A 71,486-nucleotide genomic window follows, 5' to 3' on the forward strand; every position below is an offset into this window, starting at 1 on the left:
ATGAGGTTCTCGGTGGTTTGTCAGAGCAACTGAGCACTTACATGAAAGGTCCTCTGGAGAATGGATTGTACAAGCGTAGGGAGATCTTGTCGTCCTAGAATTTGGAAATGTAGGTCGGCCAAAATTGACAGACTTCTACATGTTTTGAGAATCAGGCACGGGTGTTTCGCACGCAGATCACACTCTGCCTATTTGGCTAGAGTAATTTTCAAGGTCGTTTGAGATTCTGGCCAAAATGTGGCTAGTTGTGAGGAGTTTTTGAAATTTGAATTTAGCTGCAAGCTTCTAAGCGTGTCATATAGCAAGTTCTAATCAGTAATTTACAGGCTTCGTGGTGAGCTTTGGTTGATCAGCTCTTCGTATCAGTTATGATCAGTTCCGAGGTATATCACTGTTATTGGTTTTTTGACATAAAAAAAAAACTATAGTTAGGTTTCCTTAATATGATGAATATGGCTAAATTCTTCATAGTTTTATTTGCTTAAAAAGATTAGATCTATCATTGACTATTTTGGCCTTCCCTCTTAGAGTCCTTTATATTATTTTTCCTTTCCTAAATATTTTTTTTGAGGTGATCCTTTTTGAAATAGTTGAACTCACAAGTTGGAAGGAGGAACAATCTAATATCATTGCTTTATATATGGATGTAGAGTAGATTTTAACATGCGAGTGCACACAATATTTGATGACAAATACTATGTGATGGATGGTTATAGTACCATCTTGTTAATAAGGATAGGATAAGACTCTTCATTCTAAATATTTCTTAATGATCATTGGGTTCATTTTGCTTGCAGTGTACATGCATGCTATATTCCTCTTTAGATTTCATCTGTCATCCTTTTAGATAAAAATATTCTTAAAAATATTTTTTAACATTATCAATCTCTCCTCCATCAAAATTCAGTTAAAATAAAAATTCAGCTAACCAAGTTAACAAAGCATTTTAAATTTTTAATCATTACAATTATTCAATTTAAAACCTTCTTTCCCAGAATGATATTATTTTCATTTAAATCTTTCTTTCATAGCCAATCAGTTTATACAATATTATTTTTATTCAAAATAGTATCAAATTTCATAATTTATATGTAATATAATTAAAAATTTGTATTTATATTTGTTAAGCTCAATGTATCCAACCGATAGTTTATTAAAAAATTATTGATAGACTTGTAAATCAGTGGGACTTTTTTTAAAAGTCGACATACTTTTTCTTTCAAGTTTCCTTTTCCCTTTACTCTTTTGAAAGACCCACTGTTTCTTTGTTTGCAGGTTTTCTGTCCTGTGAGCGCATGCAAGACGTGTTTAGGCGTTCATAGTTTTCTTTCATTTCCTCTTTTAGTTGTGCAATCATAGGAGACCTGATCAAATGTTGCACTAAAACGTACCGATCTGGAATTTCATCTTTTCTTTTGAAAAATGGAATAAATTACGTCATACAAGAATACAAACATCCATTAGCATCAGAATATAAAAGATGAGCAAGTGGCAAGATGGTGTCTCTATCTAAATTATTCTAAAATTATGATCAACACCGCAATTACTTCTTATAACAATCCAAAACACATATAACAACAGCGATATCTGCAAAAGTTATATACATGTAAATGAGAAAAAAGAAAAAACTTTGTACACATCTAATCTAAGAGACAGATACTACTCTACCTAATTACGCCATAAAAAATTCCTACTGGATAGTTATTTAACAAGTTTTTTTCTTGAATATCCTTCTAAAAATTTAATTTTGCGTGAATACTGTTTTAAAACTTATATTTATTTCTATACCTCATAAAACACTATTTTTATACAAATACTCCTAATATAACAATTCTTCTAACACCGTGAATAAAAACTATATTTACTTTAATTAAAAAAATAAAATTTTGAAATTATTTTTTATCTTTCATCTTGATCGTTTTATAAATATTGTTTTTTGCACATCCATTCATTAAGAGTATTTTAGTTATTTTAATTTGAAACCGCTAATTTTTTAACGGCATTAGATGACGTAGGTATATATATGCAAAAACAAAAATAAAAAAAGTAAAATAATAAAATAAGTATTTTATGAGGATATATATATATATATTAATTTTGGAAGTGTATTTCTATAAAATTTAATATTGAGGAGCGTATTTGTGAAAAAAAACTCTTATTTAACTGGTCCTCCACATCAATGACCGGCCAAGGATCGCACCAGCCCCGTGAACTGGACCCACAGTCTCATCTCACATGGCATGATACGTGGCAGTTTTGGGCCCCGGAGAAGAATACAAGCCCAGCAGAAACCGGGAACGGAAACAAAAAAAACGGTCCCTCCAGCGAAGTAGTTTAAGCGCCCCCTGAATTTTTAGATGCCACGCAGCACACAATCCAAACGGGAGAAACCTAGCGAATAAATTTAGTAACGTACGGTGACCAGGATCCTCTATCAAGCTCAAAACACAAATCCAACCATCAGAACCCATTCAGGGCCTGAAATTTCTTTGTTGCACACGTTTCATGGAATGAGTGGGTCTGTCACAAATGGATTCCACGAGGCTTAAGATCTTCAGCAGGAAGGGATAAACTCTCACAGTGGTTTTTACTCCGCCGTCCCCTTTCTGAAAACCAGCAGAGGTGAATCACCCCTTGTCTTTTTCTTTCTTTTGGCTTATAAAGCTCGCCTCACACCCCCAGGAGAGGCTCACAGGGCAGAAAAACTCAAGAAGAGTGTGTTAGGGGGGAGAGAAAGAAGGAGAGGGAGATGGGGAAGGGTGGTGAAGGAGGTGGAGATGGGAATGGGGAGAACATGGCAGCCTGGCTGGTGGCTGTTAACTCCCTCAAGATCCAGCCTTACCAGCTCCCACCTCTTGGTATCTATCCCCTCTTTCTTTTATTCTTCCACTTTACTTCTTTTCCCATTTCATTCAGTATAAGTTGATAATAGTTATATGTTTCTTTGATGTGATATAGGGCATGTTATGCTTATGTGTAGTTTTTCTGTGGTGGGTTTGATTGATCTGTGTTCTTTTTCTGGTTTTCCTATGTTATGTATATGTTTCCAATCAATTGATCTAGAATTATTTTTTCCCTGTATTTACCCTTTTTTAAGATTTTGTGGATAAACTGGTGGAGTTTAAACATGATGATGATAGTGATGATCATGGCTTATTGTGCTTTCTAAATCCTCTGTGAAAAGTTGACAAAGCATGTCAACTTTTAATTGATCATGTTTTAATGGATCATTCCAGTGATCACTCTTTCTTTTCTTTCCTATGCTTTGATCTTGATCTTTTGTGCAGACAAAATTGGTTATGATTGTTTTCCTTTTAAATTTTGTGGATGAACTGGTGGAGTTTAAATATGATGATGGTGGGGATCATGGATTATTGTGTTTTATAGATCAAAACATGTGAAGTTTTAATTGATCATCTTATAGTGGGTCATTCTAGAGATTCCTGTCTTTCCTTTCTTATGTTTTGATTTTCTTTGCCAACAAAATCGACTATTTTCAGGCCCTCGCGATGTTCGGGTGCGCATGAAAGCCGTGGGTATCTGCGGAAGTGATGTTCATTACCTCAAGGTTCATCTTTTCATATCCTGAATTTACTTATGCTACTATGACTATCCCTCTTTAAATTTTGCTGAGGAAAAAGCATCTTACCAATGTTTTCTTCTGGAAAAGAAGTCTAATTAGAAGCTTAAATTCTTCGATTGTTAGTCGTTTTTACCCATTAATCTATTGATTGCTTGAATTTTACATATGGACCCAGTTGTGAACACATATTGCTATTTTAGGAAAGAAAAGTTAACACATTGTTGATGTTACTTGATACTGCAGACCATGAGCTGTGCCCAATATGTTGTCAAAGAGCCTATGGTAATTGGGCATGAATGTGCTGGGGTTATTGAAGAGGTGGGCAGCGAAGTGACTTCCCTCGCTGTGGGTGACCGCGTGGCCATAGAACCGGGGATCAGCTGTGGACACTGTAAGCACTGCAAAGGTGGCCGGTACAACCTGTGCCCGGATATGAAGTTCTTTGCCACACCTCCTGTTCATGGTTCCTTGGCTAATCAGGTATCAAATTTTTTAGAATTTTACAATTCTTTACCCTATTGTTGGCTGCTATAATAATATAATCGGTGCTTTAATTACTGCATACAATTAGCTCCAATTAACCTTAAGATCCATCTTGAAGTTTTACTCGATCCATTTAATCAGATTTTTGATTTTATGCTACACATCTAAAAGGAAGCAATGTAAAAAAAAGAGCATTTTCAGTGGAACCATATTTTGATACTTACTACCTTTCATCTATAGGTAGAATAATGCACAGTTGTAGTGCGGAGTGGCAGTCTCAACTCTAATCTCCCAATTTCAGAGCCTCTTAGTTATTTATATTCTATGAATTTGAAGCTCTAATGTTCTCCTCTAAGAGTCTCAAAGTCTAGCTGTTCCTTCATGTGAGAATCATGCATTTCATTAATATTTGTTCCATCAGAGTTGCTGGAAAACTTATTGAGATTCAGGCCAAAAGAACTTCTTGCTTGTTGCTAATGATCTATCTCTTTTCTTGGCAGATTGTGCATCCTGCTGATCTCTGTTTTAAGCTTCCAGACAATGTAAGCTTGGAGGAAGGGGCAATGTGCGAGCCCCTCAGTGTTGGAGTCTATGCGTGTCGCCGTGCTTTTGTTGGTCCGGAGACAAATGTGCTAATTGTGGGAGCTGGACCAATAGGCCTAGTCACAATGCTTGCAGCTCGTGCTTTTGGTGCTTCAAAAATAGTTATAACCGATGCTGATGATAGTCGTCTATCAGTTGCAAAGACTCTTGGAGCAGATGATACTGTTAAAGTTTCTAAAAACATGGAGGTTTTACCACCTATTTTCTCTTCCTTTTACATTTCCTTGTTAAGTGTGGTATATCTTGCCATAAAACTCACCTCTAAATAAGGATGTTTTTCTTCTGTTACCCACTTTGAAATGATTTTAGCATATAATATGTTCTTTTAATTATAAATTTTACACGAACTTATTTGATATTTTCTTTCACTTCAATTATCTCTTAACACTTTTTTTAATTCCTAGTCCTCTTTATCTTTTTTTTTTTTTTTAAATTTCTCAATAGCATCTGTATTCTATTGTACAGTAAAGGCTCTTAGGTATAAGTTAATTTTATAAAGATCCAATGGAAGATTGCTTTGACTTTAGACGACAAATACACTGTAGATGAAACAGAATTTAGATTGTTTCTCATCCTAGGAAGCCAAAAGTGAGAAGTTGTAATAAGCACAGGTTTAATTTTTCAGGTTAAAAGATCGCATGGTACTTGGGCCTTCCGCTCATGAAACTAAGGGCCTATGCGGCACTCCCTTGTTCTCTTGTTTCTCATAATTTCTGAAAAAAGTGAAAGAAAGAAAATATTGCTTTCCACTTTTTATAAAAATAGAGAACTAAAGTTTAGCAAGTGGTGACCCCTCTCCTTGATATCCTTTCGACCAGCTGCCATAGCCACCACCACACAGCTACCATGGTCACCTCCACCAGTAAGTGTCACCATCTCCTCTGCCATTGTCGCCCCCTCCATGATCGCATACCGCCTGCATGTCTACCACTGCTGCTGCTGCTACTCCTTTCACCACCATCACCATCTCCACCGTCACGCTACTACTACCACCTCTGCCGCTGCCGATGCTGCTGCTGCTACTTTCTCCATTATTGCTAGATTGCCACCACCTCTATTGACATTGCCATTGCCGCGTCCACCATTGTTGCTGCTGTCTCCACCATCACTACTGTGATCACCTCCACCAATGATACAGCTGCCTCCGTCATTGTTGCTGCCACAATCACTGCTATCCATCCCATTGCCATTGCCATTGCCAAAGGATGGAAGAGGGGTTAGTTTTTGATTTTTTGTATGCTTACAAAAGTAAAAAAAGTTGATTAAACCAGAATGTTTATGCTTTTTTAAGAATTTTAAACTGAAGTAGAAAAATCGATTGTTACTTTTAGAAATAGGAGAAGTGAAAGTGACACCAAATGCAACCTAAATTATTAAGTTACTAATTATTTGAGCTCTTGGACAAAGGAAGGAAATGTTTTTCAATAACTCTAGGCTTTTTCACAAGCATGGCTTTTTAAATTTTTGGCCCTTGATAATGAATTATAACCTGGGCTTATCAATTAATTAGTTTCAAAGATTATATATCTCTCTCTCATTTTAAGTTTGGCTGCCATAGTGAGGATATGCAAAGATTTACATAACTGGTGCCAAATGTACAGTTCTTAGGAATTAGAAAGCAATATTTATGAACAAAAATTTCACCAGTGATATATTGATATTAGGGATTTGTAAGGTTTGCCGCATCGGTACCATGACTCATACTGGCCAGCTGCCAATACGGTACAACATGGATATGTCCTGTACCTTGCTGGAGCATACCAAAATGGAGAGAGGAAGGGGGAAAGGGAGAGGGAGGAATAGGTAGAGAGAGAGGTAGAGGAAGAGGTAGGGAGAGGAAGAAGGAGAAGAGGGACAGAGAGGGGGGAGAGAATGAGATGGAGTTACCTTTGAGGCCTCTTGTCTCCTCGCAGATCTCCCGGGATGTCCTTTCTTGCTCTAGGAGTAGAGAGAGAACCCTTGGTGGAGAGCAAAGGGAAGAGGGATGGGAAAGTCATCGGTGAACCGGTCAAGTCGAGCCTAGGTTTGAATAGTTTGCCCTAGCAACGCGGATCTAGAGGCAGAGAGTGCGGAGAGAGCGAAGAGAGTGGGAAAGAGAGTGGAGAGAGCAAGCGAGAGAGTTGAGAGAGCAGGCGAAGCTTTGAGAGGGCTTCGTTCGAACTGAGGAGGCAGTGGATTGATTTTATAGCTCGAATCGACCCACATGGCCCAGCAGTCCAGGCATCGGTTTGGTTCGGTGTTAGGGATTAGATACTAAGGTTTAAGAACAAAAATTTCTGAGTTCCTACTGATGAATGAACTTGTCCTTGGTGGAAGTATTGCCATTATTATTTTACATTTCAAGACCTATGAACTCTACTATAGTTACATATGCTAGCATACTTCATGCTTTGATATACCTAATTTCTGACGTGCAATTGGTTTCTTCGGCCAATATATGGGTTTTGTGGTTAGTGGGGATGCTAGGAAGTAGGGACATAGGTCCTCTGATACATAGAGGTGCAGTTCAATTTACAAGCAGCACATCAGCATGAAGGTTTACGTAGGTGAAAGGACACGGTGATACCTGAAAATTCAAAGCCTTGGTGCAAGTTTATGCATTTTTTTCAATGGACATAACATTTGAAGAAAGAACATTGATATAATATGTTTAGAATCTTTAGATATTGCCATCTTTATAGGAGTATGTGGAAGTGTAGTCAAGAAAGGGTTTATGCAAGAGTTTCCACATTATACAGAAAAGGGGAGACAATTATATTGAATCGTGATACATCCTACAGAGGATTCAGTGTTTCATTCAAAGGAAAAGCGCACAGACAATCAAACAGCAGGATACTCAGGCCAGTTGATAAATATGTTATCAGTAGAAGACGTTCCCTAATGGAAGGATGGAACTTGAAGTTGTCTCATAATAAGAGTGTCCATCTATTCTCTTCAATACTGGATGGAAAGGACTGCTGATAACGCATGCATTGGATGGGTTCACCTGAATAAAATTCTTCACAGAAATTATCTCACAATGTTGCTCAAAAACATGAAAAGTTTGTACCCTGAAAAATAAAGCTAACAGTCCACAAATCAGTCAACAGTTGACAACAATTATTTATTACTAAATTATGAAAATCACAAAGTCTTAATTCAATAGTTGTTTCATTTGGACCAGTTATTTTTCATAACTCCTTGTTAAAATTTGTTTTCATTTCAGGGATATCTAATGTAATATTCTTTTATAGGATCTTGATGAGGAGGTTATTCAAATACAGAAGGCTATGGGTGCTGACATTCATGCGACGTTTGATTGTGCTGGTTTTAGCAAAACAATGTCAACTGCTCTTAATGCTACTTGTGCTGGTGGGAAAGTTTGCCTCGTTGGAATGGGCGAAAATGAGCTGACTGTCCCCCTTACTCCTGCTGCAGCAAGGTATTATCATCTCCACCAATATTCAATTGCTTCTCGTCTGGAGAAATCGGATTCCATCTCTCATTGACTTGATGTGGTGATTGCTTATATTTCTTCCATTCTCTTTCGTTCCAGAGAGGTTGATGTCATTGGTGTCTTCCGCTACAAGGACACTTGGCCATTATGTATTGAGTTCCTGAGGAGTGGAAAGGTCGATGTGAGACCTTTGATAACTCACAGGTTTGGATTCTCTCAGGAGGAGGTGGAGAAAGCTTTTGAGGTCAGTGCTCGTGGTCATGATGCAATCAAGGTGATGTTTAATCTGTAGCTGTCAAGACATCAGCAATGAGTGTGGCGTCCGGGTCTATCACTTAAGTAGTAATATGAGAGCATGGTTTGATGTCATAAGATGAGTAATATGGGGGGTTAGTCTGCATCATTTGGGTCTGTGTCTTAGGTACTTGTATGGAATACTAGCTTCCATGCCATCATATGGTAAATAAAAGTGAGCCTTGTCTGTATGTTTAACTAAGAGTTTCTTTATGGTGTTCTAATGAAATTTTCTTGTATTTAATATTCTGTCTCTTTACTGCTTTACTTAACAATCCATTTTGTTTGCCTCTGCTTTGTTATAGTAGCATGTGCATTTTTTTCGAAACTCTCCTATTTGGAAATTCATCTTATGCTATCAGCCATTTCCAGACTTAGCCATCAGTTCTTTTAGTTGTCAGGTGGAAGTTATCCTTCTCTTCTCCCTCTTGAGAATTATTAAATTCTTTGTGATCAGATTATAGTTGTCGACATTTTACACATATCTTCATTTTTCTTTTCTTGTTGTAGAGCACAATCCGTCTCGTAAAATTAATGGCCAAAACTATGTCTCAACTGCTTATAATGTTAAAAGATATGAGATCTGATACTTATTTCATAAATTGATTTGCACTCTATGACCTCTCTCAAAAGGAAAATGCACTCTATGATGAGATTTATAAGAGACCAAGCACTTTTATGTGGTCATTAAATACTTCCATCATATTTATCCCTCTTTGAAGCTTTCAACTCGCTCTGAGAGTAGCTTGGGAAAGTCGATTGACACTCAGCTTCTCTGTAATCTTGTTCCTAACATGCTTTCATGAGCCTAGTTCCTGGGCATGTTCTCTGTGTGCTTCTTTGACGTGATCAGGATGGGAAAATTGGTATACTTTGTGAGCTGGTGAAGCCGTGATCTTAAAATCTTAAAGCTTGAATAACATTAGTGGTGGCTCTAAACAGGAAGAATGAAGATCTTACACCAAATAGTTGGGACAAGTTTGGATGGTTATACTTTTTGGTCTTGATAGCCTAAAATTTTAAAGCCGGATGGTTGTCCCTATTGTTGTAAGAGCTGAAAAAATCGAGCTACCTGCAGTGAATGTCAAAACTATCTCCTTGTTTCACTTGAAAGAAACAGTTTTTCTCGGAAAGATCTGAATTGAAGAAGTTGAGAGAAGTGGGGCTACAACTTATTATTGAAAATGCTAAACTCAAATAAGTCATTGTGTAGGGTATTGTCTTTGCCTCCTTTGAATGGCATTGTGAAATATGCCATTAAATAGAGCAACATGATTGGTGCAAGGCACCTGAGTGACGTTTCTGAGTTACCATTGAATTGCTTAAAAATTATATTTTGAATGGCCAATTTGTGACTATAGATGAGGGTTTGACTACTAGTTAAAAATAAATTGGTGGACTGCTGCAATGAAGGAGTTGAGTGATCTGATCGGATAAAGATGCTACCTTAGAGTCGGTTAAAAATAAATTAGATACGGATCAGATATTGATATATTTATATTTACATTAATATTTTTCAATGAATATGAATATAAATATATATATATATATTAAATAGAAATCAAAATTAATATCCATATTTTTTCTAAATAAATATGGATACGAATCGGATATTAAGCATATTTAGATTTATTACAAATGGATATGGATAAAAATTCGATGTCAAGCACATCTATTTTTTATCTGGGTGTGGATATAAATTAAATATTAATTTGGATATTAATCTGATTTTGGTTAACATTCAATGATGAAAACTAATAATAATGATATGATCATAAAGGATAGATTCAATTAAAATATTACAATTTTAACAAGCATTAATTGGAGCAAGAAGCCATAATCAAAATCGATAAATTTCATTAAAATGAAGAATTCAATAATAAAAGCTACCAGTAATGACTTAATCATAATGAATATATTAAATAAAAAATTATAATTTCAACAAGCATTCATTGAAAACAAGAAGCTAAACTTCATTTAAAGCAAAAATTCAAAAACAAAAACTATAATGATATATTCATAAAGGGTAAATTAATAAAAAAATTACAATTTCAAAAAAAATATTATATGTGAGAGACGATAATTATAATCTAAAACTAAATTGAATGCAAAAAGTATATCATAAAACTCGAAAATATTCAGAGAAAAGATAATATGTGCCTTATATTGAGAATCCAAATAATAAACCAATACTCTCCCTAATTGACATGAATACACACTCATCCATATTAGTAATAAAAGTACTTAAATACAAATATAATAAAATAAGAAAGTCAATTAAGATAGCATGAATATTTCTAAACAATAATCATTCAAAAAAATAATAAGTATATACTTACTTCCTCACTAGAGATTCCATATTATGAATCCATCATAACCACACAATTATTGCAAGGAGAACCATAATATTATTTTAGATCCATAAAATCCAATAAAATCCACAATAATAAATGATCCAAATAAGTAGTATAATTCTAATAAGATAAATGATAAAAGAACAAAAGTTTAAATGTATAAATAGTATCAAAACACAATCATCATCAACCATAGTTAATCTCATCCAAAGATAAACTTTACATCCCCATAAACATAAATGTCTTTAAAAAGTTTCATAAATTATTAAGTAGAATATTTCAATTTAATAGGACAAAATCATACAACAATCTCCAATGCTCCAATTACCCTGCAATACAAATGATGATATGAGTATAAAAGTTTGCACATATATAAACAAAAACAACAAAGTAATTTTTTGAAATTCCATGTTATATTCATGGTAATATGTGAATTGATGTTGATTTATTTGAGTTTTCAAAATAAATAGAATAGCTATTCAATACTAGAGGAGAATTAAGATTGTGAACAACTGATGCAATAGGGCCTAAAATAAAATAAAAGAATAACTAATAAAGTACTTTAAATAAGATAAATTTAATAAAAATACAATAACATTATCTTTTTTCTCTAATCTTAGCCGATGTTGAAGACAAATCACAGCTTTAACAATATCAAGATCTAATGAACTTCGAATGCATCAACCACTTATACATGGTGCTAAATGTTGACTCTGATACTACTGTAAATATTGGAATTGTCAAAATATCTCTTACAACCTGAGCTACGATAGGATACTTTAGACCGATTATGGGATTGGTCCCCAATATGCCAGCAAGCTTTTGAGGACTTGAAAGCAGCAATGATGGAGGATCCTGTCTTGTGGCTACCAAATCATAATTTGTCATTTGAAGTCCACACCAATGCATCAGACTTTGCTATTGGAGAGGTCCTAGTTCAAGAGGGCTATCTAGTGGCTTTTGAGAGCTGAAAGCTGAATGATACGGAGAGGCGATACACTATCCATGAAAAGGAGATAACGATGGTGGTTCATTGCTTAAAGATTATGGAGGCACTATCTCTTTGGGTCACAATTTTTTGTCCAAACAAACAATGTGGCCCTCAGCTACTTCCAAACACAGAAGAAGCTTTCTCCAAAGCAACTCGCTAATAGGACTTCCTTGTGGAGTTTGACATGACCCTGAAGTACAAGCCAGGGTATATGAATTAGGTGGCCGATGCCTTGAGTCGCAAGGATGAGCTCATGGCTCTAAAGATGGAAGAGCAAAGTCGAGTCAGCCAGGTGCAAGCGACCCTTCTATTAAAGATCTAAGAAGGGATGTTGAAAGATCCTATAACCATTATCTTGAAACAACTCATTGAAGAAGGAAAGGCACGATGGTTTTGGTCTGGGGATAGACTCATTTTCATAAAAGGGCATTGAGTGTATGTTCTGCGGATGGATAATTTTAGAAGAGAACTCTTGAGATAATGTCATGACACCCTTTGGGTTGTCTACCCAAGAATGCACCGAACCCTTGCCCCCTTGGAGAGGCCATACTATTGGCCTAAAATGGGGAAGGATGTGGAAGATTATGTCCATATGTGTCTCATATGCCAATAGGACAAGGTGGAGTAGAATAAGCCTGATGACCTCCTTGAACCCTTGTGGCCATGGGAGAGCGTCTCTATGGAATTCATCTTGAGTCTGCCAAAAGTGGGAGAGTATGGGTCGATCCTAGTGGTGGTGGATCAATTCTCCAAATATGGCACCTTTATCCCAGCACCCTTGTATTGTTTTGCAAAGGAGGAAGCTCGATTATTCTTGAAGCATGTGGTAAAGTATTGGGGCATCCCTCAGAACATTGTGAGTGACAAGGATTCCAGGTTCTTGGGCCAATTTTGGATTGGGTTCTTTAAGCTTCTAGGTTTCAAGCTATACTTCTCTACTAGTCTCCACCCCCAAACTGATGGCCAAACTGAAAGAATAAATGCTCTCCTTGAGCAATATTTGCGGCGCTTTGTTAGTGCCAACTAAAGGGATTGGGTGAAGCTACTCGACATAGCCCAATTCTTCTATAACCTGCAGTGAATCTTTGCATGGGGCTAGAGCCCCTTCGAGATCATCACTAGGCAGCAACCCTCCACTTCACATCCAGTGGTTGTGGGGTATATGGGGAATAGCCCATCTACATACCATCTTGCCTAGGAATGGCACCGCAATGCTAAGATAGCAAGGGTGTAACTAGAGAAGAGTCAGAAGACTGCCAAGAAGATGAAGAAGTGGGCTAACAAGGGGAAGGACCTTTGGACTTCAAGAAGGGCGACATGGTGCTGGTCAAGCTCCAACCGGCCTTGCCCCAGTTCTTTTGCAAAGTGCATAAAGGACTGGTTCACAAGTATGAGGGTCCATTCCCCATTCTTGAAAGGGTAGGAAATGTATCCTACTATGTGCAACTTCCAGCATGGCTCAAGGTACATCCAGTATTTCACAAAAGCTGCATCAAGCCATACCGTGTCGACCCAGTAGATCCCACAAGGAACACACCAAGCTAGGAACAACATCTTGGTGGATAGAGTCTGAGTTCTACCCAATGGTGCACAGGAGATCGAGTATTTGGTGCAGTGGAAGGGACTTCCTGAGTCAAAAGCAAGCTAGGAACCATAGGACTCATTGTGATATGAGGAAGATCGGGTCGAAGCATACAAGCAAAGCACATCGACGAGGATGTCGACCTAATCAAGTGGGGAGTCTATCAAGGCCATTTTATCCAGCAATTCTGCATGTCCATGGATCCTGACACAATCTTGTACATATATTGTAACAAGATATCATGAGCGACCGCTGCTAGTGAAGAGCCAAAAAAATGCAATGCTCCTCAATACTTTGGAACCCTCTAGTTGGGATTTAGGTGGATGCCCCGCTCGGGTAGTATTGGGAGGGTGGGCAAGAACAATCCAGTGGGCCAATTCCCTTGCAGATTCCTGTGGTGTCCATTGTTGCCTCTCTTGCCTCCTTAGTGATTGTAGTCTGTGCGGCAGTTGCCTAGGCTTGTAATCCTTCCATTTTATTAATGAAAGCTTTATTTCCATGGTCCCATATCTGAGTGTGTTGCCTTGCCTTTCTTTATGCATTTTGTTTATTTTGCCTTGCTTGCAGTTTTGGTTTTCCACCGTTGGCACATGTTGGCTGGCTTCTTTGTGCAGGTGACATTGGGGTGCCGCACAGGTTTGATCTAGCGAAGAGTTAAGCCCATGACAATGTGGACCAATTTGGATAAAGTCAAAACAAACAGAAGTCATATGATTCTTGCCAGGCTTGATAGGATATGGTTATGGTAAGTTCCACCATGTATGGAGGCATAGACTGGGGGAAGAGAATTCAGCAGTGATATAGATAAGTAGGCCAAAGAATTGAGCCTTAGCCATGTTTTACTGCAAAACATATGAAGATGGCCAGTAGAAGACCGAGGTAACTGAACCAATCTTAGAGAAGTGCAAGAGACTGTAGCATAGGCCAAAGTAAAAGAAGCGGCCAATATGATCCATAATAAATTAAGATCAATAAGGTAGGATTATCAGTCTGACAGTTGATACAGGACAACCATGCTTTCAACGTGCGTAATGGAGGATAATTGGCAAAGGTTACTGAAACCATCAGGAGTGAGGCTAGATGTCGATGGCACTTATCAGAGTAGGCAGTTATTTTTTTTAGTATAAATAATAAAATTGCACTATCTATAAGTGATCTTTTAACAATCAATTCAATGCATATTTTTATCTTATTTTAGTTTTACTCTACCTTTTATTCTAGAAGTAGGCATATCTTATGTTGGGATTAATGGGCACAAAACTCACTGTATCCGGCTTACTAATTAACAATTGGTCTCATTCAGGCATTCCATCAAACACATCACAGGCATGAACAGATAAGCACAAAGACACCAAATTTACGTGGTTCGGCAGCAAGTGCCTACATCCACGGGGAGGAGGAACAATCCACTATATCAATCTTCCCAATAGGGTACAAGCATAGATACATAAGAGCCCAAAATATGGACTGCCAAATGATCACAATAGGAGGCAATATAAAACCAAATATAAAGCAAGAAACAACCTGATCGGATCACCCTTCTGCAGCCACAATGATAGATCAAAAGTGTAGTATGCAAATCAACCTTTCTACGGCTCCAATGGTAGATCAAATGAGTATCAAAACCATACCTTCCCTTGTTGCATTTACTGTGAACAGCAAAGAAGAAAGAGGCTTACAGAAACAGGGAAGTCAAAGGAAGAAGCCACGGTTGAAGAAGGAAGAAGGAAGAAAGCCTCCAGCGAGTGAAGACAGAAGGGAAACCAAGTCAGATGTTGCCAGGAGACCGAGAGCGCACGGGAGGAAGAAGATGGGAGCGGCGGCGGCTGAAAAAACCCTTTCAACCTAAAACCAAAACAAAACCCTTCATCCCACGGGAAACAGGTAACATGTACCTTTTATATAATGAAATGTCATTTTGCAAATAGGTCCCTCTCAAAGCCAATATTTGGAGCAAAGTCCAAAATAGTCAACAATCCTCCTCCTTGCGACAAATTATGTACCTATCATCAAATATGGATTGATAAAATAACCTCCTCCTCACCACAAGCCCGGAAGGGCATTAACAAGTGCTCACACCAATCAAGTTCGGAAAAGTCCTGAACTTAACTGCTGTGATTGGTTTAGTGAACATATCAGCCGGATTATGAGCAGTGTAGATTTTCTGAATCCGGACATCACCATTCTCCACCAAATCTCTGATGAAGTGATACCTGACATCTATATGCTTAGTGCGTTCGTGATACATCTGATCTCTGGCAAGATGCAAAGCACTTTGACTGTCACAATTAATATCCAAACGGTCCTGCTCGAGACCCAAATCCTGTACTAGTCCTCTTAACCAAATAGCTTCCTTTGCTGCCTCTGTCAACGCCATATACTCTGCTTCTGTAGTAGACAAAGCAACTGTAGGCTGCAAAGTAGCCTTCCAACTGACTGCACAACCAGAGAGAGTAAATACATATCCGGTTAATGACCTCCTCCTGTCCAAGTCACTAGCATAATCTGAATCAGAAAATCCTGTAACAGTGCAATTACTCTGTGCGGAGAATACCAATCCCAAATGGAAGTGTCTTTTAGATATCTAAGTATCCATTTCACAGCTGACCAGTGAGCCTTTCCAGGCTTATCCATGTATCTGCTTACTACGCTTACTGCCTGTGAAATATCAGGTCGAGTGCAGACCATTGCATACATGATGCTACCTACTGCACTTGCATATGGCACTCTGGACATATATCTCTCCTCATCCTCAGTCTGGGGACAGAGTGTGGCAGATAATTTGAAATGACTGGCAAAAGGAGTAGTGACTGGCTTGACTGTGGACATACCAAATCTATCCAAGACTTTCTTAATATATCCATGCTGAGTAAGAAAAAGTCTACCCAACTGCCTGTCACGACTGATCTCCATCCCAAGTATTTTCTTTGCCGGTCCAAGATCCTTCATCTCAAATGCAGTACTGAGCTCAGCTTTCAGATTTCGGATGATTGATATATCCTTGGCTGCTATCATCATATCATCCACATACAGTAATAAGTAACAAAAGGATCCATCTGAAAACTGCTGGTGATATACGCAACTGTCATATGGAGATCTGTTGTATCCATGGTCGACCATAAACTTATCAAATTTGCGATACCACTGTCTTGGAGACTGCTTGAGACCATATAATGATCTCTTGAGCAAACATACATGATCTTCCTTGTCTGGAACCTCAAAACCAGGTGGTTGTTGCATATAAATCTGTTCCTCTAAGTCACCGTGAAGAAAAGCTGTTTTAACATCTAGCTGTTCCAGCTCTAAATTCTGAGAAACAACTAAGGCAAGCAACACACGAATAGAAGAGTGTTTAACTACAGGAGAAAATATTTCCTTATAGTCAATTCCCTCTCGTTGACAATAGCCCTTCGCTACTAACCTGGCCTTACATCTAAAATCCTGATGACTGGCTCCCTCTTTATTCTTGAAGATCCATTTGCAGCCTATTGCCTTCTTGCCCTCTGGTAATCTGACTAATTTCCAAGTCTGATTCTTCTCTAATGATTGTAATTCTTCAACCATAGCCATGGTCCATTGTTCAGCCTGCGGACAACTAATAGCCTCCTGATATGTGGTCGGCTCATCACCAATAGTGTCTGCAATGCTCAGAGCATAATAAACTAACCCAGCACAAGCTGAATCCTCAAAACCATACCTTTGTGGTGTTCTGATCTGACGCTTGGGTCTACGAGTGGCAATGCTATCAATCTGATCCTGACCTTCCATGGTAACCTCCTCCTGAGTCTGTATCTCTGCATCTGTCAGCTGTTGCTGCTCATTTGGAATAAAAGTATCTTCATTTGCCTGCTGCTTCTGAGATCTGATAGTCTGATCAATATTCATAACAGTCCTATCTATCTGATCCTGACCCTGATCTCTCTCAGAAGAACTTGGCTGTAGCTGCCTTAAAGGAGTAGCTATCTCATGAAATGTCACATCCCTACTGACTAAAAAACCTTGGGATCCAGGCTCTGTGCACCATAATCTGTAGCCTTTTACCCCAGATGCGTATCCAAGAAATACGCACTTCTTAGCCCTAGGGTCCAACTTTCCATCTCTTACATGTGCATAAGCTGGACACCCAAAGACTCTGAGTACTGAATAGTCTGCAGGTCTTCCTGTCCACATTTCTTCCGGAGTTTTCATGCCCAATGCTGATGCTGGAGATCGGTTTATAATGTAGCAGGCTGTGTGAGCGGCCTCTGCCCAAAAATCTCTAGTTAATCCAGAACTAGATAGCATAGATCTGACTCTCTCAATTAGTGTGCGATTCATGCGTTCTGCCACACCATTCTGTTGAGGTGTACCCACTGTGGTTCTATGTCTGACAATGCCCTCTAATTTGCAAAAGTCATTAAACTCAATAGAACAAAATTCTAATCTATTGTCAGTTCGGAAGGTTTTCAACTTCCTATCAGTATGCCTCTCGACCATAGCCTTCCACTTCTTAAATGTGTCAAACACATCACTCTTATTTCTGATAGTGTATATCCAAACTTTGCGGGAGTAGTCATCAATAAAAGTGAGTAAATACCTAGATCCACCCTTAGATGTAATTGGGGCTGGTCCCCATAGGTCAGAATGAATATAATCTAATATACCAGCTGTCCTGTGCACGCCTGTAGAAAAGCTGACCCTGTGTTGTTTTCCGAACACACAATGCTCACAGAATCCAAGTGCACCAACCTTCTGACCACTTAGCAAACCACGTCTGCTCAGCTCCTGTAAACCCTTGTCTGAGATGTGGCCCAATCTCTGATGCCACAGGTGTGTCAACTGCTCAGTAGAAGACTGTACTGCTGAAGCCTGTCCAACTATTGTACTACCATCCAAATAGTAAAGGGTCCCACACAATTTTCCTTTCAATAAAGTCAATACTCCTTTATTGATAGTTATTGATCCTCTACCCCATCTGCCCTCGAAACCTGCACTATCGAAAGCATGTACTGAGAGAAGGTTTCTCTTTAGTTGAGGAACATATCTGACATCATCCAAAGTCACTACAGTGTTTGCATTAGATTTAATTTGAACTATACCAACACCTTCCACTTTGCAAATACCATCATCTCCAAGAAGAACGGTGCCCCCCTCACATGATCTAAAAGAAGAGAACCATTCCTTATGGGGTGTCATGTGGAAAGATGCTCCAGAGTCCACAATCCAAGTATCAGGATGACTGACACTGCAAGCAGCTGTAAATACTGCATCATTATCATTACTGTTGTGACCTGCTGATGAAACTGCAACCGTTGCCGAGTCTGAGACGGTTCCTTTATCCTTTTGTTCCCTCTCTTTCTTAGACTGTAGTAGTCTACATTCTGATTTCCAGTGGCCTGGTTTCTTACAATAGTGACAAACACCTGGTCTTCTAAACCTAGACTTTGATCTGATTTTGGATTTGCTTCTACCTTGTCCACCTTTCTTCTGCTCATCTCTACCTCTAACTATAAGTCCTTGAGCTGGAGTCTGAACTTGATGTTGTAGCTGTACTTTCAATCTAAGCTCATTGGATAACAAAGTAGCTTCTACCTCTTCAAGACTTATTGTCTCTTTTCCATAGAGCATAGTAGTAGTAATATGCTCAAAGGACTTAGGCAATGAGTAGATAAGGATCAAAGCCTTGTCTTCTTCATCTACTTCAACACCAATATTTGATAAATCAAGTAGGAGCTTATTATACTCATCCAAGTGATCTTTGAGTGAAGTCCCTTCTGCCATACGAAATGTGTGCAATTTTCCCCTCAAGTACAATCTATTAGTAAGGGATTTTGCCATATATAGACTCTCCAATTTTTCCCATACTCCCTTAGCTGTATCAAGATCCACAACATTTCGCAGGACTTTATCACTCAAACCCGAAAACAAAGTTCCTAGTGCTCTCTCATTAATCTCTTCTTTGACAGCCTCATTATCTCCTGGGATTGCATCCATACCCTTGAGAGCTTTTGCTACACCCTCCTTAACCAACAGGTATTTCATTCTTACCTTCCATAGTGAGAAGTCCCCTGTGCCATCAAATACAGCCACTTCATGCCTTATGGTAGTGGAATGTGAAACAGAAGCCGAATCGTTAGCCCTAGATGAATTTTGTTGCCCAATAGTAGCCATAGCTCTGATACCAATTGTTGGGATTAATGGGCACAAAACTCACTGTATCCGGCTTACCAATTAACAATTGGTCTCATTCAGGCATTCCATCAAACACATCACAGGCATGAACAGATAAGCACAAAGACACCAAATTTACGTGGTTCGGCAGCAAGTGCCTACATCCACGGGGAGGAGGAACAATCCACTATATCAATCTTCCCAATAGGGTACAAGCATAGATACATAAGAGCCCAAAATATGGACTGCCAAATGATCACAATAGGAGGCAATATAAAACCAAATATAAAGCAAGAAACAACCTGATCGGATCACCCTTCTGCAGCCACAATGATAGATCAAAAGTGTAGTATGCAAATCAACCTTTCTACGGCTCCAATGGTAGATCAAATGAGTATCAAAACCATACCTTCCCTTGTTGCATTTACTGTGAACAGCAAAGAAGAAAGAGGCTCACAGAAACAGGGAAGTCAAAGGAAGAAGCCACGGTTGAAGAAGGAAGAAGGAAGAAAGCCTCCAGCGAGTGAAGACAGAAGGGAAACCAAGTCAGATGTTGCCAGGAGACCGAGAGCGCACGGGAGGAAGAAGATGGGAGCGGCGGCGGCTGAAAAAACCCTTTCAACCTAAAACCAAAACAAAACCCTTCATCCCACGGGAAACAGGTAACATGTACCTTTTATATAATGAAATGTCATTTTGCAAATAGGTCCCTCTCAAAGCCAATATTTGGAGCAAAGTCCAAAATAGTCAACATCTTAGTTATCTATCATAACCTAGCGCTATACCCTTACCATAGCCCTTTCGGCTTAGCACTGCACCCTTATCATAGCATAACGCTACATCCCTTATCCACCTTCCAACGACAATATAACGGTGGTGAAAATAATTGAAGGTCAATTCACTTGAACCATGCCACATTCTATCCTCCCTTTGATCCCTATCATCATCTTTCTGACTGATCAAACGTCAGTGGCATGCTTGTGCCAACCAATCTTGTTGTCGTTGAAGATCTGACATTTTTCTCGACCAACCAAACAAGTTCTCTAGGACCTGAGTTCCTTGGTGCTCATCCAAATAGGACAAAAAGATGCCAACATGTGGTAAAAGTTTTTGAATATCAAGGTACCAGAATTCATGCTACTATTATGAGCCAGGCCTTGTGCCTAAATTATATTCATTTTTAGTTAGTCTTCGGATTGGGCCTATTTAAAATTTGATATTTTTATACCGAAATTCGTCATGTGATCAGCTCTAGCAGAAACTTGCTAGAGGAAGCCCATACCATTCGTGTCTCCCCAGAAACTTTTCCAGATAATAATTAAAAAAACTATGCTCACTTTTTAGTTTTGTTATTATTTTATTCTCATTTTTCACTTATTTCTAGTTTTTGAGATTTTGATGAATTTATTCAATTTTTTTTCTGATTTCTATTGTTTATGGAGCTATGCCATCATGTTTTATACTTTTGGCTGCACATTTGTGGGCATCTTATCCATTCTTAATTCCTTTGAAGTAGCTGAAACTCAAAAATAAATCATGGTTTACAATATTTATTATTTTTTTCTGTAAAAAAAAATTGAACTACTTGCAAGCATGTCCTAACCTTTTCCTTCTTAATCCCCGCACGTCACGCATCTCTTGACCGAAAAACTAGAAATTTCAACAGTTATAGAATTGCTTCAAATTACGGACCCCAAAGTATAATTGGAATCAGTCCATTGGTGGCGTTTAAAATTTAGTGCAAGAATTCTGGTGGCCAGAAGAAAAACCTAACGCATGTTGGGGCGGGGAATCATCTACAGTCAACCCTTAACGTAAAAGTCAACCCACATGACCTCTGGACACGTTCCCTCCGCTCCTAGAACCCACCGGCGTTGACCTCCGCGTCGTTTCGATAACAAGAAGCACGCCGCCAATCCATCCTAATGAACGGCGGTTCCTTTTCGCGCGCAAACACCAACGCCATCAAAATCCATCCATTCGTCGACACGTGTATTTCTCATGTCAAAGCGATACGTTTCTGTCAGTGGAGACCATGACGCAAATTCCTGGTATGAATGACGGAACACCGGATCCGGGTGGAGATTTTTTTTTTTTTTTTTTTTTTTTGCGGGTAACGGAAGAGGGAACAAAGGTTCCTCGACACGTGGCAGATGGCTTGCTGGACAGCAAATAGCCGGAACTTCTCCCCGGACTTCTGAAAGCAAGCTTCCGTATTTATTTATTCCAGTTAATCCGGTGCTTCACGTCCGCCCCCCATTTCAAATACACCAGACCTCCATGCTAACGGCACCTAGAACGTACCCGATCAACCGTACCCAAGTCCACTTTTTTTAAAAAAATATTTTAATAGTTTAAGTCGTTGCATAAGGATGCAGCTATAATACAATGCACCAGGATCGATCTCGATGTGTCGGTAGAGTTGGGCAACGGGCCGTGCCGGGCCGGCCCGGCCCAGGCCCCCCGGGCCCAAAGACTAAACAGGCCGTGCCTGGCACGGCCCGCTTACGAAGCGGGCCGTGCCTAGCACGGCCCGTCCAGCACGGAACTGCAGCCCGGCCCGGCCCCAGGCCCCTCTATTGGTGGGCCGGGCCGGGCACGGCACGACACGGGCGCAAACGGGCGGCCCGCAACGGCTCCGAACGGGCCGTGCCGGCACGGCCCGTAACGGCTCCAGACGGGCCGTGCCTGGCACGGCCCGTCTGGAGAGGGAGAGGAAAATAGCCGTTTCCAACGGCTATTTTCGGAAAAAAGACGCTTTTACCCCTCCCAACAGTCCAATAACGGCTGAATTGAGGGGTATTTTGGGAAAAAAAATTTTTGGGCTTCTATAAATAGCCCATTCCTCCCTCATTCTCACCACACCAAACCTCTCATTCTCTCCTTCTCTACTGCTATTATTTCTCTCTTCTAAAGTGCTCTTCTAGCAATTTAATTTTTAGTTTGTTCAAGTGCTACACAAGAGGAGGTTCCTGTTGAGAAGAGAAGGTCGCTTCTGTTGAGAGCACAAGAGGAAGCTCGGAATCTCGGCTCTGCCTCTGCCCTCCGACCCTCTACTCAATTCCTCCTTGCGGTTAGTTTTTATTTTTTGAATTAATCATAGATATGTCATCTTTTGAGGAAAGTCAGTTTGGCATTCCTGTTTCTGAGGGAGAAGAAACTAATCCCCAACCCCCTGTTCCTAGTTCCTCTAGAACTGGTGAACCGAGTGAAGGTCAAACCTCTTCTCGTAAGAGGACTAGTACTGTATGGAATGAATTTGATAGAGTTATGGTTGAGGGAGTCTGGAAAGCTAGATGTAAAAAATGTGCCAAACTTTATAGTTGTAGTAGTAGTGGGGGAACAGGGCATTTAAAAAGACATCAAGAGAGTCATAGGATGCATGATTCTCATGCTCAAACTCAAAGTAGCCTTAATATATAAGGGGGATTACTTGTAGGTAATTTTGCATATAATCATGAAAATCAAAGAAAAGCACTTGTAAAATGGATAGTTAAGGATGAATTACCTTTTAGTTTATGTGAATCTTTTAATTTTGAAAAATATGTTCAATTAAACCTACAACCTGCTTACAAAAGAACTAGTAGGCGTACATTTAGAAGAGTAGCTATGACCAATTTTTTAGCAATGAAACAAAATTTAATTGAAACACTTTCTACTTTAAATGTAAAAATTTCATTAACTTCTGATATTTGGTCAGCATCTGTAGGTAGTAATTGTTTTATTGCCATTACTGCTCATTATATTGATAATGATTGGCAATTAAATAAACGTATTCTTGCTTTTCGTGCTTTTGATTTTCCACATTCTGGGCAACAAATTTCAAATATAATTTATCAAACTGCATGTTCATATAATATTAATGAAAAAATTATGTCTATTACTTTTGATAATGCATCTAATAATAAATCTGCTGTTGTATTATTAAAAGACTCATTGCATCCCATATTAGATGGAAATTTACTGCATATTAGATGTGCATGTCATATCTTAAATCTTTCTGTTCAAGCTGGCATGGGCATGATTCAAGATGTGATTTCAAAAATTAGAAATGCAGTTTCTTTTGTTCATGCTTCTAGATCAAGACTAGAATTTTATTTACGAAATGATCTTCATTCTGCATATGATGAAAATCAAATAGAGAATCTAGATGTATTATCTTGGTGGAAGAGTGTTAGAAATCAATATCCTGTTATGTCTGCAATTGCACGCGATATTTTAGCTGTGCCGATGTCCACGGTAGCATCGGAATCCGCTTTTAGTGCAGGTCGGCGTGTTCTTGACGAAAAGAGAAGTAGGATGACGGGCGAAACGGTGGAGATGCTTCTCTGCTTCAAGGATTGGCTGGATGCTGAGGCAAGACTTCAAGATAAAGGTGGACATAATACAACATCCTCTGATGATGATGATACAAACACTACTGAAGACTGAAGACTGAAGACTGAAGACTGAAGAGTGAATACTGATTCACTGAATCACTGATGATTAGTAAGATTTCTTAATTTTTTATAATTGTACATTTTTATTGTATTCTGGAGGTCAGACCAAGGTCCAAACCTCGGCCCTTTCTTAGTTTCTTATTGTATTCTAGAGGTCAGACCAAGGTCCAAACCTCCCTTCATGTACCATTTTGATTTAAATTAATAAACTGGTAGGGGTCTATGCCAAACCCCCCACCATTAAGGTGGCTTTATATTCATAAATCAAGATTTCTTAGTGTTCAATATTTATTAATTTATTAAAAAAATTTATGAAGCATTAATTTTTATCGGGCCGAGCCGGGCCCAGGCCCGGACCGTGCCAGGCTCGCGTGCCAGCCCGGCCCAGGCCCTTATGGGCCGTGCCGTGCTGGCCCGCGGGCCGTGCCGTGCTTGGCCCGCGGGCCTAGACCGGGCCGTGCCGGCCCAGGCCCGAAGCGGGCCGTGCCTGGCACGGCCCGCTGGCCAGGACCCTCTAGCCCAGCACGGCCCTATCAAAGGGGCCGTGCCAGGCACGGCCCGGCACTGTAGCTTGCGGGCCGTGCCAGGCACGGCCCGCTTCGTGCCGTGCCGTGCCGGGCCGTGGGCGGCCCGGCCCAGTGCCCATCTCTATGTGTCGGCTAGGAAGTTGATGAACTAGATTTTTTTTTTAATAGGCTAGGTGGCTAATGGCACGGCCCGGCACTGTAGCTTGCGGGCCGTGCCAGGCACGGCCCGCTTCGTGCCGTGCCGTGCCGGGCCGTGGGCGGCCCGGCCCAGTGCCCATCTCTATGTGTCGGCTAGGAAGTTGATGAACTAGATTTTTTTTTTAATAGGCTAGGTGGCTAGTTTTAGAAGGTGGTCGGCAAATTTGGAGATCATTTATAAATTTATGCATGCGACTTAACTAGGGTCTCATAATTTTTCATACTATAATCATTAAGATGTAGCATAATTAGCAATTTGGGAGCATGATCTTCGATAGCTTTAGATTTGTGTTATTTTGCATTATGAAAAGAATAAAAAAGTTCTTGGTGTACTCTTTTTGACTTCAACTTTAGTAGGATCAGGGCCAATTCAATCTTTAGGCGACTGAGATGGTCATCTAAGGCTCCAGCCTAAAGACTCTTGGCTATAAATGCATCAAGGCTCTCAAAAGATTCTTAGCTATAAATGCATTGAGGTCAGACTCTTAACTATAAATACAGCATTGAGGCCCCCAAGCCTAAAGACTTTTAGCTATAAATACATTGAGGCCTCCAAAAGACTTTCTGCTATAAGTGTATTGAGACTTCCAAATAATTTCCAAATGCATTTATTATTATGATTATTATTTTGTGCTAGGGCGGGTGGATCATACCTGACGTATATGGATACACCCAATAAAATCGAAAAATAAAATACCTCGGAGTGTCAGGGGCAACTCTCCATCTCCAGCCCACAGGGTACTACTGGAGTGACTGGCTACATAAGCAGCCACCCAGTCTGCAGCCCCATTAGCTTCATGGAATACGTACTTGACCTGCAAGACCCCTTATTAGTAAGGTCACCTTAGGCCCTCAAATTCATTGAGCTGCTTCTGAGTAGGATAATTTAAGATTTATCAGTGCCATGATCTAGGTTATGCAGTGTTAACTTGTTTTCAATGGTTGCTCCATTAAAAATAAAAATTTGGTGCTAAATCGGAAAAAAAAAGCTAGTGAATTAATATAAATCATTGTGTCCAGCAACACAACATTGTACTATCCAAAAACTCACTTCTTGTCCCTCTCACCTAAAAATTATCATTTTGCAGAAACATGCAATACTAACAAAATCAGTGGCAAATGGCAAACCAACAAACAATCACAATCATCCATATAATCCCAAGGTTCTATTAGTATGAAGTAATTATTATATTTTTATAGATTATAACAAATTGACTTAAAGCAGGCAATTCAAGGTACCATAGAGATCATAGGAGCACAGCTTTGCTTGGTGTGGTGGCACTTCACGTTGGGCCCACGGTCCTAATGGCTGGCTCATACGGTGGTTTCTTGCGTTGAGGGCATAGAGACTTTGCCCTTTCCAATTAGAAAACAAACATAGCACAGTTCGAGGAACAAAAGGGTAATAGATACAGCGGATCTCCACAATTCTTTTATTATTATTATTATTATTATGCTAAAAAGCGGGCTTCCAGCCTTCCACCACCGGAAAACCGGGGCGACGCCAACGCATCCATTCGGCTCTTGCTGGAGCCAGCGGCGAAGCGGCGGTGCCGAGCGCTCCTCTCCGATCGTCTCAGCTTCTACTCCTTTTTCTCCACCCCAGGTGAGCTCCCTCTTTCCTCTTATGCCTTTTTGTCCCCTCTTTTTTTCCTTTTTTTTTCAAATTTTTGATTTTTTGTCGCATTTCCCTGAGATGATTTGTCGGATCTGACGCGGTCACCATGCTTCCGCTTTTTTCTTAGTTTTATCTTGATTCGATCGGTGGGAATTTTGTTTGGTGCATTTTACTGGGGGTGATTAGGGTTTTCTTTGGCTTTTTTATGTGGTAATCTGGAGTTGTTCGATGATTTTGAGCAGTTAGGGTTTTGAAATTGATGTGATCTCTTGTTGGGTGTTTGGTGGAGCTCTTCGATTTGAATCATTATGTTAAACTTTGTGATAAAGTTTGATTTTTTTTTTCCTTTTTACTTTACTAAAGTTTGTATTTTTCTTGCTTTCCCGCTCGGATCTTCAGCTTCTGGGCGATGGGCGCATTAGGGTTTTGATCCCGGATCGAGGGTTTCCATTAAAGATGCAACCTTTATATCCTTTTTGACGAGAAGAAGTCAATTGGATTTGGTGAGAAGAGGATATCTGATTGCAGAGAGCTCTGAGCTCTTTGTCATGGCTGTTGCCCAAGGCAACAGCATTGGCCCACTCTACAACTCTTACAAGGTCCCTGGCCTCGTCGATCCAATCCTTGAAACCCCGCATATTTCCAACCTCGGAGATAGATACGTTTTAGGGGAACAATTGGGCTGGGGCCAGTTTGGGGTAATCCGGGCATGCTCTGACATGCTCACGGGGCAGACCCTTGCCTGCAAGTCCATAGCCAAAGACCGACTTGTCTCCTCAGATGACCTCCGCAGCGTCAAGCTCGAGATCGAGGTCATGGCCCGGCTCTCTGGCCACCCTAATGTCGTCGCCCTCAAGGCTGTCTATGAGGAGGAAGACTACGTTCACCTTGTCATGGAGCTGTGTGCTGGTGGGGAGCTCTTCCACCGCCTCGAGAAACACGGCCGCTTCTCGGAGCATGAGGCAGCCATCCTGTTCCGGCATCTCATGGAGGTGGTGATGTATTGCCATGACAAAGGCATTGTCCACAGGGACCTCAAGCCAGAGAACATTCTGCTGGCCACGAAGTCATCGTCTTCACCCATCAAGCTGGCAGATTTTGGGCTTGCCACCTATATCAAACCTGGTATTCTTTGAATTGTCAGAGTTACTTCTAATTCAATTCACTATATTCTCTTGTTGTTTGTTTTGAATTTGTGTTAATAAACTGAACAGGGCAGAGCTTATATGGGACTGTTGGAAGTCCCTTTTACATAGCTCCGGAAGTACTTGCAGGGGGATACAATGAAGCCGCTGATGTATGGAGTGCAGGGGTTATTCTTTACATTCTTCTCAGTGGAATGCCACCCTTTGGGGGAAAGACCAAGTCGAGAATTTTTGAGTTGGTTAGATCTGCTGAGCTACAGTTCCCATCTGAGCCATGGGGTGGTGTATCCCAATCTGCGAAGGATTTGATAGCTGGAATGCTATGTAGGGATCCTGCTCAAAGGCTTACAGCCAAAGAGGTTCTAGGTAAGCTGTGGCTGTTTATTTCAGTGTTTTAACTGAAACTAAGTGTGCGCTTAGAGGTGTAAATGAACCGAGCTTGGGCAAGCCAGGCTTATCTCTCTCTCAGCTGAACACAAGCTGCTAATTAACAGTTCATTTAAGAACACTAGTGAGAGCCTGAGGAGCCTAAGACTTTCATATATGTACTTTGAGTTAATTTCTATCTTTATATTTCAATATTATAGTTGAGTTATATTCGTTTGCATGTAAATTATAAATATTTTAACAATTCTAATGTAAAAAATGCTTTCTTTATTATTGTATGACAGCAGGATACTATATGTGTGTTCCGAGCTTATTTGAGCTGAGTTCAAGGAAACCAACCATAGCTCTGGCTTGTTTGGTAAACAAGCAAGCTGAATTTGATCCAAATTCCTAATGTAACACAAGGTTCTCATTGCACCATAAAAAAAACACACAAGGTTATCATGAAGGGCTGATAGTTCTTTGTGATCTAAAAATTTCAAATGCACTAACTATAAGTTCTCATATGATCAAAATAGTCTGTCTATTTAATTTCTGCATAATGTGTCTGTCTATGCATAGATGTATTTATTTATTTATTTACATATGCTGCTTAATTAGTATTAAGCTTTAGATGTCTACTATTTTAATATATGGAAAGTTAAAAACTGCCCATCTTTACATGATAACGTTTCTCTTATTTCCATGCCGACAACAGTATCCAAAGAAGGGAGTTATAGTGTCAACCATATGCAAGTCATTTTCTGTTTTTCACTTTTTCTCTGATTCGTGGTGGCTTTTTCCAATTTTGGAGCTTCCCGGGCCATATTGCATGGCCATCTCAGACCTGAGGTTTGGGATTGCTTGTACCATCATACAGATCATTCCTTTGTATTGTAATCATTTGGTTCAGCTGATGGCATGTCCTAGCCTTTGAGCTGTTTTCTTCCCTTCTGCAGATCATTCCTGGATTAAAGAACATGTAGAGCAACCAAATGTTCCTTGTGGTCACTGCAATGATATAAATTTGGGACGTGGAGACTTGGGAAGTTGTTCTTTCTCTACCCCACTTGTCAATGCAAGTCGTGATGTCAGCTTTAGTACCCTTTCCCCTACTCCCTGCCAAACTCAGGCAGATCATTCTTCCCCTGCATTCTCTTGCAGATCATCATTCTCTACTTTCGTTGTTGATGCCTCTGCTCTCTCCCATACTGTTGGTTTATCTTTCCACAGCAGCTTTGAGTCAAACAGTCTCGAATTCTCGTCCCCGATTCCATTGATGCCTAGTTTTGCTTTCTTCAGTCCTCGGAATGACCAAGAAAACCTTTTGGGTTTCACAAGTGACAGATCAAAGGCCAACACAATTCAGAGAGGTAAAAGCTGTCCCACTTCTGCTTCTGAATTCATGTGTTGTGTTCTTGTTAACTAAAGTCTCTCTGTTTGTTGTGTACCGCAGACTCCAGCTTTGGGAAGCTCTTCATGCCTCCCGATCTTACAGCTTTCTTGAGACATGATGTTAGAAAATCAGAACACAAGGGGGCTGAGGTTAGAAAGGGCACGACAGCTTTATCCAGAACTGCCGGTATCCACAAGAGGCGCAACCACACAATTGGACTTGGGGAGCACGAGCAGCAGCTTGATCTCATGGTTTCGGAGTCAGTCATACGCTGGGCGTCATGCACGCACCTCTCAAGCACACCATCTCTCAGGTCTTCACTCGTTTGTTAAGATCCTGTGGACATTCTGCTGATGTATGACTTAGAGATTTCACTGATCGGAGTGTGTTACCTGAACATGCGAGTGAACTCTTGTACCCTTTTTGGCTAATTTTTGATTATGTTAATTCGATGTATTGCGGGAGGGCAGCTCCAAAATGTAATGACATATAATATATGCTTGTGTGTCAGTAGAAGCACCATACGGGTGTTTTTCTGTGAGAATGAGATCGTGCGTTGTAAATCTTGATAATTTGGTGATGAAACTGGTGGGTTTACTTTGATCAATTGTTTACTCAATTATATGGAGCGCTGAGCCAAAGTCTTTTTGATCCTTGAAGTTTGCTAAACAAGTTTTAGGTGGCTTCAAGTTCTTAAGTTACAAAGGGAGGTTTGTTTCTAATTGTGCCACCAAATAGCAGCTTGCTTCAGTTCTTTTGTGCACTCTAGGAAAGAATGATTCTGTGGATATTTTAAATTCCCATTGTTATAATTATCTGCAGACATGTCCACATCATTGAGAGATGTTGGAAACTGTTGATCAGGCTTTAAAAGGCAAATTTGTCTGATAGATTCTACCAGGTAGTTGACAAAAGGATTAAGGTATTGATTACTTATGCTGGTAAGGGTTGGTAAGACTTTTGCCCTCATACTTTTCATCTGAAAAAGTCCTTCCATGTGGAAAGTTTGGAGTCCGGTATGATCAGAGTCTTGCAAGCAGGAATATAGAAGCATGCCGCATGGGAATCTATTCAAAATTTGGTGAATACTGAGGCTTGCCTTGTCTGCTGATGTCTCCCCATGGTGTGGAAAAGATAAATAAAGGTAGCTGCCATGATCCTGATATGTTGGGAACGCAGTTCAAAAAATCTGAGCCAATTCAACACCATCAACTTCTGGAAAACAAGAGATATGATGAATTTAGGTGCCTAAGACCAGAAGATGCAAGGATGGGATCTTAAGAGAAGAGGCTGACTCTGTGATGGAGCTGGAGAGGTTCGCTCCCACCTCACCGGTCACTTGTGTAATGCAGAGCTGCTCGATCACCAGTTGTTCCACATTACATAAATTGTCGATGATTAAATTGTATTAATTTTCTCCAATTCAGCAGGGAACACTAAGACCTATACCATGTCCAAAGACCAAGTGTATACCATTTCAAAACAGAAACCTGTACCATTCCCAAACACAAAGTCTATGCCACCAATTTGTCAGTTGTTATAAACAATGTGTCAAAATGGGCTAGCAGTCTGAACTCTCCAAATTAATTGTCTTGCACATTTGGTCTTCCGGGATTTGCTGAGAGGGATCTTCTAGGATCTTTGATTGACTCACTGTCCTCCCCATGCTCTGGACTTTAGGGTGCACTCTCACTTGCAGGTTGTGTGACTTGAAATAACAGCCAGAATAAATGAACTCTAGAGTGTCATAATAATAGACTACGATTAGTGAAAGGAAAAAAAAATATAATAATTGGCAGTAATAACTAAAATCTTAATTCCTTACAAGCTGGCTAAGTGATCTTCTTTTAACATGGACATGTTAGATATTATTTTAGCTCGAACCATTTTATCTGGCAATAAATCCTGTTTGCAAAGTTACATGCCAAAAAAAATCTATTGATAATACTATACTAGAAAAAACAAGAGAAACAACAAACTGTTCTAGATTCATGAATACAGCTACGCATCAAAGTTAAGAGCAAACATATCAGGTCAAGGATTTTCTTTGACATTAATTTGTTAATATCTACAGATAGCCTCCAGGATGAGAGTGGATGCAGTTTAATGTCCTTTTGTTTGGTCATGCAAACCGGCCGCATTTCGAAGCATCCACCCTATCAAGTATGCACAGGTTGCTGCAATGCCACCATTGAATAGAGTAGCTGCTACAGAGTGCAGGTACTGCCCTGAGATTTTGGCCCTGGCCAGCCCGAGGAGCGCAAGAGCAAGGGCCGAGAGAAGGCATGCCCCAAAGAACTTGGTGGAATCATCCCCTGTGAATGGAATGAGGACGACGAAAGAGAGGAGGGGAACATTGCCAAACAAGATGAAGGCTGCAAAGCTGATGAGCCCACTCTTCCATGGCTTCTCGGTCTGGCGAGGTGGCAGCACCCCTTTCTGGGCAGTCATCTTCTCATCCACCAATATGTCTTGGTATTTTGAGAACACATTCACAACCTGCACTCATCAACCAAAATTTCCATGGCAACAAATCGGAGAACCTGAGATACAAATTAATGAAGCTTGATAAATGATGATAAAACTTTTTGGATTTTTTAAGGATAGTTGTAATGCTTAAAATGCTACGTGGAAGAGTTACTAATATCTAGAAGAGAAAAAGAAGCTGATAGTACAAATATGATAAAGATTAAGATGTTAAGAAAAATTTTGTTGGGTTTAAATTATAGGGAATAATATATGTAAGTACACATATCTCTTCATCCATGCAATTTTAATAGAGAAAAATAGAATATTGCCTGAAAATAAGAAGAATTGTGTTTACTATTCTTCGAGGACATATAGATGGCAGACTTGATAATTAATAAAGGGTGGATGTTTTGGAGCAAAAGATGCAAACTAATGAAGTTTCAAAGGATTCATCATCAACTACAGTGAATTAGAACAGGACTTGCCGTTCATGGATATGGTAATGATACTTAATATGCTAATATAATCTTTCTATCAAACATGCATTAAATGATTCCAATATGCAAGATTCGTCGTGTTAGTACTGAAGGTTGTACCAATCGGTTGGCGGTATGGTTTGACATGCCTTCGTGTCATTTCGTGACGGGCCCGTACCAACACAAAAGATGGAGAACGAGAGAGAAAAAATGAGTGGGGAGAGAAGGGAGAGAGAGAGGGAGGGTCGTCGGAGATCTCTGGAGGGTGCCAAAGAGGCATCGAAGGGCGCTAGAGAGCCACAAAGGTAGCCCTTGCTCCGACCCTTTGGAGGCCTTCCTCTCTCTCTCTCTCTATTCCCCTATTTCCTTCTCTCTCTCCTCCCCCTGCTGGTTTCACATTATAAAGGCCGGAACTATTCCGGTCCGCTGCCGGTACGGCTTGGTACGCTCCGAACCGGGCAGTTCGAGACGGTTCATAAGTTTGCATCGATGTGACAAAAGATCTAGATTTGCTTTGGTGTGATGACAATAACCCCAAAGGTAGAAGTTATATCAGACTATGTTCTTGGCTTCTAGCAAAGAGGAAATGACCAATGCAAAGATGACATACTGTTGTGGCGTCCTCCAAATCCAACCCTAATGCTTGGTATGTGGAGAGCAACCCAGCCTGCTGGGAGCTGATGGACTTGCTCACGTCCTGCTCGGTCGTCGCCCTCTCCTTCTTGGCCATCTCATTCTCAGTGCTGGTTGATACAAAATCTCCAAAACCCATTGATATGCCACGAGCCACCAAATTTGCAAATCCCAGCACCAAGACATCAACTGCACCAACTCATGCAGGAACACAAAATAAACGCAAATGAAAGAAAAGAAAAGAAAAAAAAACATTCCGGTACATTGCAGAGCAAAATATTTCTTTCCTTTGTGCGCCGCTGCTGAAAACACCAGCAACTTTGAGACTCAGACACCATTATGAAATAAGTTTTTGGTGAACCACTCAACACAAGATGGCACCTCCAAATCTCGGTTGAACTGTTCTGTGCAGTGTCCTGCATAGGAAACTTGGTTTCGTACCCATTTAGAAATGAAAGTTGAACTTTAGTTCTCTGTACAACTACTAAAAAACTTATACCAATCTAGATCTCCAGTACAACTACTGAAAAAACTCTACCGATCCCTTAAGTTGGATTCTTTAAGTTGGAATCAAGCCTAGATCTCTAGTACAACTAGCTAGAAATTTTACCAACTTAAAACTTCTTTTTTTTTTTTTAGCAAAACGGTGAAAAATACCACCACAGGTTTCATTAGAATATGTACGAACAGGAAGAACATAAGAAAAAAGAAAAAGGTGGGGAACCCCAACTGCTCAACAAGTCCTACTTTATAAGTTGGGGGGTCTTCACCATGCTATTAACTAATTAACAACCGAAGATCCCAAGGCAATACAATAATGAATCAAATAACTGGGCATCAGGAATTCAAATTTATCATAGAAGAATAACAAAAGCAGAAGCTAATTAAGTTGGGACTTCAAGTACCGGACGAGAACAACCGAAGCAGCAGCTAATTAAATGCAGACTTAAAAGTACGTACCAGAGGCGAGGCGAGTAGCTGAGATGGAAGAGATGAGGGAGAAGGAGGTAACAATGGCGTCAAGACCCGCATCGATTGCACTCTTGACGCTATCCTCACTCCAAAAGCCTTCTCTCCCAACACCACCACCGTTCTCTTCATGCTGTGGGCGGAGCAAAGGGGGAGATGCCTCCAAAGCCATGAGAACGAGTTGATGATTATCAGAAGTTCAGAACGTGCACAAGGGAAGGAAGAGCTGATAGGATTATGGAGAAGAGCTGGCGGTGCGGTGAGACTGTGAGAGTATATAAATTTTTTACACCAGTTTAAGGGAAAATGGCTGCAGGAGGGAAGGGGCTTCGGTGTCAGCATGCATGGGAGTCCCTTCGACACGTTTCATATGTCTGTTGCTCCTGGAAGACTAAAACAACGCGTCCACGAAACGAAGTCCATGGAATATATATTGGCTGGTAGAACTCAAAGCCCGAAGTCCGAGTAAGTACCGGACCCGGGCCTGAATAATTTTTATTATAATCAGAAAATCGTTTTGATCTTTCGTACCTTTCGAACTTAACTCGTTTTGAATTCTCTTACTTTGTGAGGTTGTTGATATCGGATTTTAATAGATTTGAATATGTGAAATCTGCCTAACTAAAGCAGGAAAGAGGTAAGTAACCTAAGCTTCCAAGTATATATATTTTCTGACATTTAGAAAAATATAATTAATTTATTAAATTTGGTTATGATCTCTATTTTAAATTTAATTAAATAGGTCAAAGCATATTATTATTACGGTCATAATTATAAATATGATATGTATCTTAATACTCTTGTAAAATGAATTTTGAAAATATAGTTGGATAAATTATATATATATATATATATATATTCTTATCTATATTCTCAGCACGGCTATAATTTGGTCCTATCAATGGAGATTATTCGTTGGCCCTGTCGACTTATAATCTATGAAACTAGTTTTGATACTCTACCATTCATGATTAAAATAGTGTTATCTGTTATCTGGCATTTTGTGCCCTTTGTATCTGCTATTTGATTTTATGCCACCGGGTTACGTGGTCATAGCTTGATATTGCGTTTAGTAATATTTTATAAAAAAAATATGTGTATTACTCGAGATTTAGTTTATTTCCAATCAATATAATGCTACTTGATTATTTATTTGTTTGGTATTTTTAGACCGCGGTTTGGTATGTTATGTTACTTAGTAGGCTAGAGTAGCTCATTATTCTTTCTTTTCTATTTTTAAATCTTGAATTATAATTACTTGGAATTTGAAGAAATGCACTAGAACTTCTAAAGATATTCGTGATTATTTGAATTTTTAGCTTAGTTTAGTTTAGATTGATTTAATTTAATTTTGGATAGTTTATTTGGATTAAATGATAAGAATTTGACTCATCATATTTTGAGATATTTGTTTATGAGAATAATTTGATTGGATTTTGATGAAATTAATCTCGAGGATCGAAGAATTATTATGATTACTTTGAAATTATTATGATTTGATCTATAGCCTTGTATGCTTGTATGGTTTATCCTATAAATATGCAGCATCTATTATGCATTAGGTTCAGGGTGTGACACCCGCGGAAGTTTGAATTCTGTTTATTTAAGGCACAGGCCTACAGTTTTTCGTATGTGGTTCTCAAGGTTTAGCCCACTCGATGCGTTCTCATAAATTCTTTTATCTAGAGCCCATAAAAAATCTAATTACCGACTCTAAATTCAGCAACAAACCTTCTACCATTATAATAGTAGAGAAATGTTATATATCTATATATATATATATATATATAGATAGGTATCATTGTGTTTTTATCTTAATAATATGTGTACATCATGATGTTCTCAGTATAGATTAGGATAAGGTTTATATGCATCTTTAGGCATAATATGCAAAGGGCTTATATATCTATATATATATATGTAGATAGGTATCATTGTGTTTTTATCTTAATAATATGTGTACATCATGATGTTCTCAGTATAGATTAGGATAAGGTTTATATGCATCTTTAGGCATAATATGCAAAGGGCTTAGATTTCAATATGCACGAGGCTCGAAAACCTTTAGGATTATTTATTATTTTACTACTATTGAAATGACTTTAGGGTCTTAGTATTTCACTTTAGGTAACAAATCTTTCTTGTTCATTTCATTTTAATATCATAACATCCCCCTATAATGCTCTTTTTCTCATGAACAATGAACAATGAACACGTATTGCATGTCCCGGATAGTATTTAACTAGAGAATTGTTTTTAATGATCAAGTAAATATTTTTTTCTATCTTCAACATGATAACTAGCACATATGTGTTTCTTTTTTAATGCTATATTTTCCTTGCGTCAATATTTAGACATGTAATATAATATAAACATTATTTCGTATATACACAATTGATGACTATACACAATGTGTTTGTCTAGATGCAAACATCACTTATATCGTTAGATGTATAAAATCCAAAAAAAAATGTAAATTCGTTGCTTGCAGCAGTATCTACAAGACATGGATAATATTCATCTTTATCAAATAAATACTAGGGGATTAAAAACAAGCCTGTTGTGGACCGAAAAAATAATTCAAGATCCAGATAAGAAACTATTCATAATTTTGTTTAGATATTGATCAAGGCCACAAAGCTAGCTACCATAAAGTAAAGCCCCCTTGCAACTAGGAGCTAAGCAACTACTCTAATCCACCAGTTTTTTACTCACCAACTTTTGTACTAGCTGCAAATGCCCGAGTCTGAGAATCACAAGCCTCAGCATTTGCATGTAGTCAGGCAATGCTGGTGTAGACAACCTTTTGTCAATCATATCCGTGGGCAACAAGGATCACTAGCCTCTTCAATACAAAAGGTGGCATTAACTAAGGAAACTACATCAGGGTTCTCCATTTATTTCTAGAAACTCTGATTGAGAAATGATAGCCTTCTCCCTCCAAGGAAGCAATTCCATGGAAGCAGTAAATCTAGGCTTTACAGAATACATCTCAGCAATTTAGATGAGCCATAAACTACCCTCTCGAACAAGAAAAGAAACGCCGCATTTTTTTTTTCTTTTTATGCTTTTGCATTCAATTTTAATGAAGACAAGCCCAGTTCCCATCTCAGGTTTCCACTTCTCTACACAAACAAGAACCAGTTGCAAGGTGGAGCCGAAAACAAAAGGGGCAAAGGAAACACACAGATCCGGTTCAACACCAACAAGTTGCAGCACATCTGATGACTTGCCTGAGATTATATACAGAGGAAAGAACGAAAATGCAGATTATGGTGCCTCCCCAATATCCTTGAAGTACTCGTGCTCAAGAGCATTCCGAGCTGTGATTCTTCTGCTTGGTTCCAAGCAAAGCATTTTCTGTGAAACGTGAGCATAAATTACATCATTAGCAGCCAGAAAGTCATCATTAAGCATGTGAAACAACCTATTTCTGCTCCTTACCCAACTGCAGATAGATTTACCAAGTAATGTAAAATGAGCATCTCCACATCAGATATAACCACATCATTGATCCAATGATCATACAGTTACAGCAGAAGGGGCATTGAAAATGATGCACTTAATGAGATCTGAAGTTAACCAGGCTACTGTACTTGCAAGCTCGCCAGCAGAATTTAAAAACGATTATTAAATGCGGCCTCCTTTCTGCATCCCAATATATATGGCATTCCTTATTCTACAACTGGCATTTTTAATGACTCTATACCCAGAGAATAGCTGTGCCAGATCAACATGCTTGTACATTAAGCAGTTATGCATGCCATGCGCTATGCCGGCCACCTTTAGTGAGAGAGAATAAGAAACCAGAAACACAGTATTTACTCCTGAATGTGTAAATCTAGCAATTCTCTAGCATATATGACACAGCAAACAAGTAAAAACAGAGTGCCTAGGCACCTTTGTTAGTATCATACCAAGAGAAGATCAATCCCTGCTGGTTCAAGATTCGGGACCACCATTGCTAGATCCTGCACAGCCAACACCAGATCAGGACCTTGCGTCATCCCAAATGGTTATAGCAGTTCTAATAGGAAAAAAAAAATTGGTTATCATGGTCGGCTAATGTACACTAACTAATAACCTTTAATAGATTTAATTGCTTTAGTAAATAAAAATGGAATTTCAGTAGGTCATGTCTCATAGTATAAAACAGAGATGAAAGGCAATAATAATCTGAAGTGGATATCACAAATAAGAATAAGAAAATGCTGACAAATCCAGGAACACGTTACTTAATTTATTCAATACCTTGGGAGGCCACTTGGGGAAAGCAGACTTGTAGTCAGGCAAGGAAGAAACACCAGGCCAAGTTTCTTCATTTGGAGTACCCAAAACTCTTCGTAGTCACACATGCAGAAGAAATTGCAAATGTAGTGTTAGGCACGTAAGTAGCACAGAGTGCAACCATAACATAAAACTTCAACACCAAGGTATCTGTAAAACCTGAAAATCTTAAACAATTCATCGATCTCAGAATCTCCAGGGAACAGTGGCCGTTGGTTCACCATTTCAGCAAAAATACAGCCCGCCGACCAAATATCAACAGGAGTAGAGTAATGCCGAGACCCTAGCAGAATTTCTGGTGCCCTATACCACAGTGTTACCACCTATGGGGGAGAAGTATAAGAAAAAAAATGTCCGACGGCATCACCAGAAGGGACAAAAATTGAAAGAAAATTTCACGTTCATGATTGAAAGATGGAGTTTTTTTTAATGTCAAAACACACATGAAACACCCTTATATGCTGAATGGTTAAAGAAACAGCCAAAGAAATGTATACCACCAAAAAATCTCAAATTAATGCAACATGCTTTTATTCTATCTTCTTTTTCAAAGTAAAATTAATTTCACAGAGTTATTTTCAACAGAAATGTCCTGCGAATTTCTCCTCTGAGTCACAAGGAAAGCAATTTTTAACCTAGTAAAAAAACTGAACTTACTGAGGAATGTAAGAAAAATTGCCGAAGCACAAAGATACCTCATGAGTAAATGTCCGGACAGGGATACCAAATGCCCTGGCTAGTCCAAAGTCTGCAAGCTTCAGGGCATTAGTGCGCCGATCTATAAGCAAGTTCTGAGGCTTCAGATCTCGGTGAAGAACTCTATGAGAATGGCAATATGCTATACCACGGAGAATCTGGTAAAGAAACGTCTGCAGAAAGAAGAAAAAAAGAAGGATATCAGCCCTGAAGTTTAACATGATGGTAACCTAAAATGAGACTACAGCTGTCATCTGGCATTTTTAATTATTTACCTTGGCCATATAGTAAATTAGCTCATACATCAAATGGTTAGAAATTTTGTAGGTTAGCCACACTATTTCAATTAATACTATATAAGATAGTAATCCTCAATTATATAGAATTATAGCATGTATTTATCATCATCAACAAACTGCTTTTAACAAAATTAGATCTATAAGGAGCATGGCTGTCGCTAAGCATCCATGGACTGATTGGCCAGAATTCTCATATGAGGTGTCAATGTAACACCAACCCTCTTAGAATTGCTGCTGGATTCTTTGCCAAGGGAGTTGGCCAAGAGAGCCTGCCACGAGACCTAGAGTACCAGTCTGTTACGTGGATGGACCTACTCATTGCTCATGGTTTAAGTTCATGCAAGCAAGAAACAAACCTCCACACTTCTGACCTGGGAAAGAGTCTAAATGGAGGAATATGGCAGGTATGACAATAAGAAACAAATCTTTAAGGCACAAATTATGTGCCAAAGAACAAACTAAAACACAACCCATGTAGAAAGAAATATGATTAACACACAGATCATTATACCATTATAATAGTTATAAGTGATTAAGTACTTGACAGTTAACAAAAAAAATTATCATAATGCAGATCAATATGGATCCACATTATTACCCAGCATATATGAGATATATTTAGCAACCAGGAATAATACTTTTTTTTAGTCTTACCAATGGAAAAGAATGTAGCTAGAAGAAGAGATCATATAAAAAAGAAGAAAGGGCTCCGAATTAAACATTCTAGGAAGCTTAATGAGTCCACCTGATGATAGGATCTTCTCCAATAATATCAGCAAGTATTCTAGTAATTCTAAGAAGCTTTCTGAAAGAAGGTACCTTGATATGTTTAAAAAAAAAGTAGCAATTTGAAGGACTAATTCATACAAGTTCAACAGTATAGGATGACATGAAATAATGAAGTGAAATAGAACATCTTCTAAAGAATACAGGTCACACCGTAAAGCCACATAGGGTTTCTTACAAGTAAATGACTAATCACTACCAAAGTACTATGTAAGGACTGTAATGTGAATGTAAAATTTATAATGAATACATATAAAACAGAATAAGAAGCTCACTTTTATTAAGCATGGATCTTTAGCAAGTTCTGGACAAGAATCCATGTGCTTTTTCAAATCCAGGTCCAGATACTCAAAGACCAAGTATATTCGCTTCTCACTGTGCACTACATCTTGCAACCTGCTATTCAAAAACCACCTCAACGTTCTAGAACTGTAATATGTGTGATATAAAGCCACAATAGACAAGCCAAAAACTGCAAAATAAGGATTAGGTATGTAAAGGAAGTGCTTAACCAGTGTTGGATATTTAGAGAATTTAAAGCCATAGAACACAAGATAAAACAAAATAAAATTCAAAACAAAAGTGTTATTCTACTGAATGAAATCATGCCTTGTCCATTACAAGAACTCAACAACATCCTTCTGTCAAGAAGCAAGCAAGATGCAAGCAAATAGATGAATATTTTGATGATTTTTTTCCATGTCTCAAACCACTATAAATTAGCTTAACAGAAAAGAGCACAAGAGGTAACATATCTAAAACATGCATCTTCCACTAAAGATCCCAGATAATGCCTACCAAATATTATGGTAGCACTATAGATAATTTCACTCACATGCCCAATGGCTTTTGTGGTATCAGGCTCCGCCATTATCAGAAAAAGGAGGGGAAGGATAAAGGTAACATGTCAAAACATGTATCTACTAACAAATCCCTTAGCACCTGCAAGCACAATAGAGGAAGCCATATTCTCAAAGAATACTTGTAACATTTCTTTTGATTACAAAGTACAAAGGGCTAATAAAACTAAATAAAAGTTCAAAGTTATTGATATAATAGTAAGGTTTCAATAAAACTCATAACTCATACATAGACATTGAAGACATACATGAAATACTAGGAAGCTAGGAATTATTGACCCAAACAATGGGGGTATTAAAATTGGAAGTACTCAAAATAAGAATTTTCTGATAACATGTATGGACTTCATTATATTTCTGCAAAAGTCTAGCTTGAAGCCTTAAACAGTCAAGCCAGAATGCATACCTAAATATTTGAAAGCTGGGTCAAATCAAAAAATCAAAATAAAGTTTTATTATATGAAAATTAAAGGATAGCCAAAACTCTTCCTGGCTCCTAGCATCCTATTAATTTAAAGTAAACTAGTTCATGAAAGTAATTCACAATCATCCAGCTGTTTAATAATGATTTGTAATATTTTTAATGTGCTTCAGTCATTTAACACTAAGAAAAAATATGTGTTAATATGAAGGAATCATCAGATCTACACCATAGAGATTAGAGAGTATGTTCAACATGTCTTGCATGATGGGCATAACAATAATAAATGCCACTCTCCATGTTCTGCTAACCTGATCCAACTTTATAGCAAACAGGGAGGAAATTAACCATAATTCAGTTATGCATTAGACACATAAATTATGATCACAGAGAAACCAGACCCAATCAATTATCTTATAGGGTGGCAAGCAAAGATGGAAAGCAACAGAATGACCCAAAAAGCCAACTAGCCTAACCTGGAAGATCTAGCCAGCATTTTAAAAAAAATAGAAGGAACAAAAAAAAGCACAAGGCTTTGTGAGGTATTGAAGATCACAACAGATTACTATACATGATAACAGCACAGATAATAAATTCTGATAATATATTAGCCCATCAGAAACTCTTATTCAGCTCAATCTAATGTTCCAACTTCACAACAGACGATTTGAAGTTAGCAATTATCTCCTGATAATTGTTCCTCTCCTTACCAATGAAGGATGAAGCTTGTCTAGACAACCAATCCTCCTAGGATATAGTCACTATGTTAGGAATGGAACAGTCCAACCTACGAAGAAATCAATACCACAAAGCAAAAACCATGCATAACAAAATTTCCACATTTTGCTCTATTGGATCTCCGCATACAGTCTGAGATCATTATAGATCAAACGTTGCTCAGGGATACTGAACAGAGTCCTGCTATCAATAAAACCACAAAAGAAATATACAAATTATAAGCCTAGCTATTCCACTGACAGAATTGATTATCTTAAGGGCTCGTTTGGTTCGTGGGAAAAGAAGGAGGGAAAGTATGGTCAACGGGAGAGTAATAAGATGCCTCTTGTTTGGTTGGAGTTTTCAAAAGAGAGAGATGGGAAAGTTGTATTCCCATAGAAATATGATTCCTACATTTCATGGGAAAGTCTTTCCCATGAGAAACATGGGAAGTTACTTTCCCATAAGGTGAAAATCACTCCATCTTTATTTTTTTCCAAAAAGGCCCTTCAGCATTAAAGAGACATTAAAGACCTAATTTTTATTAAAGATATAATAGGAATTACATATAACTTTCCTAGGAAAGTGGATGGTCAACCAAACATAAGCACTCTGAAAATCTGTCACTTTCCCATGTTTAACCAAACATGCCAAAAATACATTCCTAAACATTCTCTTCCTAGGAATCTTCTTCCCAGAAATCATATTCCTAGGAGAGAAAATACTTCCCGCGAACCAAACAAGCCCTAAGCGCCCCAACAACTAGTGCCCCAAGAAGAATGGAAAAAAGGCAAGGCACAAGTTCATCATCACTTAAAATAATCCTTAGTATAAAAGGCTAAAGGCCCTCATCCATCATGCACTGCCAATAATAACTCAAGAAACTAGACCAAACATCTTACAAAAAAAGGATCACACATTACATTCACCTATCTAAGAGCCCTTAAAATGTTAACAGCAGTTTCTCGCCCACCCCATACCTCATCAAACCCAAAATCCAATCATCCCAGCAACATCTTTCTGATGTAGATACTTTTAAACTCTTGTACATGTCTACTTTGTTCAACCTCAACACATGAATAGGAAAGTATTTTTATGTTATTGAGGACTCCAAGAACAAGCTTCTTTCCTCCCCAAAGTTACAAATTTTCTGTCATATAGCCAGTAGTAACTGTATTGGATCTTGTTCCCAGTTATTCTGTTAGTATTTCGTGCAACCCTTCCCAATTTGCTGTAGAATCATGTACTAAATGCTCAAGCTGCCTTGTGACACTGGTCCAATGGACCTTGACTTGCCTGTCAGTCTCACTTTAACAAACCAAACCCTAATATATTATACTGATAAGAGTGATGATGCATGTCAGATAATCAAACACTAAATGCCTTACAATTCATTTGGCTGCCAAGGTTAGGCATGTCAACATTGATATCTTCAGCCATGTCATCCTCCATATCATGAGCATTACACCTACATTGACCATGCAATCTATAATCATCATGCGTACCACCAAGAATTTCCATACCAATCGGTACTGTACTATATCAAGCATACCATACCGTACTAGTACACATTCTTATACCATATCAGCACTCGGTATGCCTCGCCATCTTGTATCGTACCGCATACCAACACTATAATAGGATGGTACCGATATGGGGTCCGGTACCAAGATGGCGAACCTTGCCTACCACAATGATATATGGGATATCTGTCTAACAAGCCTATGGTGAAGCTTTGATCTCCAAAGATTCCACAATGGTGCTTTCTAACATGGCTCCAAGATGATAGCCCACCCCTGCACTTATGAAAACATGTGATAACTTACTAGTTGGTCATGTATTGCATCTAAACTCTTCTACAATAACTTGTCCCTCTAGCCATTGGTCGTCCATCCCTTAAAATGCAATTCACTAAGCCTAAGCCCTCTTACCAGTAAGGTAATATGTGCAGAAATTGATAATTCATGCAAACGTGCACATAAAAGTGAAGTGATGCTAGTAACAGCAAGCAAATACAACACATTATCAGATTTATGGAGTTTGTGGAGTGAGATAGCACAAAAATCTGTTTTGAGCTAACAAAAGCAGCATAAATCCAAGCACAATCTTTCAAGCAAATATTAAGGAATTCTATGATGCAAGGTCACATCCAACTTGAAGCTGCTATGAAACCATTCCAACCAGTTCAAATTGTCTCTAAGCATTAAGATATTATCTCCAAAGGCCTACGAGTAAAGATGAACTTCTATCAAAAGGTTTATCACAACCTAGGGACCAACAAATGATAGATCTAACGATTCAAAAGGGGATTGAGATAAGTTTGAAGCCCCAAATAGAGGTCTGAGTGTCCTATCGGCGGTTATAAAAGGCAAGCTATTATTGAGAAAAAGCAAAAATGGACTCAATTGTTGCACTGGGTGATCAAGCCAGGCTTAAGAACAACCCAGAAAAATCCGGTTGGCATCTCTCCAGTGCAGCGTGGGTGGTTTGAAAAAAAAAGATGAGAAACGAAAACAAAGATCGAGAAAGATTGGTAAGGGAGGGAAGAAAAAGAAAGGAGAACAAGATAAAAAAGAGGGAAGGATATTCTACAGAGCTCATGCTAGTTCTAAGGTTGAACTATACTTCCAAGGCCCTCACGCTTCCACAGCATCCACCTCACACACAAAGAGAGAAAAATTTGATGAAGAGAAACTCATATTCAATAATCAGCAAAGCAAAACCTTCGGTGCCCTTCCAATACTTATAAGGGCCACCCACTAACTATAGAATAAAAGTTTAACAGAAAAGTTACAAACCAAGACAAGAAAAGGCCTAAATCCATGTTTAAGCACCAGTCAGGATAGTTCTTCAAGCATTTTATTATATTTCAAAGCCTTGTCGATCCTGATCACTTTTTCCTCTAGCATCAATACAAACATTACTAATATACATCAGCAGTGAAGAAGTAAAGATTGGTGACATATCCACAAGCTCTCCTTAGGGGTCTCGTATAAAATACCTTGGTTGCTCCTTCAATTTACTATTTTTTTCTTTTCTTGCAGGGGAAGAGAGTAAATTTACCAAAAAATCACCAAAAAATGTACACACAAAATAGAAGGTCCCAGGGAAAAACTCCGGGCTGCCTCAAACATGGAAAAGGTGCAGAATGCAAGTACGAAGAGAGCATCACCAAAAATTTAAGTAAGAGTGCTCATATAGAACAGTATGCAATGTATAAGTTAATAATTCTACTTATGTTGTGGTAGCTGCACTACAATTTTTTGAGGTTAAAAGGAGTTAGCTTTGAAGAAACTGAGGATGTAGTAAAAACAACAACAGTGTCAAACCCTAAATGTTTTTCATTCAAAAAGGGGTGGAGAACATCTGTGGTTCCCAATGTGTGTGAGCATCTCAACATAGCAACATCACCTAGGACAAGCATGATCGTGTCCGACTAGTAGGGAATTGGCAAATCCCTGTGGCAGGGAATCTTCTTTCTTGCACTTCCCAGGATATGGTGTGGCAACACTCTCTACAGGCTCAATTAGGTGCCAGTTGAGCCATAGATAAATACTTCATGTGTATGCATGTAAATGACTTGATGGTGGTCATATTTTAGCAAAGAAACAAAAGCTGATATTAGATTCAACAAATAAGATAAATAAAGCTGTAAAATCAACAGAATAAAACTTAACCTTGAAAGACTAGAAGTAATGGGTGGCAGCCAAATGAAAGGTGGGCAGTGTTAGGAATCTGGCGTAGAACTGTGGGTGGGATTCCATGTGTATGCATAGATATCAGTGTAGATACAATGCTAAGAAAGTTGAGCCAGAGATACAATGCTTCATGTGTATGCACGTAAATGAATTGCTGGTGGTTATATTTTAACAAATACACACAAACTGATAATAGATTCAACAAATAACATAAATAATGCTGTAAAATCAATTGACCAAAACTTAATCTTGAAAGATTTGTGGTGGCCAAATGAGAGGCCAGCAATGTTAGGTATCTGGTGTCGAACTGGGGATAGGATTCCATATGAACAGCAAGCAAAAGGTTACAAAAAGTTCAGAGTGAATGAATATGTGCCTTGTCTTCGCCAAGGTTAAAAAACATTAGAGCCATCTCCAACTGTTAATCCAACCATCTCATCCTTTCCATCTTTATGAACAGCAGGTTCAGAACTAGCAATCGGGCCTTTTCCAAGACCATATTAATTTAAAATTCCATGAATCCATAAAGAGATTGTATATTACAATCACATGATAAACAATGACGTGATAAAGATAAAGCAGAAAAGGAACCCCAATATTTCTTAGTTTAACAACTTCAAAAGCTCCTTTTACAATATTTTGCTTTGCCAACCAAGATAGAATCAAAGAATAAATCCAAGTAATATCTAATTTAGGATCGATACAGAATGATCCTTGCATAAATTTGACACTAAACAATCAAACATATACGTATATTCAGTTGAATGCACAAGCACAGAAACACACTTATGCACACACTTACATGCAAGCATGAAATACAGACAAGCACAGAAGCACACATGCACATACGCGTGCGCCTTTCCTCCCAGTTTTAATACAGAATGCCTTCTTTAGACCCTAGCTTAACAAAAACATCTCCATCCCACATTTTCAATAAAATTTAAATATTTAAAGATGTAGGGGGATCTGGCATTAACATATGCCAGAAGGAGACCTCATAAAATGTCATTGTTTAGGAGTAAATATCAAGAATGCAACATCTCAGACTGGCGACCAGTTTCTGTGCTTCTTAGCAATTGTAGGATTGTATACCAATGTTAATTACATTGTACAATGAATTAACCATGAAAATTGGGAAACAAACACAAGCAGCTAATTGCTTCTTAAATGCACTGAATTTCATCTAAATAATAAAACAATAGATAAAAGATTCCCAATAATTTCAACTTCTAAGCAAGGAAGCAGCATTCTTTCACCAAATTCACGAGTTTAAAATGCAGACACTTAATAGTTCTCTTTCAAGTATAATCAATGTTGTCAAAGGCTCTCGAGGTGCTAATGCAAGGGGAGGAAACCTCGAAGAACCTCTACAATCCCTAGGTAGGGCAGGTTTATTAAGCAATGTCTGGGACAAAGCGAGAGGCACTCAGGCAGATACCTCTCCAAGATCCAACATCAAGCATGTTTTGGGAAGTGGTTTTTCTTCCATGTTTGAACCTTGAAGCTACTTTAGATGTCCAGTGGTATACATTTGACACATTTTGTTCAAAAATATTTGTAAATTCTGGTATTTTGAAGTGATGTTTTGAAAGATGTGCAACATTGTATCTAGTGTTCAAGATAAAATTATGATTTAGGATATTAAAAGAAATGATTGATCTGACGATGTATGTGTTGTTTTCAGAATAGAGTGCAGAACATCCAAAGCATGTGTTTGTATTCTACTTTATAAGAATAAAAAAGGTTGAGATGCATCTGAAAAATATAATAACTGATAAATTCTAAAGCAATAGGGCAAGCTTTGGTGCAACAATAAGGTTGTTGCATTATGACCTACATATCATAGATCTGAAACACGGAAACAGCTATTCCAATCCTGGAGGTAAAGTTAAATGCATTTGACCAGGGTCTACTAAACCGGCCCGTACCGGCCGGTTCAGCCCGTACTATACTGATACCAGTACTACCCGTGATCCATACGGTACAGCCTTTGAAAACGGTTCACACCGGTAGGGAAGAAAAAGAGGAAGAAGATGAAAGAAGAGGAAAGAAGAGGAAGAAAAAGAGAAAGAGGAGAAGAAGAAGAAGAGTACCGGTTCGCACCGAGCCTCGGGCCGACTCCCTCCCAAGCACCCCGACAAGGATCACCCCCCTTGCTCGCGATTTCCTTTCCTTCCTTGCTCGCGGTTTCCTTTCCTTCCTTGCTCACGGGAGAAGGGGGGAAGAGAGGAGAAAAGAGAAGGAGAGAGGGGAAGAAAGGAGAAGGAACGAGAGAACGTTCAGAAAGAAGAAAGAAGAAGAGAAGAAAAAAAGAAAAGAAAAAAAAGGGAGCGCTCGTGCGCGGGGCAGCGAGCGCGAGCAGGAAATCGCGCACCCAGCTCGCACCCGCGCGCGATTCCACGCGCAGGGAACTGCACCCATGCGCGCTTCCCCGAGCGGGGCAATGAGCCCATGCGGGGCAGCCCGTGTGGGCCATTTAATGCCACAAATGCCACTCTGTGGCTTTAACGCGGACACGCACGCAACGGTTCTTTTTTTTTCCCCTTTCATGGTTGGTCGATTCGATACCGGTTGGAACCAACGGTGCGTCGACCGATACTGGTTCAATGTACCTTGTATTTGACCCTCCCCAAACACCACAATAGTGGGAGCCCCATACACTAAGATACCCTTTTTTGTAACTTCTAAAGTAAGGACCTAAACTTTGACGCTATGGTTAACAGCTGGATGCTCTATCTATCAAAGATGCAAGGAGATGTGAGAAGAAACACGTGGGTCAACCGCAAGGCGAAGTGCTAATGGACAAAACATGCCTAAAGTATGGGCATAAGTAGAGTTGGCATTACGTATTCGAATATATATCAATAAATATTTATTCTTCCGCATTAATTCTAATGCATTTATTGGTCTTCTCATAATTAGCACCTTGCTTTTGGCACCTAACATCTCAAGCAATATGGGGTCCTCTCACCATAAGGGTGCCCTTTGCTTTTAACATCCTTGAGTACAACTGTACCACCACAAATAGGATTTGACAAATAATGACCAATAGCTTCCCATCACCACCCTCTAATGTATTCCTAAAATATCCCCAACTTCACACGAGAAGGTATAGAAAAGATATAATAGCTTTACTTAATGTCCTAATCAAGAAAATATCTATCAAGTGTCGGGTCATCTGTTCTCCATGAATTAATTACTCAGCAGGTACTCAGGTCTAGAGGAATATGAATAACTTGAAGATTATAAGAAGAAAACATCCTTCCCGAAACATAAAACATATTGGTTTTAGCAAATGCTAATATGTTTACTAGTTACCAAATAGACTGAACAAGCAAAATTCCTACCCCCTAAGACATCTGGTCAGTTTTCTGATAAATATGAAATAAATTCCTATATTTCACTGGCATATAAGTCAACAAATTCCAGCATGAACGTCAAGAGTTAATGCTGACTCAGAGGTTATAACTCTGGTACTCAGACACCACCGCACTAGTTCAATAGGTAATCTGCCATAATATAAACAATGAAAACCAAAAGCAGAAACAAAAGGCTGTTGTTTTGATAGGATTTGTCTGGTCTGTAATTCAAGCATAGATCATGCGGGCAAACTATTAGCATTCACAGCATTGCCATTTTTCCTTGCCACAGAATTAGATGCTGAACACACACACACACATACATACATATATTTATATATATAAAGCAAAGCAAACTTGGTTTTTGAGTACTTGAATAAGAAATGGTTTGAATGAACATGGATCATGGATCTGACAGCTAATAGCAATATAATTATTTCCTTTTCCAATTGATTCATTAACAAAAGGAAAATGCTTTGCGATGCCTGTTAGTTCACAGGAAAAGTTCCATGGGCCCACATATTGCTGGCTATGCAACTCAGCATTCAACCAACCCCATGTATCAGACTATTTCCCAGATGTTACATTAATCACCTTCTTCCACATGGTATAGAGAACTTCTCAAGTGCACAGGATGAACACCCCATAGTTTAAAAAAAAGCATCAGATATTCAAGAAACAACTGAAAATGGACAAATTTTTGGCAGATAAACATACATGAATGGAGAACAAGAAAGAATAGCAAGTGTATACAAATTTATCAAACTGCAGAAGTTTCAGACGGTTGCTGAGAATGACCTGACAATATTATCATGCTGCATTTCCTTCAAAAGTGATATCTCTCTAATAGCAGTGCTTGGGACTCCTTCATCTTCTTGCTCCAGCCGGATTTTCTTCAAAGCAATCATCTCATTCGTAAGACGATCCCGAGCCTTATACACCACGCCGTAAGTCCCTTCCCCAATCTTCTCCACCTTCTCATACTAAGCCCAAAACCCCCCACATTACCACAATAACCCCTAGAATATTAACAAGAAGCTAATAGACAAGCAGAAGAAAAGCAAGCCCTCCTCACCTGATCCATATCAATCCACCACTAAAAACACTGATATGCAACAACGAAGAAAATCTGCAACATAGCATTCAAAATACAACCAAACAACTCCCTTATCAAATCCAACAGCGTTAAAATACTCCTTACCATATAAAATAAGCAGTAATGGCAAATGAAAGCACACCCACCACAAGGCATTCAATGCAAAATGAGACACAGCTCTTTAATGCATTCAATCAGAAACCCAACATTCTAAATCCGACCGAGCGGAGAAAAAACGAAAAGAAATCCGACCGATTCAAAACCCTAACCAATCCCCCATTAAATCGGAGAGGACGATCCTCCCCTCCAAGGCAAGCCACCGCCAATCCCCACTTGTTCATCATCAAAGAGGAAAAAAACCAAAAAAATCCCGAAAAAACAAATTCAGAATCGACCTCCGTATAATAATCGCATCCCGGCAAGGAACTGCATAAATAGAACAAAATCGTGCGGGCAAAAAACAAGAAAATGAGGAAACAACGCAGGATACTGATCGAAAGAGAGAGTAGGTTATTAAATAAAAGAAGAAGAAGAAGACTGACCTTGAGAATAGGGCGAGCTCGGAGCAATGGCGGCGCCGATGAGCGACCGACGAGAGAGAGAAAGGGTGGGGGGGGTGACGGCGTTGCCTTCCGCTTTCTCGCCCGCCTCTCCAAGTCCCTTCGCTGAGCTCGCTCGCTCTCTCGCTCACCGGGGATAATTAAATTGGCAAGGCTATCGCGACCAGAAAAGAGACCGTTACTTTTTCACTACTAGAGACATATATTGCGGGCCCCACCGAGAGAGTTTACGAGTTAGTGTTGTTTCGTGGTTGTCGATTTGGTACCGATGTGATGGAGAATAGTAAGTTAGGCCGTATTCAGTAATCACCAAGGCAATTTGGCACGAGATTGTTGGTCCAATTCAGGAAAGAGCACGAATGTTCTCATAACACGTCACATTAGAACGCTCTGGGAGAATTGGGCCTGGCTATTCAATCGCGGGGCCTTGTGCCGTCTCTGGTGTCGCCTGTCTTCGTTGACCGAAACGGCCTCCTGTCCGCCGGTGAGCTTACCTCCCTCAAAACCTATTCCGTGGACACCGAATCAGAATTTCGCGCGGGAAAGTTTGGCTCCAAAATATTAAAGAGGAAGAAAAAAAATCTCACGCGGGAAAAAAAAAATCTCGTTTGGAAATTGGAATGCTTAGCTGGACAATTATGGATAAGTGGACTCGACTTTATCATAAACATCCGGATGGATGATGAGACAATCCATGAGACGTGCTACATAAATTTTGCAAGAAATTTGTGGTGCCGAATGTTGCTGGAAATTGGACCCGGGGGCAGCCGTCGGCTGAGGAGGTGGAGCTTCAGCGAATTCCGGCGAGCAGCGTCCTCCGTGGAGGGGGAAACCTGCAAGAAGCCGGTGGCCGGGGTTTCCGGCGCCGACCCTCCGATGCTTAAGTTAGAGGGGGCTTAAATTTGGGAGAGAGGAAGAGGGGAGAAGCGTTCTGCTTCCTTTTTTCTGAGTTCCCCCCTCTTTGAGGAGGAGGGGTTCCTCTTAATAGGGGGTCGGATTACCTGTGATGTGATGGGGCGAGGTCGCCGTATGACTTAGCACGTCGCTCGAGTTGGCGCGCGGTCAGGTAAATTAATGCTTCGATGTCGGAGGTGAGGCCGGGATTAGAGAGTTGTCACGGCTGACCGAATACTGCCGAGCCGACTTACCGTGGAGGACTGAGGATCTGTAAATAACAGGAGCCATGCGCATTGATTGTTGAGTGAGCCGGAGATACACATTAATTGTTGAGTGAGTCGGAGACATGCATTAATTGTTGAGTGAGTCGGAGACATGCATTATTTGTTGAGTGAGTCGGGGGTTTGCAGAGGTCATGCGCATTAAACGCTGGAGGCGGTGGCAGGGTATGGCCCCTGACCAGACTTCGGCAGGATGCAAATGCGGTAGGTGGACGGCGAGGGTGGACTTCCGAGGTCGGGAGCTCCTCGGGTAGGACGTTCCGGGGTCGGGCACCGAGCTCGGCCGCCCGAGGTCGGGCGTCACCGGTTCTCTGATAGCAGGGTTTTCATGCACTCGGGGGGGAAGGGTGCATTCCCCAACACTACCCCCCGACTTCCGAGTTCGAGCTGCTTGCGAGCTCGGATGCGGGAAGTAGAAGTCGTTATTATGGTAACTGAGATCGAGGGGAGTTAAACTATGTTGGCACCCTCACACGTCCTGAGGCGTTTATAACGGAAGGGAGGCGGGGGGTTGCGCCTCTCGACCCTTCGCTGCCGTCTCGTATGGTGAGCTTATGATGGAGTCTTGGGACCTGGTGGGGCGGCGTCTTGATTCCATATTCGAGGCGTCCTTCTTGAATAAGTACGCTGTCTCGATCCTCAAGGCGGACACGTGGTGCGGTTTAGGTGGAGGACGTTTATCGAACCGGATGCCTTGAGGTCGGACGTTAGATCAGCCACGCGGGATTTAAAGCCGACCTGGTGGTCCGGGATCGAGGATTAAGCCAATTACTCAAGGTCGGACGCATTTAATCTTATATCGGCCGAACGGGGATTCGGGAGGCTGCCATTATGTCGGCGCTCCGCGCGTCCCGGGGCTCCTTTAATGAGGGGAGCGGGGGCTGGACTCGCTCGCCTTTCGAGGTGATCCGGTATAGCAGGTCCATGATGAGGCCGCGAGATCCGATGGGACGGCGCCTTGGTTCTGCGCCCGAGGCATCGGTCCGGCATGAATGCGGCACTTTGGCTTCCGAGGCCGACACGTGGCGTAATCCAGACGCGGGGGGGAGGGGGGGGGTAGAAACTGAACCCGCCAATCTGGGCCGTTAGGGGGGTCTATATAAACCCCCCAAACCAGCCCTAAGAGGAGTCTTGTTCGGTTGCCTCCTCTTTTTTGCCGTTTCTACCTTCGTCTTCTTTCTCAACAGAATCTCGCCGGCGGTGCTCGGAGCGATTTCCGGCGACTTCCCCATAGGTTTCTTCCTTGTGTTAGCTAGGGGGTTCTCCTTCTTCCTCCTTTTTCCATCTCTTTTGTCTTTAAGTTACTTCGGTTTTCTCCAAAATGGGTTTTGGTCCGGAGGAGGTCGGGTCTAGCCTGTCGGGGAGGAGCTGGAGTTAATCCGCTCCCGATTCTTTTTCCAGCCCGGGTTTCGTCTCGAAACCGTAGGGCCAGAGGATAGAGTGACGCGGCCGCCCCCAGGTCGGATCGCAATTCATCGTGAAACGCTCTGGGCCGGCTTGCGGTTCCCCTTACACGAGTTCGTGAACAGCTTGCTGGTGGAGTACCAACTCGTCCCAGCACAGCTCGCTCCGAACTCGTGGAGGACCATAATCGGATTTTTGTCCCTTTGTCTTGCACATGGGATCCCGACTTCGGTGAGCGTTTTCCGCCGGTGTTTCTTGCTGAAGACAAACCCGGCGGATGGAGGGTGGCTATACTTCGCCTTTCGGGGTGGTATGTCGCTTTTCCAGGGTGCCCCTTCCTCTATTCATGAGTGGAAGGGGAAGTTTTTCTTTCTTGCGTCCGAGGTGCCATGGGGGTTTGATCCGAGGTGGGGGCACCCCCGGTTGAAGGCCCTTAACAGGCTCTCCGAGCCCTCGGGGAGGGACCAGAGGGTCCTTGACGCTTTGCGGGGCCTTGGAAAGGGGTTCAACCTGACTGAGCTCTTAAGTGAGGGCGCCTTGGCGAGCGTTGGCTTGAGTTCGGCGCGTCCCGAGGGTAAGAGTAGTCGCATTGCTTCGTCTTTGCTTTATCTGTTTTTTCCTCTTGTTCTTTTGACGTTGGTCTAACACTCAAAAGGGTTTCTTTGTTTCAGACATTCTTCACATGCCGACCAGCAATACATCCCTCTTCTCTCGGTTGAAGAGGCAAGAGGCCGAGGCCGGCGGGGCTATTCCTCAGCCCCGAAAGAAGTCCAGGTCGGCCGCCACTTCTACCCCTGCCGGGATAAGAGGCCCGGAGGCGGGGACCTCGGCAGCCGTTCGAGGGCGAGCGTCGGCCGCCGGGGACGCGGGCTCGAGCTCCGCGAGGACGTCCGACTTGGCGGCCCCGCCCTGCCCTGCCCCTGTCTCCCAGCGGGAGGGGCAGACGGCCATCCAGCTGCAGCGCTCGGAGCCCGGGCCGAGCAGGGGCCCCGAGGCTCCAAGTTCGGGCGGGCCAAGCTCTTCGCAGGGCCCGGGGGGAGAGTCGGGCGAGCCGGGGTCCCCACTCATCGAGGGGAGCTCGGCCTTTCATGACGCCGACATTGCGCGCGCGGTGTTTCGGCGTGCCATGCTTCCGGCGGACCGGGCCGAGTTCCAGAACTTGTCGCTGGAAGAAATTGTCGACAGTACTTACTGCAATACTGTTCGGGTAAGCCATTCTCTTAATTTTCCTTCGACGACTAGTGTATATATATCCTTTACTTACGATTGCTTTTTCTTAATTTTTTGCAGCATATTCACGAGGTCGACACCCTGGTATTCATCGCCAGGGATGTCAGGAGAAGACTCGGCGACTGAGCCGGCAGTTGGAGCCGGCCAAGAAGAGGGTCGCCGAGCTGGAGGCCGCGTTGGCTGAGGCCGAAGCGCGGAGGGAAGCGACGGTGGCTGGGCGACTGGCCATCGTTGAGGAGCTCGAGGAGGAAAGGGCTGCTCATTCCCTGGCCAAGTCGGCCCTGCGCGCTTCGGAGGCGCGTCTGGCGGAGGCTCAGTCCGAGGTCGCGGGCCTCAAATACGAGGGCGGGGTCTTGCGCCTAAAGATCGAGCAACTTGAGGCCCGGGAAAGGAGGGCTCTCGAGCGAGCTGAGCATGCCGTGGACTTCTTCAAGGACTCGGACGAATTCCGCGACATGCTAGAGGAGGAGACCGTGGATGGGTTCCTCCATGGCTTTGACAACTTTCGGAGGCAGATGGCTCGGTTCTGCCCTCAGCTCGATCTCTCAACGATTCGTCCGAGGATGAGGTTGGGCGTCGACTCCGACGATGACGTCCCTGCCGCGCTTGCGCCCGAGGAGGAGTCTGCCGAGGCCGAGGCGGACGCAGCCGCGCCGGCGGTGACGGAGGCTCTCCCTCGTGCAGTCACCGAGGACGCTTCCGAGGCGCCCGCCGAGGTCCCTGGCGCAGACCCCGAGCCTGTGTTCGCCGAAGGCCCTCAGGTCATTGCCATAGATGACCCCGAGGGTGACGCCGATGCAGCCGTCGCCCCTTAGGACTTAGACTTTTATCTTCCCTTTATTGTAGACGAGGTCGGTTTTCAAATTTGTTGAACGGCCGACCTCTACTTTTGTATTTAGCCTTCCGGCACTTTATTAATGAAAAGGTTCTCTTTTGCCATTCCCCGCTTATTTTTCCCTTTTATTTTCTTCCGTTGTGAGCAAGGCTGGTATTTCAACCTATTGTTTTACCGACCTTCGACTTTGTATTCTAGCCTTTGGGCTGCTTATCAATGAAAACCTATTTCTCGGCTGTATTTTGCTTTTCTTTTCCCTAACTTGTTTAAGCGCCCAAGTTCCGATTACGCTAATTGGGGGGGGGGGGGGCTGGACTTGGATTCTAGGAAACTTCACCAAGTCTTGGAGCTCGGACTTGAAGCTCACATAAATCGCTAGGTTTGGTTTTTGGATTTCTGAAGCACCAGGCTCGGGCCTCGGACCCCGAGAGGGGCTTTGTTAGACTTGCATAGGTCGCTATCGGGGTATTTAGCCAAGCTTTTGAGTCTGGCTTTTTGGAGCGTAGGTCCGAAAAAATGTTAGGGCCGTTCCTGGAAGGGGAGCATGAGCCAATAGTCGAACTGTCATCGGGGCCTTCATGGTTATTGCCCTCGGGCTCTACCGAGGTTCTGGCAAGCGGAGTCGGAACCTGTAAAGGGCACCTCGGTCCTCTTGATCTCGACCAGCACGCCCGTGATCGAAGTCATCTTCACAGGTCGACCTCGATGTCCCAACGTATGGGGGCCGAATCAGGCCCTTATTCAAAAAAAGTTTGCATGAGTTGTCATGGGGGGTCACCGGTAGAGGAAGCGCGCACGAGGTCGGTGGGACCTCGTTCTTGGATCGAATTGTAGGGGCGACCCGGCCTTGGCCGAGATGAGGTCCCGATCTCAATCGGGATTTTGTTGGCAATAGATAGGTAGATGAATATAACAAGGCGGATATCAAGTAGGATGTACCTCTTGCACCTCCGAGATTGCGCGTTTCGTAGTGGAGTAGATCACCTTGTCTTCTGGCTGGCCTTCGGAGTCATCCTTTAGCTTGGGGTCTATATCGGACATACCAATTGAGCCAGGGGGTATTGCCGTTGTCGAAAGCCTTCGCGAGCGTTGCTCCGTTGTTGCTGTTGAATGTCCCGGAGGACTGTTAAGGCATTGTCCCCGGTTTCCTCGGATTGAGGAGGGGGGCGTGAGCTCGTCGTCAGCCTGGCAGTATCTTCCGAGGTCGAGGGAGTTTGGAACTCTACGGTCAACTCACGGGGCATCCCGACCTTGGTCGGGGTATCGAGCGCGAGGTCGAGGGAGTTTGGGTTTGCTATCAACCTGGCGTCGCTTTTCGAGGTCGAGGGAGTTTGGATCTCTACAGTCGACACTCGGGGCATCTCAAACTTAGTTGAGGAATCATACACGAGATCGAGGGGTCTGGGGCCGCACTCTCGACCCCTGATGCTTCCCGAGGTCGAGGGAGTTTGGGACTCTACGGTCGACCCCCGGGGCATCTCGACCTTGGTCGAGAAATCGTACGCCAGGTCGAGGGGTTTGGGAACGCTCTGTCGACCTGCGACGCTTCCCGAGGTCGAGGGAGTTTGGGACTCTACGGTCGACCCTCGGGGCATCTCGACCTTGGTCGAGGAATCGTGCGCCAGGTCGAGGGGTTTGGGAACGCTCTGTCGACCTGCGACGCTTCCCAAGGTCGAGGGAGTTTGGAATTCTACGGTCGACCCTCGGGGCATCTCGATCTTGGTCGAGGAATCGTGCGCCAGGTCGAGGGGTTTGGAAATGCTCTGTCGACCTGCGACGCTTCCCGAGGTCGAGGAAGTTTGGGACTCTACGGTCGACCTTCGGGGCATCTCGACCTTGGTCGAGGAATCGTACGCCAGGTCGAGGGGTTTGGGAACGCTCTGTCGACCTGCGACGCTGCCCGAGGTCGAGGGAGTTTGGGACTCTACGGTCAACCGTCGGGGCATCTCGAACTTGGTCGAGGAATCGTACGCCAGGTCGAGGGGTTTGGGAACGCTCTGTCGACCTGCGACGCTTCCCGAGGTCGAGGGAGTTTGGGACTCTACGGTCGACCCTCGGGGCATCTCGACCTTGGTCGAGGAATCGTGCGCCAGGTCGAGGGGTTTGGGAATGCTCTGTCGACCTGCGACGCTTCCCGAGGTCAAGGAAGTTTGGGACTCTACGGTCGACCCTCGGAGCATCTCGAACTTGGTCGAGGAATCGTGCGCCAGGTCGAGGGGTTTGGGAACGCTCTGTCGACCTGCGACGCTTCCCGAGGTCGAGGGAGTTTGGGACTCTACGGTCGACCCTCGGGGCATCCCGAACTTAGTCGGGGTCTCGAATATGGGGCCGAAGGAGCTTGGGCTCATCGTCGACCTGGTGGCGCTTCCCGAGGTTGAGGGAGTTTGAGACTCTACGGTCGACGCACGGGGCATCCTGACCCTAGTCGGGGTATCTGAGGATCACAAACGACCCAATATTAGAGAAGACATGATCAGAATTGTTGCGAGGAGGCAAATCATTATAAAGAGGAGACAGGATCCATGTTCCTGATCGTCCGGAACCCCTTGGGGTTTTATTGATAATACATCCATAGATTTTCGGAATTCCAGCTTCGCGGGATAGAGGTTCCCTCAAGAGATTTCAACTTGTACGCCCTGGGTCGTTGCACTCGAGTGATTTGATACGGTCCTTTCCAGTTCGGGGTGAGCTTTCCTTGCTCGATGGGCTGAGAAACTTCGGCTCTCCTTGCCATGCGAACTCGGGCGACATCTCGCATCTCTTCGACGAGGTCTAAGTTATTCCTGAGCTGGGAAGAGTTGGAGTCGGCGTCGTAGTGCTCCACCCTTGAGGAGGGGAGGCCGATTTCCAGCGGGATAACGGCCTCCGTGCCGTATGCCAGGTTGAAAGGGATCTCACCGGTGGGTAGTCAGAACGTAGTCCGGTAAGCCCAGAGGACGTTGTACAGGTCCTCAATCCACTGTCCTTTGGATCGGTCAAGCCTAGCCTTGAGCCCCTGCAAAATGGTACGGTTAGTTACCTCAGTTTCTCCGTTTATCTGCGGATGGGCGACCGAGGTGAAGCGGTGGTCGATGCCGAGTTCGGAGCAAAATTTCCTGAAGTGGACGTTGTCGAACTGGCGGCCGTTATCTGATATGATGATACGGGAGAGTCCGAATCTGCATATTATGGACTTTCAAACAAAGTCCCGCATTTTTTGCTCGGTGATCCGAGCCACGGGTTCAGCTTCGACCCACTTGGTGAAGTAGTCGATGGAGACGACCAGAAATTTTCTTTGCCCGGTGGCTAGGGGGAAGAGCCCCAGAATATCAATTTCCCACTGGGCGAATGGCCAGGGGGCTATAATTGAGGTCAGCGAGGCCGAAGGCCGGCGCTGGATGTTGGCGTTCCGTTGACACCGGTCACACTTCCAGACAAAGTCCGTTGCGTCTTTCTGAAGCATGGGCCAAAAGTATCCTTGCCGCAGGATCTTATGGCCTAGTGCCCGGCCTCCCAGGTGGTTTCCACAAATCCCTTCATGGACCTCTCGGAGGGCATAGTCCACCTCCGAGGGGCGGAGACATCTAAGGAGAGGAGAAGTAAATGACCGACGATAGAGCTTGTTTTTATATAGGACGTACCGGAAAGCTTGACGCCTGATCCGGCGGGCCTCCAGCTTGTCGTGAGGGAGGATCCCATCCTGGAGATAGCGGACGAACCCGTCGATCCAGCTTGGCTCGAAGCCGATGCACATGGTTGGTTCAGGTTCCTCTGTGCTGGGTGTTCGGAGATACTCGAGCACCGTTGCCTTGGAGAGCTCACTCATGCGGGAGGTCGCCGGCTTAGACAATTGGCCGCCCTGAGGTTCTCCGCTCTGGAAATGTGCTGGATGGTGAAGGAACCTAGGGCGGACGTAAGTTTCCGCACCTTTTGGAGATATTTCCGCATCGATGGCTCCTTTGCTTCGAAGTCTCCCTGGACCTGGCTTACCATTAACTGGAAGTCGCTGAAGGCCTTTAGGTCTTCCACCTTCAGCTCCTTCGCCAATTTGAGTCCGGCAATGAGCGCCTCGTATTCTGCCTCGTTGTTTGAGGCCGGGAACTCGAGGCGTAGGGCTTGCTCGGCCACCACCCCATCCAGGCTGGTGAGGATGAGTCCCGCTCCGCTACCTCCCGAGGTCGAGGAGCCGTCCGCATATAGGACCCATGGCGGCCTCGGGGTCTCCTCCGCGGGTGTGAGTGGCAGCTCGAGGTCGTCTGGCAGGGTGCACTCCACGATGAAATCGGCGAGTACTTGAGCTTTAATGGCTGGCCTGGGCCGATATTCAAGGTCGAACTCCCCGAGTTCAACCGCCCATTTGGCGATCCTTCCGGCACGATCCGACCTCTGCAGTATTTGCTTCATAGGCTGGTCGGTCAGTATGGCTATGGTATGTGCTTGAAAATAAGGCCGGAGTCTCCGAGCTGAAATGATCAGGGCAAAAATTGTCTTCTCAAGCTTAGAATATCGGATCTCAGCATCCCTGAGGACCCGGCTGGCATAGTAGACTGGCTTCTGGAGCTTGTCCTCTTCCCGAACCAGGACTGAGCTTACTGCGACCAGAGAGACGGCCAGATATAAATACAGAACCTCGCCCTGCCGAGGCTTAGTGAGCAGCGGGGGAGAGGCCAGAAGGTGCCTGCGTTCTTCAAAGGCTTGCTGGCATTCCTCCGACCATAGAAAGTTCTTTGGCCGCTTAAGGATCTTGAAGAATGGGAGGCAGCGTTCGGCCGACCGGGAGACAAATCTCCCCAAGGCGGCGACCCGCCCGGTGAGCCGCTGCACTTCTTTAACTGTCTTGGGAGGTGTCATCTCTTGCAGTGCTTGGATTTTCTCGGGATTGGCTTTGACTCCGCGCTGGGTTACTATGAAGCCCAGGAATTTACCCGAGGTAACTCCGAATGCGCACTTTGCGGGGTTGAGCTTCATTTGATACTTCCGGAGCTTAGAGAAAGTTTCATTGAGGTCGGCCACATGGTGTTCCGCCTCTCGGCTCTTCACCAGCATGTCATCCACATAGACTTCCATATTTTGGCCGATCTGGTCTTCAAAGATTTGGCTAACCAGCCTCTGGTATGTGGCTCCGGCGTTCTTCAGCCCGAATGGCATTACTTTGTAACAATAGGTGCCCTTGTCAGTGATGAAGGCCGTCTTCTCCTCATCTTCAGGCACCATTCCGATTTGATTGTATCCTGAGAAGGCGTCCATGAAGGTCAGTAGCTGGTGTCCTGAGGTGGAGTCGACGAGTTGGTCGATGCTGGGGAGAGGGAAACTATCCTTCGGGCAGGCCTTATTCAGGTCGGTGTAGTCCACACACATGCGCCACTTTTCGTTGGCCTTCTTTACGAGGACCACGTTGGCAAGCCAATCTGGGTAGGAGACCTCTCGGATGAAGCCGGCCTCAAGGAGCTTATCCACTTCCTCGGCTGCCGCTTGCTGCCGTTTCGGGGCAGAGCCCCGTTTCTTTTGTTTTACAGGCCTGCAAGTCGGCTTCACCTGGAGTCGGTGGATCATGACCTCTGGATCAATTCCCGGCATGTCGGCGGGCGACCAGGCGAAGACGTCAATGTTGGCCCGGAGGAATTCGGTCAGGCGCCTTCTTTCACAGGGGCTTAGCCGGAGCCGATTTGCACAGTTAGCTCTGGGCAATTTTCTCGTAAAGGGATTCGATTAAGAAGCTCACCGGGCTTTACTTGCTTCTTTCAGAGATCATCCCTTGCGTCCAAGGTTTCTATGGGCAGCGCGCGGCCCATTGCCTGAGTTGGCGCCTTAGCTGATAGCTCTTGCCGACTCGACGCTTCAGTTGGTTGCTTCGCTTTGCGGGTTGCCATGTAGCATTGTTTGGCCATCAGTTGGTTCCCGCGGACTTCGCCTACCGTTTGGTTGGTGGGGAATCGCATGAGTAGGTGGCATGTCGCTATTTTTGTGATAAGAAGCCACTCAGTGATTGATTTTGTAAGAAAGTTCGTATATTTTTTTATTTAACAGAATGGTAGATATTCAGAATCTCAATGATTTTGCATCTTTTATTAAAAAAATTCTTATTAACCTAAATATAATATTTTAATATAAATAATTGAATATTTGAAGTGTCTATGTCAGATCTAGTAAATGTGATGATCCGTACAAAAATTGTTCACTAATCACAAATGAGGGTGTCAAAAAGGGCCTTGATTATCCTCTTTACGGCTGCAGTTGATAAGAATTAGAAAAAAATCGAGTAATAGAGATCCTTCTCCAAAATATGTAAGTAGGTCATTTTCATCGGGCACAAATTCAAATTTTTGTAGCCTTTCATTGGTAAAATCTTGTTAAGGACCATCCTTTGGAGAGCAAAATTTACTTAGAAATCTATATTTTTCAAGATAAATATTTCTCAAGCAATATTTAGATAGAAAATTAATTTATCCAAGTTCTTTTATGTATTACAAAGTAGCTCCAAAATTTGTTGCTTGTGCTCTTTTGCATTACTACTTTTCGGGGTAAGTTATTAATATTTATCCATATTTTTCATAATACCTTTTATCTATAATATATATTATATAGTATATAAAATATATTATAATATTATATATGATATGATATATTATAATATGTCATAATATATTACAATATATAATATGGATATTATATATTATATATAATATAAATATATAATAATATGATAATAATATAATAGTATATATTATATTATGTTATATATGTTATTATATATAATATATTATATACTACATATAATGTCCATAATATATATTGTAATATATTATAATATATCATATTATATATAATAGTATATTATTATACGTAATATCTTAATATTATATTATAATAAATATAGTATATTATATTATATTATACATCATATTATATATTATATATTATATCATTATATTTATATTATATATTATATCCATAATATATATTGCAATATTTTATGACATATTATAATATATCATATGTTATATTACATAATATATATAATATAATATAATAGTATATATTATAATATATTATATAGTATATTATATTATTGTATAATATAATAAAATATTATAATACTAGGATTAAAGGTATTTTAGAAATAAAATAAAATATTTATTTTGCTAGTTGATGAGCAAATGACTTACCCATCTTTCAAATGAGTGAATGCTGCCTATGGAAAAATAACTTACCTATTTAGAGAACTATGAGAATATAGGTAAATCGGTCCATAGAGAAGTGGTCAATTTTTTTATGATATTTATCCATCAAAGAACAGGTCTTAAATATCTAGGGCGCGACGTGTCAAAGCCCAGTCACTTCCGACCCATCAGCCTTTGCAGTACTTTTTATAAGGTGATGGCCAAGGTGCTGGTGGGCAGGATGTAGCCCCTCCTTCCCCGCCTGATCTGTTCAGAGCAGGAAGCCTTTGTCGGTGGTCGAAGCATTACCGACAATGTCATATTGGCCCAGGAGATGATGTGGGACTTGCAGCGAGCTTCACGACGGCAATGTTACATGGCTGTGAAGCTCGACATGGAGAGAGCCTATGATAGAGTCCGATGGTGTTTCTTGCGGAGGGCTATGATGAGTTTCGGCTTTTACAAGTCATGGATTTCTTGGATATGGGGTGTATACAGGGGCTGTCGTTCTTGATCCTGGTCAATGGTTCGCCATTGCCCTTCTTCCGATCTTTCTTTGAGCTACGCCAGGGTTGTCCCCTTTCTCCGTACTTCTTCATTATCTGTGCTAATGTTCTATCCCGTACCCTGCGCCATGCTTGTAGGAAGCGAGCGCTGGAGACCTACCTTCCGATCCCTGGTGCCCAGCCGATCACTCACCTCCTTTTTGTAGATGATTACCTTCTGCTGGCTAGGGCTAGGCCCAAGAATGCTGAGGTTCTTCAGAGAGTCTTGGAGGACTATTGCTATGCCTTAGGTCAGAGGGTGAATCTTCAGAAGTCGATCATTGTGTTTAGCCCGAAGACTGAGGTGCGGTGCGGCAGGAGATCAGGTAATTACTTGGGATGAGGGAGCAGGATGGACTGTGGAGTTATCTAGGAGTCCCTTATTGGGAATTGTATCCTAAATGACAATCGTCAGTATGTTGATGATTGAATATTATAAATGAATTGACAAATCAATAAAGTATTTTTTGGCATTATTTATCATTTTACATCTTCAAATGAACTCTTATATGATGAAGTCCTTAGGGCTTATTAATGATAAAGGAGGATTTATCTTCGAGTCCTTAAACTAGTTCGCGACCAAATAATATGTTGTTACAAGTACGACAGCATTATCAAGATTAGGTCGTTGTGTGACATATACGTTGGTTGTCCTCTTAACCAAGGAGTGTGGAGACACTGGTATGCCACACACATAAAGTGTAGGAGTACATTTCACTGAACGTGACCAATTCCGAAACGCTCTATTGTCAAGAGATGTTCCGAGTGGATATGGATATAAGTTTGGCCCTCTGACCTGAGACCGCAACCATGACTAGCAAGCAACTCATTGTACTTTGGTACCGGACTACCTGGATTTCTAATTCAGTGACGGAAGGTCACTGGGTGCAGTCAAGTACTTGCGTAGTCAGTTGTGAGTCGAGATGAAATTGACCCCTCCTGAAAATAGGAGATAATGTCTTGTGATTAATTTAGCAAAACCTTAGCCAGGGTAATCCCAGTGATGAGTCACAGGATATCTAAAGTTAATCACATAATGGATATACTAATTATAGGGTTGACAGTGAGCTCTAAGTCATCCTGACATTAGGAGTCAAAGGGATTGAAGTATACAATAACCATAGTCCAGGGTTTCAGAATATTTGCTTCGCATATATTCGACCTATCTGGATATCGGGTACCATTGCTAGATGGTCACATCGATTAGTGTAGAAAGTCGTTCCTATACTACCGGCTTAGGTTCGAACCTATGAGGTCACACGCATAGAAGATTCCTGATTGATCAAGAAGGCTGTGTAGGAAAAATTTCCCGAGTTGTCCGATAAAATCGAACGCCAGGCATGAAAAATCAGTTTTAAATTTTTTTTATTTTATTTATAACAATTATAAAATATTAAATTTAATTTTTATGTAAAATTACCTCAAGCCCGTAGCGGAAGTTGGTCGAGGTAATTTGAATCTGGATCTGGATCTAGATCCCTGAAGGTAGCTCTGCAAGGCCTGGATCTGCAAGCCCTCTACTTCGCACGCACGTCAAGCTTCGCAAGAAGGTTGGATGATGTCTTTACTCGTGCAAAACAATCTTTTGCAAAAGGACCCTTGGAAGAAAGGAAAACTAGAAAAAGGACCTTCCTATTTCTTTCTTTCTTCTCTTTCTTTCTTTCTTCGGTTTCTTTCTCCCGTTTGTTCACAGCACGCCTAGGCCGAAGAGACACCCGTCTCTTGATCCTGATCACAGAGGAATGGAAGGGAGGAGAGGACGCCGGACCTGGGCCGAACTCCAAACCACCAGAGAGAGAGAGGAACTCCTTCCTCACTCTTCTTCTTCTTCACAGAATCAACCCATCTCTCTGTCTCACGTTTTCTTTCCAAGAAAATTTTCTCTCTCTCACTCCATTCGAGAGGAAACGGTGGCCTACAAATAGGCCAACGCTGAGAGGAGTTAAGAGGCGTAAATGGTCTAGCGTTATTGAATTCATTCATTATCAAATATGAATGAATTTGATAACGATTGTTTCAAAAACAACAGTGGAATAAAACAGTGAGTAATGTCAATTATTGCTGGATTTCAAAAATCAAACTGGACTGGAATGTTGGCGGTTCAAAACCGCACATTCCGGTCCAGTCGGCCGTCTGGCCGGAGGCCGGTTGGCCGCGCAATCGACGGTCGGAAGGGTTGCGGACGCGTGAAACAGAGAAGCTCTGTTTCATGCGTCCCAGGTGAGTCGCGGCTCACAAAAAAAGGTGCTAAGGGTCCATGTGAAGGGAGTGGTCCACGGGTCCATGGGATTTATTCACGGTCAGCAACCACTCTAAATGGGAAAAGTCAATTTGTGATACAAATGGGTTAGCCCATTTGATCATAAGTTAGTCTATTTGGTTCTAAACCAAATTTGCAGCCCATTTGAATGAATTTTTGACCCGAAAAAAATTCCACATGAGTCTGACTCATAGGAGATTCAATTGGGTCTAGTTTCGGCTCGATCCAAGTCCGACTTAGATCAGAACAAATATGAAATTAAATCTCAATTAAATCATGATCGAGCCCAATTACACTAATTTAGACCCAATCAAATCCAATCTCAACAATTGAGTCCTGATCAAGTTCAATTATATTAATTAAAACTTGATTGACCCGAAATACAGACTTAATTAGTTGTTCATCCATGAAATTTAGCATGTACCTCATGTTCAGTGCTAGCTGAACATAGACAGAGCCAAATTCCAAATGACCCATAATTTAATTCTTAATTAAATTGGGTCAAGACCTTCCTACTTAGCTTGACTAATGTGCGTGACTCCGATAGGTTCGAACACTAAGCCGGTAGTACATGGACTACTCCATGCACTAATCGAGGTGACCATCTAGCAATGATACCCGACGTCCGAATAGGTCAAATATGCAAAGCAACATTCAAGAACCTAGACGTATGGTTGTTGCATAATTCATCCCTATGACCTTCGATGCTCAAGATGACCTCAGAGTAGACTGTCGAACTCTGGGTCCGGTCATTCATAGTGTATTTCAATTAATCAAATCAAGTGACTTATCACTTGGTTTACCCTGGCCAAGGTTTTACTGAATTGAAATACAGTGAGACATCAACTCCTAAAATCTGAAGCGGTCAATCCCATCTTGACTCATACACAGACTTCGCGAGTACTTGACTGCACCCAGCATCCTTCCGATCCCTGAATTAGAAATTCAGGTCATCTAGTGCCTAAGTACAGTGAGTTGCTTGCAAGTCACCGTGACAGTCTCAGGTCTAAGGGGTACTTATGCCCATACGTTTTACGAGCTAACTCCCGACAGTGGAGTGCTACGCAGGTGAGTCACTATTCAGTGACGATGTACTCCTACATCTCACCTGTATGCCATACAGTGTCTCCACACTCCTTGGTTTAAGAGGACAACCAACTAAATGGCACACAACGACCTATACTTGACATAGCTATCGTCCAATTGACAGCTCGTCATTTGGTCGCGAACTGGTTTAAGCACTAAATGATAAAACCTCTTTTATCCACTAAATTAGTCCTAAGGACTTCATCACAATACACAGGAGTTCAATTTGAAGATGCAACACTTGTGATGAATAGAAAATTGCCAGAATAAATTTTTATTCATTTTAATAAAACATATACATAATTCAATTTCTTACAACTAATAAATTGGCTTTGGGACACAATTTCCAACAACTCCCACTTGGACTAAAACCAATTTGTACAGTATCTTATACCCATCTTCGATTTGTGATAATCGAACTCCTTTACAGAAAGGGCTTTAGTGAATGGGTCAGCTAGGTTCTCCTTTCCATCGATCTTCTGAAGATTGACGTCACCTCGTTCCACGATCTCTCGTACAAGGTGGTAGCGACGCAGAATGTGCTTGGTCCTGTGGTGAGACTTTGGCTCCTTTGCTTGTGCAATGGCTCCAGTATTGTCACAATACAAAAGAACTGGACCGTTGATTGAAGGAGCAACACCAAGTTGATTTACAAACTTCTTGATCCAAACAGCTTCCATTGCCGCATCTGATGCAGCAACATACTCTGCTTCGCATACAGAATCGGCCACTGAATGCTGCTTGGAACTTTTCCAGCAGACTGCTCCTCCATTCAGGGTAAACACAAATCCAGACATACTCTTACTGTCATCATGGTCTCACTGAAAACTAGAGTCTGTAAACCCCACAAGTTTTAAGTCAGATTCTCCATAGATTAACCATTGGTCCTTAGTATTTCTTAAATACTTAAGGATGGTTTTCACCACCTTCCAATGGTTCTCACCCGGATCAGACTGATACCTACTCGCTACTGCTAGTGAGTAAGCAACATCCGGTCTTGTACATGTCATGGCGTACATAATAGAACCTACTGCAGAAGCATATGGGATTCTACTCATACGCTCTCTCTCTTCGAAAGTTGTCGGACAATCTTTTTTAGAGAGAAATTCCTTGGCCTATCGGAAGATAGCCCTTCTTGGAATTCTCCATGTTGAACCGCTTCAACATAGTGTCGATGTACGTGGATTGGGACAATCCAAGCAACCTCTTAGATCTATCTCTATAGATCTTCATCCCTAGGATGTAGGATGCTTCTCCCAAATCCTTCATGGAGAACTGTGATGACAACCAGAGTTTCACATTCTATAATGCAGGAATGTCATTTCCAATTAAGAGAATGTCATCCACATACAAGACTAGGAATGTGATCACTGAACCGTTAGTCCACTTGTAGACACAAGGTTCTTCTTCGTTCTTAACGAAGCCATACGTTTTGATAGTTTTATCGAAACGTATGTTCCAACTTCGAGAAGCTTGCTTAAGTCCATAAATAGACTTTTGTAGCTTGCATACTTTGGACTCGTCTGTGGATGTGAAACCCTCAGGTTGTATCATATACACCTCTTCTCCCAGCTCTCCATTTAGAAAAGCTATTTTCACATCCATTTGCCAGATTTCATAATCCATATATGCTGCAATAGCAAGCATGATCCGAATAGATTTTAGCATTGCCACAGGGGAAAAAGTCTCGTCATAGTCGATGCCATAACGTTGACGATACCCCTTGGCAACCAGACGGGCTTTATAGGTCTCCACCTTTCCGTCTGCGCCTCTCTTTCTTTTGAAGATCCATTTGCACCCTATGGGTTTTATCCCTTCGGGTGGATCAACTAGTGTCCATACACTATTGATTTCCATGGATTCCATTTCGGATCTCATGGCGTTAAGCCATAACTCAAAGTTGGACCTCTGCATAGCATCCATATAGGTGATCGGATCCTCATTGTTCTCATCGAGCTCAATGGGATCTGCGTCTTGGACCAAGAAACCATAGTATCTATCCACTTGACGCAGTACTCTACCTGATCGCCTTAATGGTGCTTCTACATTGGGCTCCGGGTTTGATCTAATTGAATCCGGTTCTGTGGGTTCAGTAGATTGTGTTAAATCTTCCACCTGCTGAACTTCACTAAGTTCAACCTTAGAGGCAACAATTCCTTCACTAAGGAATTCCCTTTCCAAAAAGGTTGCCTTAAGTCCTACGAACACCTTTTGTTCATTAGGAAGGTAGAAGTAATAACCCCTAGTTTCCTTGGGGTACCCTACAAAATAACACTTATCGGACCTAGGACCAAGTTTGTCAGTTTGAGAACGTTTAACATAAGCCGGACATCCCCAAACCCTAAGGTATGAAAGTGTCGGCTTACGCCCAGTCCATATCTCATATGGAGTCTTCTCAACAGACTTACTTGGAACCTTATTTAGTATTATACACGTAGACTCTAAAGCATAACCCCAAAAAGATAGAGGCAGACTAGTAAACCCCATCATGGATCGAACCATGTCTAACAGAGTTCGATTCCTCCTTTCAGATACACCATTGTGCTGAGGTGTTCCTGGAGGGGTCCATTGTGAGAGAATCCCATTCTCCTCTAGATAAGTCAAGAAATCACCGGAAAGGTATTCTCCTCCTCGGTCTGACCGAAGGATCTTAATACTCTTTCCAGTCTGTTTTTCTATTTCATTACGAAATCGTTTGAACATTTCAAATGATTCCGACTTATGCTTCATCAGATAGACATACCCATACCTGGATAGGTCATCTGTGAAGGTTATGAAGTAGGCATAACCACCTTTGGCACTTACGTTCATAGGTCCACATACATCAGTATGTATGAGGCCAAGAACATCGCTGGCTCGTTCACCCTTTCCAGAAAAAGGTGACTTGGTCATCTTACCCAGAAGACAGGATTCACAAGTTGGCAATGATTCACAATCATTGATTTCTAAAATGCCCTGTTGGGCTAACCTGTTTATCCTGTTTTTATTTATGTGACCTAGTCGGCAATGCCATAAATAGGCTTCATTGACATTATCTAACTTAGGGCGTTTATTAGAGGTGTACATTACATTCACAGGCAGTGATAGAGTATAAATGTCATATTTCAATTGTCCACGAAAAATTTTAATACCATTCAAAATGATATCACAAAAATTTTCTTTTATTGATAAGCAATAACCATTTTTGGCCAAAAGGCCTACAGAGATGACATTCATTAAAAATATTGGACAATAATGACAATCATCTAATATGACTACTCTAGATTCAAAAACAAGCTCAATGACTCCTAAAGCTAGGACTGGAACTGATCTTCCATCTCCAACGTTCAGGAATCTTTCGCCACTCTTGAATCTTCTACTAACTTGAAGTCCCTGCAATGAATTGCAAATATTAATTGGACTTCCGGTATCCAATACCCAAGCAGTAGAATCATAAATAGAAAAATTACAAGGTGTTATCATATAATTACCTTGTGCAGCAACTGTTTGCTGTTTTTTCTTCTTAGGCCTGTTTGGATCAAGGGACGCTATGTAAGCCGGACAGTTCCGCTTCCAATGACCCATCTTCTTACAGAAGAAGCACTCTGCCTTGCTCTTATCGGCTTTACGCTTCTTAGTCTGGCTGGGCTTAGAGACCCCAGCACGAGCTTTTTGCACCTTCTTCTTCTTTCCTTTCTTAAAGGAAGAAAGTCCTGCAGAAGTCCCACCTACCACATTCACCGACTCCTTTTTGAGTTAGTGATCCTTCTCATAGGTCTGTAGTAAACCTAGCAAACCATGATAGGATACTTCAGGTTTAGTCATTCTATAATGACTAAGGAAGGTCAGGTAGGACTTGGGAAGTGAGTTCAAAATGGCGTCCTTGCCCAATTGCTCGTGCAAAGGAAAGCCAAGTTTACTTAGGCGATCGATTTGTTCGACCATATACAATACATGATCGGTGACCGATGCCCCTTCCCTCATGCGGGCATTGAATATAGCGCAGGAGGTCTTATGTCGTTCAACATCATCAGGTGTGCCGAAAGACTCCTTCAACATTTGAAGGATTTCCACTGGCTGCGCTTCCTCGAATTTACGACTAAACTCGTCATTCATCGAGGCCCTCATGATGCAACGCACTGTAGTGCGATCGTTGAGCCACTTCTGATAAGCGTCTCTGATTGCACGTGGTGCATTGGCTGCAGGTTCCTCAGGTGCAGGATCCGATATCACATACAGGATCCGCTCATGCTCTAATACTATTTTCATCTTTCGATACCAGCTATCGAAGTTAGGTCCATTAAGCTTATCATTGTCTAATAGTGTTCGGAGGGACAATGAGTTAGCCATATCTGAAAAATAAAGGAAAAACCCAACTAATCAGTATATGATTTATTTAATCCTAAAGACTTGGACTTTAGTCAAAAGTTTTCTCCCACTATTTTAATCGAATTAATAGCCTCTACCTTTAATTCGAGGAATTACTTTAATTCCCTAGTGAGTACTAGAATCCGCATAGACTGCATACGGGCCCGAGGAAGGCTCGGCCAACCCATTTGCATCTAAGGGTAGGTCTATTACCAATTGTTTCTTTAACCAATTTCTAGTAATCAATTTTGCCCCAGGTGGTAATCAGTAGGCGGAGGCCTCCACTGAAGATCCTGGTTAGGCCCAACCATTAATGAACTAACTCGATGACCCTACCTAATGTATGATCAGGCCCGAGGAAGGCTCGGCCAACCTAATCACAATTAGATAGCTCAAAAAGCTATCATATAATGAAGGATAATTCCAGTATTCAGAGGAACACCAGACGGAAGCGTCCTGCATGTTCAACTGTAATATTGGACCCATTATCATTCACCTTAATGGGAGGCTATGATCTAGTTATCTATATAACTTTATCATTTTAAGGACCTAATAATTTAGAGGATTTTAAATGATATGTAACACTGACCGATAATTCTAAATCCTCCCACTGACTTCACCAAATCATATAGAGGACTAGCTCTTATTGGTCTATTAGACACCTAAATCAGTCACACTGATTTTTCTTGATGGCATGGGTGAGTGCCAAGTCTCAAGGTACCTTAATCATAACTTGATCGACCAAATTGGCCAGGTAAGAGAGATCATGGGAGGGTTACGCCATTAACCTCTTTCCTAGACACCAACTATGTTGGCCAGGTAAGAGGTAGCCCCAATTAAAAACCATGATCAAATGCTGACTTACCTTAGACACCAATTGGTTTATCAAGTTGATTTAGGTTATCCTTGGGAACTCGGGCTCGACCACTAAGCCACAATCAGATCCAATTGAAATGTTTGGATATGATAAA

The 71,486-nt window shown here is 41.6% G+C and overlaps 4 protein-coding genes across 7 annotated transcripts; 2 read left to right on the top strand and 2 right to left on the bottom strand.

The window, feature by feature from the left end:
• The first annotated feature begins 2,474 nt into the window (after window positions 1–2,474).
• Window positions 2,475–8,643, top strand: LOC103723344 (sorbitol dehydrogenase-like). The gene is made up of 6 exons (XM_008814235.4): window positions 2,475–2,858; window positions 3,501–3,568; window positions 3,827–4,063; window positions 4,567–4,857; window positions 7,903–8,090; window positions 8,205–8,643. The coding sequence occupies exons 1-6, from the start codon at window positions 2,750–2,752 to the stop codon at window positions 8,395–8,397; spliced, it is 1,086 nt and encodes a 361-aa protein (XP_008812457.2). The 5' UTR covers window positions 2,475–2,749; the 3' UTR covers window positions 8,398–8,643.
• Window positions 8,644–25,976: 17,333 nt separating this feature from the next.
• Window positions 25,977–29,784, top strand: LOC103723343 (calcium-dependent protein kinase 26-like). Its single transcript, XM_008814233.6, has 5 exons — window positions 25,977–26,246; window positions 26,658–27,383; window positions 27,473–27,769; window positions 28,729–29,142; window positions 29,226–29,784. Exons 2-5 carry the CDS (start codon window positions 26,807–26,809, stop codon window positions 29,495–29,497), a joined length of 1,560 nt encoding a protein of 519 aa, XP_008812455.1. The 5' UTR covers window positions 25,977–26,246; window positions 26,658–26,806; the 3' UTR covers window positions 29,498–29,784.
• Window positions 29,785–31,132: 1,348 nt separating this feature from the next.
• LOC103723348 (uncharacterized) lies at window positions 31,133–34,058 on the bottom strand. 3 transcript variants are annotated; one of them, XR_016398720.1, is made up of 3 exons: window positions 33,704–34,058; window positions 32,721–33,159; window positions 31,133–31,708 (listed from the first exon to the last, which is right to left on the bottom strand). XR_016398720.1 is itself a non-coding variant. In XM_088712515.2 (3 exons), exons 1-3 carry the CDS (start codon window positions 33,882–33,884, stop codon window positions 31,658–31,660), a joined length of 444 nt encoding a protein of 147 aa, XP_088568641.1. In that variant the 5' UTR covers window positions 33,885–34,048; the 3' UTR covers window positions 31,133–31,657. The 3 variants fall into 3 exon arrangements, 2 of the variants coding, with proteins under 2 accessions (XP_088568641.1, XP_008812462.2); XM_088712515.2 differs by having other exon boundaries at window positions 32,721–32,932; window positions 33,704–34,048; XM_008814240.4 differs by having other exon boundaries at window positions 31,133–31,664; window positions 32,721–32,932; window positions 33,704–34,019.
• A 2,526-nt stretch (window positions 34,059–36,584) lies between these two features.
• LOC103723342 (cell division control protein 2 homolog A-like) lies at window positions 36,585–50,997 on the bottom strand. 2 transcript variants are annotated; one of them, XM_008814230.6, is made up of 9 exons: window positions 50,474–50,997; window positions 49,911–49,964; window positions 49,634–49,818; window positions 40,056–40,176; window positions 38,695–38,868; window positions 38,159–38,322; window positions 37,964–38,051; window positions 37,630–37,683; window positions 36,585–37,072 (listed from the first exon to the last, which is right to left on the bottom strand). In XM_008814230.6, exons 2-9 carry the CDS (start codon window positions 49,917–49,919, stop codon window positions 36,983–36,985), a joined length of 885 nt encoding a protein of 294 aa, XP_008812452.1. In that variant the 5' UTR covers window positions 49,920–49,964; window positions 50,474–50,997; the 3' UTR covers window positions 36,585–36,982. The 2 variants fall into 2 exon arrangements, with proteins under 2 accessions (XP_008812452.1, XP_026655855.1); XM_026800054.4 differs by having other exon boundaries at window positions 37,613–37,683; window positions 50,474–50,632.
• Window positions 50,998–71,486: the final 20,489 nt, after the last annotated feature.

This window comes from Phoenix dactylifera, chromosome 16, assembly GCF_051530095.1.
Source record: "Phoenix dactylifera cultivar Ajwa chromosome 16, Ajwa_hap1_PhDact_Kaust_v1.1, whole genome shotgun sequence".
In the NCBI taxonomy this organism is placed as follows: domain Eukaryota; kingdom Viridiplantae; phylum Streptophyta; class Magnoliopsida; order Arecales; family Arecaceae; genus Phoenix; species Phoenix dactylifera.

Bases quoted from the DNA above. Each gene is read 5' to 3' on its own strand.
- LOC103723348 (XM_008814240.4), bottom strand. From the start codon at position 33,884: ATGGCTTTGGAGGCATCTCCCCCTTTGCTCCGCCCACAGCATGAAGAG. The intron at 32,933-33,703 runs GTACGTACTTTT...GAGTTGGTGCAG, and splicing joins AGCTACTCGCCTCGCCTCTG to TTGATGTCTTGGTGCTGGGA. The intron at 31,665-32,720 runs GTATGTCATCTT...TGATGAGTGCAG, and splicing joins ATTTGGAGGACGCCACAACA to GTTGTGAATGTGTTCTCAAA.
- LOC103723342 (XM_008814230.6), bottom strand. The intron at 38,052-38,158 runs GTTTTACAGATA...GTGACTACGAAG, and splicing joins GAATTGTTTAAGATTTTCAG to AGTTTTGGGTACTCCAAATG. The intron at 37,073-37,629 runs GTATGATACTAA...CACGTTTCACAG, and splicing joins CAGGGATTGATCTTCTCTTG to AAAATGCTTTGCTTGGAACC.
- LOC103723344 (XM_008814235.4), top strand. From the start codon at position 2,750: ATGGGGAAGGGTGGTGAAGGAGGTGGAGATGGGAATGGGGAGAACATG. The intron at 2,859-3,500 runs GTATCTATCCCC...GACTATTTTCAG, and splicing joins TTACCAGCTCCCACCTCTTG to GCCCTCGCGATGTTCGGGTG. The intron at 3,569-3,826 runs GTTCATCTTTTC...TTGATACTGCAG, and splicing joins GTGATGTTCATTACCTCAAG to ACCATGAGCTGTGCCCAATA.
- LOC103723343 (XM_008814233.6), top strand. From the start codon at position 26,807: ATGGCTGTTGCCCAAGGCAACAGCATTGGCCCACTCTACAACTCTTAC. The intron at 27,384-27,472 runs GTATTCTTTGAA...TAAACTGAACAG, and splicing joins TGCCACCTATATCAAACCTG to GGCAGAGCTTATATGGGACT. The intron at 27,770-28,728 runs GTAAGCTGTGGC...TCCCTTCTGCAG, and splicing joins TACAGCCAAAGAGGTTCTAG to ATCATTCCTGGATTAAAGAA.